At 41.2% G+C, this 69,610-nt stretch overlaps 5 protein-coding genes and 1 long non-coding RNA gene across 10 annotated transcripts in view; all 6 read left to right on the top strand.

Annotated features, from left to right (window-relative positions):
• Positions 1-1,941, top strand: part of LOC140922032 (uncharacterized) — an 8,262-nt gene extending 6,321 nt beyond the window's left edge. Inside the window, exon 4 of the long non-coding RNA XR_012164057.1 lies at positions 813-1,941. This is a non-coding gene — a long non-coding RNA (uncharacterized lncRNA). The remainder of the gene's footprint in view (positions 1-812) is intronic.
• Positions 1,942-3,501: 1,560 nt separating this feature from the next.
• Positions 3,502-17,760, top strand: LOC140921587 (5'-methylthioadenosine/S-adenosylhomocysteine nucleosidase-like). The gene is made up of 7 exons (XM_073371588.1): positions 3,502-3,582; positions 8,052-8,091; positions 13,393-14,133; positions 14,429-14,614; positions 15,446-15,547; positions 16,104-16,189; positions 17,243-17,760. Exons 3-6 carry the CDS (start codon positions 13,395-13,397, stop codon positions 16,175-16,177), a joined length of 1,101 nt encoding a protein of 366 aa, XP_073227689.1. The 5' UTR covers positions 3,502-3,582; positions 8,052-8,091; positions 13,393-13,394; the 3' UTR covers positions 16,178-16,189; positions 17,243-17,760.
• Positions 17,761-26,789: 9,029 nt separating this feature from the next.
• On the top strand, positions 26,790-31,407 carry LOC140921689 (death domain-containing ATP nucleosidase-like). The gene is made up of 5 exons (XM_073371699.1): positions 26,790-26,916; positions 28,449-29,203; positions 29,421-29,600; positions 30,447-30,491; positions 30,810-31,407. The coding sequence occupies exons 2-4, from the start codon at positions 28,483-28,485 to the stop codon at positions 30,452-30,454; spliced, it is 909 nt and encodes a 302-aa protein (XP_073227800.1). The 5' UTR covers positions 26,790-26,916; positions 28,449-28,482; the 3' UTR covers positions 30,455-30,491; positions 30,810-31,407.
• Positions 31,408-33,568: 2,161 nt separating this feature from the next.
• Positions 33,569-49,430, top strand: LOC140921991 (5'-methylthioadenosine/S-adenosylhomocysteine nucleosidase-like). Of its 3 annotated transcripts, none has more exons than XM_073372012.1 (8): positions 33,569-33,767; positions 35,963-36,001; positions 37,770-38,498; positions 39,390-39,572; positions 43,119-43,180; positions 45,708-45,731; positions 46,827-46,868; positions 48,570-49,429. In XM_073372012.1, the coding sequence occupies exons 3-8, from the start codon at positions 37,772-37,774 to the stop codon at positions 48,621-48,623; spliced, it is 1,092 nt and encodes a 363-aa protein (XP_073228113.1). In that variant the 5' UTR covers positions 33,569-33,767; positions 35,963-36,001; positions 37,770-37,771; the 3' UTR covers positions 48,624-49,429. The 3 variants fall into 3 exon arrangements, with proteins under 3 accessions (XP_073228113.1, XP_073228114.1, XP_073228112.1); XM_073372013.1 differs by lacking the exon at positions 35,963-36,001 and having other exon boundaries at positions 33,570-33,767; positions 48,570-48,628; positions 49,009-49,430; XM_073372011.1 differs by lacking the exon at positions 35,963-36,001 and having other exon boundaries at positions 33,570-33,767.
• Positions 49,431-53,114: 3,684 nt separating this feature from the next.
• On the top strand, positions 53,115-62,976 carry LOC140921658 (death domain-containing ATP nucleosidase-like). 2 transcript variants are annotated; one of them, XM_073371665.1, is made up of 5 exons: positions 53,115-53,268; positions 59,025-59,774; positions 60,427-60,612; positions 61,393-61,508; positions 62,377-62,976. In XM_073371665.1, the coding sequence occupies exons 2-4, from the start codon at positions 59,027-59,029 to the stop codon at positions 61,470-61,472; spliced, it is 1,014 nt and encodes a 337-aa protein (XP_073227766.1). In that variant the 5' UTR covers positions 53,115-53,268; positions 59,025-59,026; the 3' UTR covers positions 61,473-61,508; positions 62,377-62,976. The 2 variants fall into 2 exon arrangements, with proteins under 2 accessions (XP_073227766.1, XP_073227765.1); XM_073371664.1 differs by lacking the exon at positions 53,115-53,268 and adding an exon at positions 54,478-54,759.
• A 1,643-nt stretch (positions 62,977-64,619) lies between these two features.
• Positions 64,620-68,410, top strand: LOC140954114 (5'-methylthioadenosine/S-adenosylhomocysteine nucleosidase-like). 2 transcript variants are annotated; one of them, XM_073403521.1, is made up of 5 exons: positions 64,621-64,816; positions 65,961-66,721; positions 67,443-67,622; positions 67,899-67,942; positions 68,239-68,410. In XM_073403521.1, exons 2-4 carry the CDS (start codon positions 65,995-65,997, stop codon positions 67,904-67,906), a joined length of 915 nt encoding a protein of 304 aa, XP_073259622.1. In that variant the 5' UTR covers positions 64,621-64,816; positions 65,961-65,994; the 3' UTR covers positions 67,907-67,942; positions 68,239-68,410. The 2 variants fall into 2 exon arrangements, with proteins under 2 accessions (XP_073259621.1, XP_073259622.1); XM_073403520.1 differs by lacking the exon at positions 67,899-67,942 and having other exon boundaries at positions 64,620-64,816.
• Positions 68,411-69,610: the final 1,200 nt, after the last annotated feature.

Raw genomic sequence — 69,610 nt, 5'->3', positions numbered from 1 at the left:
CGCCTTCCCCCGAATAATAGCCTATGAACATGCTCTCTGTTTGGGGAAAGGGTGAAAAAATCACGAGGAGATCCCCTTCCCTCCCCTTGCGATTTTTTCACGGCCCTTCCCCCAAACAGATAGCATGTACACAGGTTACCGAATAAGCGCCCACCCCTAAGCCAAAATATCAAATTAGCGCTCCCCCCACCCCTCAAGAATAAGCGCCCCTCCGCCCTCCCTCTCACTTTCTTAAATAGCAGGGTTATAAAGAAGACCAGTTCCTATTACCACATTATTTTTAACTTTTTAGGCTTCGACTAGAGCGGAACCAGCCTGATAAAGGAATAGTTTCTTTTCCCAAGTCATTTCCAGTATTTTCTATATCCATGTGTAATTGCAGAGTTCCTTTTTGTACGTTATCTCTTCTTTTAATGTTGGTCTTATTCTTCTTACGTCGCTCTTGGTAAATGCCTTAACCTCCCAGGAATAACTAGACCATTTTCTGGTTCGCTTTAAGGAGAACGCAGTAACCGCCTCTCTTCGAATAAGCGCCGGGCTCTTATTCGAGGAAATACGGCGCTTCAACTTGTGAAATTCTTACCTTTTCATATACTTGAAGCCTGAAAAAGGTACCCATTTTGGACGGAGCCTCCCCTTATAGGTAGGAATGGTGAACGCAAGCTTGATGTATATTAAAGGTGATATTTGCTACAGTGGCAGGTGTTAAAGTGGTGCCTTTGATTAGGACAGTTGTTGGTGTTCGTGCTTCAGCATGTAAGGGTAGACTTATTTCGTTCAGATCTAATTTATCACTATTGATCGTTTCATAGGTGTTCGTGGATTGAGTAATTGAAACATGCATAAATTGGTTACGTGCCTGAGGAAGCTACGTCGGTCAAGAAGTAAGAGGAATGCATGCTCTGGCACCCCAAATAAGGAGAAATGGTTTCTTCTTTCGTACCTTACGATAGCCGTTGAAAGGCCCCCCCCATCCCCCCTTTGTGCAAGTTAAGTTTGACAAAAACTATAATATGCATTGGTCTGTCTTTGACTAGCTTGCAAATACAGCCGCCTCTCTTCGCTGTCCACCGCTAGGGACGTTTCGCCAGAGAGACGTCTGTATTCGCAGGCGATGTGCTGTGAAATAGTTTAGAAATGGTTTTGTGAAAAAAATTAAGCAGACACATTTTTGGTCTTTCTTTTTGAATAAGCACAAATTCCGATTAGATAACCTATGCCTGCCCGTTAAATTTGTTTCAGCAGTATAAAGTGGCTTGAAGAAAAAGGGAGCAGTGTTTTAAAATGTTAAATGTCTAATTTGTTTGCAAGTAAAGTCAAATCGGAAGGGCGTGATACGTGTGTGTTTTTTAATTGCACCGTTCGACAGCGTGTTCTAGTTAACAAAAGTAATTGATCATGTAGTGTAAGGGAAAATAATGGCACACAAGCCGTAGGCGAGTGTGTTGGTAATGGTCTTGCCTCATTTTGACGTCATCTGCGATCTGTTATTAAAAAGGCGCACAGTAACATAGAATCTTGCCTAGCCTGATATAAACAATCGAGCGGTGAGAATTCTCGAAAGGTATGTAAATCGAGTGTGCATAACTCTCTCGAATTCTCCCAACACCATCTCGTGTTTATATCAGGTTATGCCAACAAAAAAACGTCTTTTATTGCTTTATAGCTCCCCAGGTACCTGTAAAGTATAGCATCATTACAGGTCATTGATCGTTCTCACAGGGAACGCGAATATATATACGGAACAATTAGTTGTGACCATGGTCTACGTTATGCCAATAGGGGAATCTTTGTTTATCCTTTTTGCGCATTAACATATGCTTAACACTATCTGATGACGCTAATAAAATAAAAACTCTGACTATTGAAAGGGTATAACAGTTTGAGTTATCTCTGAAAATTTGAACCCAATACACCGAATGGTTTCGAAGAAATTCTCTTCTAAAATGGCTCATTAACTTTTTTGCCACCCAGTAATTTCGCAGTTTTTGATGGCTGATATTTGCTTCAATATTGCTTGCAAAGAGCTGAAAATTGCAAAAAAAAAAAAAATGCTCAACTTAATCAGCTCTTTCAACTTTTGCATTTAGTTCATATATACGGCCACGGCTTCTATGAGTTAAGTCGAATGCTAATGAGGGAAAATGTAAACAGTGACGTCAGCAAAGATTCCCCTATACTAATTTCTAGTATGGTGTCCGAGTACATTTCATTGCAACCTAATTCGTGTAACTAGCATTGTGATTCATAATTATGTGTTCACGCACGGTAACTAGCATTTTTTTCTAAGTTTAAAAACTAGCTTGAGTATCATAATGAATTTGTATGGTTTTAGAATGGTTATATTCCAGTAAAGTACTTAATATGTGATAAAAGCTAATCACATTTGTTAAGGTTAGAAAAGAATTAAAATCGTCAATCGCATTTTAAAGCTATTGTGGTGGTGATTATTCCCGACTTATCTAGGAAAGATCAAAGCGACTATGCTAGCAGGGTAGCGTTAAACTACCTCGCGAGGTGGTTTAACAAAACCTAACCTGGTTAAGACTGGAAAATCTATTGTTCTTGCTTGATTTGCATAACCCGGTTAGAACTCGGTTAAGACTGTAGAAACCCTGGCCGCACTCGCAGTTTTTTTAATCGAGTTAACTTAAATTAGTTAATTGGAAATAACTCGGTTAAGTCCTCAAGTGCGGCCGCAGCCAATAAATACAGTTGAAGATGTGCTGTTAGAAAATTGGCTAGGTCAAGTAGTGTTATATTGCTGTCGATTCCGTGAAGGTTACAAGCTCTTATTTGTGGGGTATTTACACAATCACCCAAATGAACATTTTCAGCCTCTTATTCAATGCAGACTTAACTTAATTTATATATTGATCATCCACACATATGTTCGCCTAACACCCATACTCCTCCGGTTTTTCTAAGAATTAAAGTCCCGCCCTTCTCCTCCAGCTGTTAGCTTCGCTTGCCGGAAACTTAATACCCCGCAAGCAAAGGCCCTTCGAGCAGAGGTAGAAACTTAACCAAGCAGCTAAGGAAACAATATACAAGATCCGTTTCATCACTGAATATCATGATCACGTAACCCACCGTCTGAAAAAGAAACACTTCTCACGCGGTTGCAAATACAAATAGAGGTAAAAGGAAACTGTAAAGTTAATCGTGCAAACATCTTTTGCAGAAAAATTAAAGTAGAAGGGAGCGTGACCTTCCAAAACATCTTTTCTTCAACAGACGACTTTCGTGCTGTAGTATGGGTGCTGCTATACAGCCCGACTAATAAAGGCAAGAAGAATCTTTGAAGCTGTGCGGAAAATGCTAATCGACAATGAGCCTTCGTGGCTTTTTGATTGTCACCGTGCAAAATTACTGATTAAAACAACGGCTGCGTTTGCAAATTGATTGGCGCCAAAAAAGGGCGCACTTTTCAGTTTATATTATTTCTTTGGGTCATTCGGCATATATTACATTCCACATAATTAATATGTCAATCCCAAAGCCATGCCACGTGCCATTTTTTGTGCCACAAACTCATTCCTCCTTTTACCGGCACCGAATTCTGAGTTATCTTTAGTATATGTAGGATTAGGCTTGCATTGCATGCAGGGTTTGAGGTCGGCCATCTTGAATAAACCTCGTGCTAGCTTTTGTTTACTAGGAGTCTCCTCTCTTCTTCGCCTGATACTACATGGTGGCAGCGGCCTTGACCCATTCAACGCCATAAAACAGAATGGGAGACCAACCCGAAGATGCTCCTGCAGTTGAAAATCCGCCTCCACCCGTTAATCCACCTGTACAGCCTAGGCAGCCTGTAAACTCTCTCCCGCTCCCGAGCAAGTTCGAAGGAGCGAACAACACGAATCAAGCAGACATGTGTCCCAAATGGCTTCGACATTTTGAGCGCTATCGGATCGCTTCTGGTCTTCAAAACAAATCAAACCAGGAACAAGTGGGAACATTTCTCTATGCAATGGGGGATTGTGCGGATGACATCGTCAAAACGTTAAGCATAAACGCAGCAACCGCTTCCTTTGACGAAGTCAAAACAGGCCTCAATGGTTATTTTGCAGCCCGCCGCAATGTTATCGTTGAACGAGCACGGTTCAATCGACGAAGACAAAACCCCGGTGAATCCGTGGACACCTTTATTCAAGACTTATACCGCCTCGCCGAAAATTGTGAGTACGGAACTCTGAAGGATGAACTTATAAGAGACAGAATTATTGTTGGAGTCCTCGATGATACACTGTCCGACCGCCTACAAGCTAAATCTGACCTCACTCTCGCGGACGCTGCTCGCATGAGCAGACAAGCCGAAGCAAGAAAACAAAATCGCACCGTAGTCCGTGGGGTAGAGACTCAAAACGAAGTTGATTACGTTAGTCAGCCACGCTCACACAACAAGCAACAAGCAACAAACAACCAACCTGTACGTCCAGAAAAAAAAGAGCTCTCAAAGAATGACCGTCCCTGTTTTTGGTGTGGACGCCAGAACCATGACAGGAAGTATTGCCCAGCTAGAGACACTATTTGTAGTAACTGCAACAAAAAGGGACATTTCCAGTCTGTCTGTCTCAGCAAGAAATCGTATCCGAGAAAGGTACATGCAGTAGAAGAAGAAGAGGAGGAAGACATACACTTCCTCGGTGAGATCGGCAGTGATAAGAACTATTGGTCTGCACAGATAGGAGTGAATGGTCGTACAACACGCTTCAAACTTGACACGGGGGCGGCAGTGACTGTTCTTAGCGATGATGTACCGTGGCTACAAGATGTTGAATTAATTAAGACATCCCAGGTTCTACGCGGTCCTGGGAACACTCAACTGCCTGTGAAAGGTCTGTTCTATGCGACACTTAAGTACAGACAATCAAAGTTAACTGAGCCTATATATGTGGTGCATAATCAGAAGTGTTCGTTACTCAGCAGGAGAGCCTGCGTTGAACTAGGGCTCATAAGACGTGCTGACAAAGATGTTGAAGAGGTGAACACGGGGCCAACAGATTTCAAAGCCGAATTTCCAGCGCTCTTCAGCGGACTGGGAAAGCTGAAGACTGAATGCCACATACCACTTCGCCCTGATGCTATTCCTTTCTGTCTCTACAATCCAAGGAAGATCCCCCATCCACTGCTTCCAAAGGTAAAAAGTCAGATAGAAACAATGCTTCAGCAAGGAGTGATCTCGCCTGTAACAGCGCCAACTGAATGGTGTGCCGGTATCGTCCCTGTCCTTAAACCAAATGGCAGTGTACGTATCTGTGTTGACCTGACTCACCTTAACAAAGTCGTCCAGCGTGAGATACACCCAATGCCTTCAGTGGATGAGAACCTCGCTAAACTGGGAGACATTAAGATCTTCTCCAAACTCGACGCCAACAGTGGGTTTTGGCAGATTCCCTTGGATGACGAATCAAAACTGCTCACAACCTTTGTCACACTATTTGGACGTTTTTGTTTTAACAGACTACCATTTGGTATCAGCTCTGCGCCAGAGATCTTCCAACGCACTATGTCCAAGATACTTGAGGGCTCGGAAGGGACACTCTGTCAGATGGATGATGTCCTCATTCACGGGGTGGACCAGTCAGAACATGATGGACGCGTACGAGCTGTTCTTCACCGCCTGCAAGACGCTGGGTTGACCCTTAATGACAAATGTGAGTTTTCACGATCTTCAATCCGATTCCTCGCTCACGTCATTGATAGCTCTGGACTCCATGCAGACCCACAGAAGACCACCGCTGTGACCCAATTCCCAGTCCCTTCAGAGATCGCCGGGATACAGCGATTCATGGGGATGGTAAACCATCTTGGGAAATTTATTCCCCACCTGGCTGACCTCAGTGACCCCCTCCGTCAATTATTACGCAAAGACAGTGTTTGGGTTTGGGGTGAACCCCAGCAAAAAGCCTTTGAGCAGATCAAGCAAGCATTAGTGTCACCGACAGTACTGGCTTATTACAATCCAAACCGCCCAACGATCATTTCAGCAGATGCTTCCAACACAGGACTTGGTGCGGTATTATTTCAGGTTCAGGACGATGGACAGCGCCGTCCAGTGTGTTACGCGTCAAGATCTCTCAGTGACACAGAGAAACGTTATGCCGTAATTGAGAAGGAAGCCCTTGCGACTACGTGGGCTAGTGAGAGGTTCTCTGATTACGTGCTCGGCATCCCTTTCACCCTAGAAACAGATCACAAACCACTTACTGTACTCCTGAATTCATCGGAGCTCTCAAAGATGCCCCCCCCCCCGTATCCTTCGTTTCCGCCTGAGACTTATGAGATACAACTATCAAGTTCAATATGTACCAGGAAAACATCAAGTCACTGCAGATACACTCTCACGTGCTCCTGTTGCCCTGCCAGGGTTAGAAGATAAGCTACTTGTTGAAGAAGTAGAGGCCTTCTCAACTCGGACAACTTCCTGTCTCCCTGCCACGCCAAACCGACTACAGCAGATAAGAGATGCACAGAAGACAGACGAAGAATGCTCCCTTTTAAGATCATATTGCCTTCAAGGATGGCCCCCCTACATGCCTCACCAGCCGGTACTGCGCCCATATCGGGAAAACAGAAGCCACCTCACGATTGTTGATGACCTACTCCTTTATGATGATCGTATACTAATTCCAAGGAGTATGCGACTACAAATCCTCGACTGCATTCACACTGGTCACCTAGGTCTGACTAAGTGTAGATCCAGGGCACGCACTTCCGTATGGTGGCCAGGACTCTCCACTCAAATTGGTGAATTGATCTCCCGATGCCACACATGTGCCAAGGAACAACCAACGCCCAGAGAACCACTTATGCCTTCGTCCTTCCCAGCCCGCCCCTGGGAGAGGGTTGCAACAGACCTGTATGATTTTCAAGGAAGAAAATACATCATTGTGGTTGACTATTACTCAAGGTGGTTTGACATCAAGGAACTCCCTGATGAGACTTCACATTCAGTCATAAAAGCACTCAAGGAGGTTTTCGCCACACATGGCATTCCAGATGTCATAATGTCAGACAACGGGCCACAGTATAGTGCAGAGGCCTTTCGACAGTTTGCAGCAGCATACCATTTCACACATGTTACTAGTTCACCCAAATTCCCCCAGGCGAACGGCGAAGTCGAAAGAGCCATTCGCACAGCAAAGTCCATGCTGAGGAAAAACAAAGACATCTTCAGCGCCCTCTTGACTTACAGGTCAACTCCTCTACAGAATGGCTACTCACCCAGTGAACTACTGATGGGACGCCGTCTGCAAACGCAGCTACCAACTCATCCAGGCAACTTGTACCCTAATGTGCAGATAAAAGACCGCCAGTTGGTAGAAGAAAAGGAAAGCCCGTATCGGTTGAACCAACAGCGCAACTTTGAAAAGCGTCATTAAGCAAAGGAACTGCCAACACTTGAACCAGGTGACCAAGTTTGGATAAGAGATCAAGTTCGGTATGGCCTGGTGACAGAGAAAACTGAGAAACCCCGATCTTACCTAGTCACTACAGAAAAGGGCACACTCCGACGAAACCGCTCTGCCTTAGTAGCGGCAGCAAAACCCGCTGAGACCGAACAACACTCAGCCATGCCAGCTGGTGATGTCAATCCTGCCTCGCCAGTACATGTCACCCCTGTATTGCCAGTGCCCAGCACTCCGCTAAGGCCTCAGACTCCGCAGGTGCCCCCATCACCACAGACAGCTGTGCCAGTAGCTACCCTCGGAACAACACTGGAAGAGTGCGTACCTCCACAAAGTCCAAACCCTGCAGTCCTGACAACTCGGTCAGGAAGAACTGTGAGGCCTCCAGAACGTTTGAATCTTTAGTTGAACATTGAACTGTGTGTGCTTTAGAGCTTCACATGAACATTTTGATTTGTTGTTATTTTTCCTCTTGTTGTTCGTTTGTTGTATTTACATAGCTTTCCCTTTGGGGGGGGATGTAGGATTAGGCTTGCATTGCATGCTGGGTTTGAGGTCGGCCATCTTGAATAAACCTCGTGCTAGCTTGTGTTTACTCGGAGTCTCCTCTCTTCTTCGCCTGATACTACAGTATAGTAACGAAGCTTTTTGACAGACGGACCTGTCTCCTTCCAAGGTATTGTATAAAGATTTATAGAGTAACAATTTACATATCAATCATAAATCTTGTTAGTGAGTGTGTAATTGCCTAGTTTGCCTTCGACTCGAACCGACCATAGTTTATCAGTCCGGCAGTCCAGTCGACGTCTTCAATCGTGATTTTTCTATATGAGCTCCTTGTTAGCAAATGGATCAGACTAAATGTGAAACTTTTTTCAAATTTGTACGAAAGGATCCTTAAGGCCGACTTAATTATTTAAGAAACAAGATAGTATTTGCTTCTAGATTTGAATGTAGACGACGCTCTAAAGACGTGTTCGTGTCCGTCTTCCGTGGCGACCTTCAGCTGAACTGAATACACTCAGTCATGTATAAAATTTGGAAGCAAACCTTCTGTAAACCATAGATCGAAGAGGTTTAAACCATACAAAGATTCTGAAAATGATGAAACGAGAGCTTGTTAGATTCGAATTTTTATTCAGCCTACATTGGTAGAATTGTGATTAGAGCCGAATGTCTCAGCATGGGTTACGCCATCGGCTATTTCTGAAAATCGTTCATTTACAATTATTGTATTGCCCTATATAGCACTACTGGCAGCTCTGAGGAGTGATTTTTTGTGCGTGCAGTTATTCTGAACACGAAAAGCAGACTCGGGAAATCAGTGAATTCTTTCAACTCACTCTCGATCAACCAGCAGGAGGTGCTACGAAATCACGTACTGATGGAAATAATCGTAGGATACTGTCTGAGAAGCTTTTATAAATTTCCCAAAATATTATTTAGAGATTTATCTAATTTGTTTACGTTAGCCTGAAATTCGAATCAAATGTTGAGCCACAATGACGTTCTTACCCGTTACAAACTTAATTCAGTTATGGTTCCGCTCGAGACAGCATTTTTGTCTATTCTAGTCATAGTTTTGCTAATTGATTTTCGCTAGTAGGTCTTATTGTAGGCGAGGTAGTTGATTGTTTTGCCTTGTCACTGGAAAATATCTGAACCACATTAATTTGAGTTTTTTTCTTCTTAAATTTAATTAGTTTGAGTGTTGGTCCTTATAATTTCCTCGATTTTGTCATTTAGGGCTGATTTCCACTGTCGCGTACAGTTTTTCCGTGCGAACGCACGTAAAGTTTACGTGCGTAAATGAAATAGAGGCAATGTATGAAAGGCCACGCGTAAACTAGCCTGCAATCATGCCCTCTCCTTTTATCTCTGTAATCTGTTTTCTGGAGGAGGGCATGATACATTTTTTTTACAGATCACATGCACAACAGCCATTTTTCTGATTGAATAGGAAACAATACGGATGATTTGCGCCGTTCCGATGGGCCGAAATGCCGCCATCAGGTTGTTGTTGTTGATTTCAGTTTGCGTTTTGAATACACAAGCCAGTTCGTTATGAAATTTTTCTGGAATTTAAGAATGTCTAAATAGAAATTTCATCCATTGAAATATTTCCCATTTCATCGTATACTAAAAATTGCGGTCAAAAATTCACCGATAATTTGAATGCAATTTGATACCGGCTACAAGTTACAGAAGCGACAAATTCAGTGCCGGATGCAGACCTTGAGATAAGGGGGGGTGGGGGGGGGGGGCGGCCATCCAGACCCTTAGATAAGCGGGGGAGGGGGCGGTCACCAAAAAAATGGCTTTGTTTTTGCTGTGAGGTTTTCGGTTTTGCCGTGAGGTATTTTGTTTTTGCCGTGAGGTTTTTGGTTTTGTGACAGTTGTGGGCCACCTAACCCTGGATCTGCCACTGAAATTAAACGGGTTCACTTTTCAAATAATCAATTCATGAATGGAATCTTGAACCGGGTTTGACTGTAATTCCTCGTTCAGAAACCTGAGTATTATTCTGAGCGATCTTCGCTTTCACAACACTTTTCAGTTCGTGAAATATGGTGCTTCAGCCTAACGTTTTTTTCACTGCTTTCAGCACAGAACAAAGTCAACGAGCTTTCACCAGTAAATTCTTTATTATTTGTAGCTGTTAAATAAAGGTGCGGCAGCTCCAGCTAGCAGTATCTAAAAATTTAAAAATGTTTTTTAGGAAGCGCCATCTGAATGACTTAAACATTTTCTTTTCCCTAAAATTGATTTCGAAAGAGACACTATTCCCGCCAAAATTTGATTCCCGTCCGGTAAACGCTGATTGGCTAATAACATGACAGATCAAGCAGACGTTAGATTATGTAAATTAGGGGACGATTGATGGCTTGTCAAATGAATGTACCAGGCGTTATTTTTTCCCCTCTCGAGCCAAAGAAGCAAAAAATCTCAGGTTACGCGTAAACGTGAAAGTTTAGCGAGGTCCAACTTTTATGTTACGCGTGACCTTCCGTACATTGTCTCTATTTTATTTACGCGCGTGCGCACGTAAAAATTACGCGACATTGCATTCTCGTCCCCAGAGCCCGTCGTTTCTTGGTCACGTGATCTTGTCGGTTATAAATTAAGCCGAGTGGCTAAGGGGACGAGAATGGCGACAGTGGAAATTTACCTTTTAGTAAGTACGCGACAAAAACCGCTAACAAGGAACACCTCAGGAATTCCAAAAAATAAGGCTAAATTTTTTTACACCAGAATAGTTTTCACCGCATTCATGACGAGTCCGGAACATTCTGAACAAGCATAGATACGTGAATTTGAAATAAGAGCATCCCGTTTCGTTCGCGTGTCCAGAGATTTTGAATTCGGAATCTAAATGTCCGAACGAATATTCTCGAATTTACTGATGTACGTAAACTAGTGGTGGATCCAGGCCTTCAGATAAGTGGGGAGTCCGGTCATTTAAACCCTGAAATAAGCGGGGGCAGGGGGGACCGGTCTCAAAATTTTTTTTCGGCCTTTCTGGCCTCAGTTTGGTCTAAAAATAAGAGGGGGCGGGATCCCCGGGTCCGTTCCCTAGATCCGCCGATGTGAACCCCTGTGGATCTGATTACCCTTAATGTAATAAATTTGGAAACATTTATGAATCCGGAACTAATCTCATGCGGTGTAAACGTAGCGAAGTCAAAATAGTTTTACGAAAAAAAAAGATCGTTAAAACGTTTTACAGATTAGGGTCAGTGTTTCTCATGCTTGTCTTTTTCAGTTTTCGATTACCAGGTTATTCGGGGTGTTCCAGGTGTGTCCCTAAGTATTCCGCAGGTTGTTCTGGTATTCCGGGATTTAAAACCTTTCATTGTTCTCACTGTTGTAATAAAAGATATGGCATGATCAAAGCAAAAGCCCTAAACAAATGTTAAGACCTGTTTACAGGGAGTTGGGAGACCCTAGGTAGGTGGGGTTACTGGGGTAACCATTTTATCCCTATAATATCTCATTGCGGGCGACAAGAGGAGCCCGCTATCCTAATTTCCAGGTTGTTATTACGCATGCGTCACATGTATGTAGCCAGCACTCGTTTGGCCTTCTACTAAGGATGTGTGGAATGTACAGAACGCACTATGATCACGTGCGTTTGGACCTTCTATCACTCGTAACCTGACCTCGTGTGTCTACGCAAAGCACAGCGCTGGAGAAAAAGCGTTTTGACCTTCGATCGTTGTCGCCCGCACTCCGTAACCTTTGGTTGTAACTAGTTTTAATTTGATCACGTTTACATGATAGGTGGAGTGGCCCGTCGAGGCGGGTTGCTCGGACCAGCCGGGGTCAAATTTTGTTATTTTTAAGGTGGGTTAGACCGCCTAGCCGGGGTCAGATTCGTGTGTACATCAGAACAACTAACTGCGTTTAATAGTAATAATAATAATAATAACTTTATTTCTATAGCGCTCTTATTCTATGTTCAAGGCGCTTTACAGTCATTATTGAAAAATATTTACAAATTTACAACCATATCCTATTATATTTCCAATGGGTAAAAAAGGAAAAAATTAAAACTAAAGCAACTATTAAACCATATTCATAATGATAAAAAAAGGGAAAAATTAAAACTAACGCAATATATACAAATCTATAAAAACAATGATCCGTTATTACTGAATTTAGTAAACAAGTACGTCTTAAGTGATCTTTTAAAACTCGAGATGGTGTTGGACTTCCGAATTTCATAGGGTATTAAGTTCCATTCTCTTGGTGCATGAACAGCGAATGCTCTATCTCCGTAGGTCTTGGTATACGATCTAGGTTGCATTAAAAGTTCATTACTAACAGACCTCAATGATCTAGTATGAGAACGATAATGTAGTTTCTGAGCTAAATAGCTAGGCGATGTCCCATTCAGTGATTTATACACGAGGAGCAGAATCTTGAAAATAATACGATATTGAATCGGTAGCCAGTGAAGCTCACACAAAACAGGTGTGATATGCTGAAACTTACTCACTTGCAACACAACTCTAGCCGCCGTGTTTTGTACATACTGCAATCTTTGTAACTGATATTTAGGTAGGCCGTATAATAATGCATTACAGTAATCTAGTTTCGATGTGACAAATGCATGAACAGCAACTTCTGCTGATTCTTTAGCGGAAGCTTTGTAGACTTTGCATCGTTAAAAGTAACAATAGAAAGTCACAATAATGAAAGGTTTAGCAAAAGCAACAAGCTTAAGTAAGAGCCGACAGAAAAGCATTAGCGCCCCAGAACACGTCGTTTGCCCGCCATTTTGTTTTGTCTACATTCATAGCGACCACCAGGCAAATAATCTTGCAAACTGCACCCGGGATGGCAGGGTCGTAAGTGGGTTACCTTGACCTGGGGTCCCCCCAGCTCCATGTAAAAGTGTATGTAAACAAGCCCTTAATCACTTACGTAAAATCTGGTGAATAAATTCCACGAGTATCCTCCAGTCAGGAAATCCAAAGTGGGTCTTAGTGAAATTGTGTAGCCTGTTTAGAACGAAACACCTTGAAAACCATATTCTCTTTAGCAGCAAGCTAGTCCAAATGGCCAAATATTGAAGTGCCCATCACGTCTAGCCTACAAAGTAACAGGCTAACAGATAAAGTAAGACTGGGATAAAACGCACAGTTAACTTTTCAAAAGGTACTGCGTCTTTCTTCTTCGGGGTCTACCTAATAATGATTCTGGTTAATTTAAAAGGAAGGGATGGCGGGCAATATATAATCACACTGATAATCATGATAATAACCTGATACTATAAAAGAGAAATGTTAACTTTAAAATAAGAAAACAGAAAATTAGAAAAGTTTTATTAAGAATTTTTTTTTTAACAAAGAAACTTGTAACCGCTGGTCCTAACAAAATGAAAAGCTAAACAGGTACTACTTGCCTCATGATCATTATAGTTATATTTTTGACATAATAATTATATTTGTTTGCTATATTACATATCACTTAGAAATGGCAGACTTACAAGCCTCCGGTGCATCAATTACTGGCTCTTCGGGCAACAACAACAATAACAGAAATCCACCAGCGATCGATGTCAAAAATCTGCCAGCCAAGAGACTGTTTAAGACAAGAGATCTTCCCTCAAAGAGCATACCTTGGGACCAAGTTGAACTCCCAGTTGATGCTTTGTTGGTGACTGTAAAGGAATGCGAATTGCTGAGTTGTGTTTCTTTTTTGAATCAGGGGTTCTATAAAAGTTATCACAAAAATCTCGGACATGTGTATTTCGGGAAAATCGGTGAGGAGAGGAATGCAAGGAAAATTGCCCTAACAACATGTGAAATGGTTCCCAATGGTTCTACACTTACTGTGAAAAATACAGTTGAAAAAGTGAAGCCCAAAGCAGTATTTTGTGTTGGATACTGCGGTGGTTTGAACGCCAACAAAGTCCAGTTGGGAGATGTGGTCATTTCATCAAAGTTGAAGATGTACGCCGACATCAAAATAACCCAAAATGAAATTCAATATCGGGGCATTGGTGTTCCTTTGAAGCAACATCTTGCAAAGCTCATTTTAAACGCGGATGCAGGCTGGAAGCCACCGTTGAAGAATGACGTTGATCTGGATGTGAATGTCATAAAAAATGGCGTGATTTTGAGTGGCCCAGAGGTGGTTGATAATGAAGAACGACGTAGGGAACTTACCAAGCAATTCCCTGATGCCACTGCTATAGAAATGGAGGGTGTCGGTGAGATAAATTACCCTTTTTGATTGAAGAAAAGATCGCAAAAAATGATCCCTTGCCTACAAAGTTAAGCATATATAGCATTCTTTTTCCCTTGATGTGGGAACACCCTCGCCCCACCACATGCGCTCAGTCGAAGTTACGAAACTAAGCAAGTATAGAGTATAAAGAATTCTAGTTGCAGTTTTGACTTGTATAATTGAGTTAACTAATTAATACGTTTTATTGACTCCCTCAGATGATTGCTGTAGGGTGGTCTTGTTGTTTTTTTTTTACAGAATTAAAACTTTCCTTGCAGGTCTCCATGCAGCCGCGCGCGACTTGGACATGGAATGGGTCGTTATTAAAGGAGTTTCTGACTTTGCTGATGGGAAGAAATCTGAAACAGACGCCTGGAGGCCATTTGCAAGTGTTATGGCCGCTTCTTTAACGGCTCACATCCTCAGTGATCCTATCGCTTTTGAACACGTGGCTCATTATGAAGGTAACTGCTACAACTCTCCCCACTCCAGAAGCTACAAGGGGAGTGGGTATTAGCTTATATGATTTCTACAGAAGTGCAGTAACATCTGTAAACCTGAAGAAGGCTGGTATGGCCAGCCGAAATAATGTTATGTTTAAAAAAACAATACACGTTGTTCTGAATCAGCTTTACAGTAGTCTTTGGACTTCTCGTTCTTGGTACTAGCTTTCGCCGCAACGATTCCTGGGAACGTTTGTGCTGTGATTGGTCGATGGTATTCAAGGCAACTATTAACCAACCATAACTAACGCTTGTCCACTCAAATGATCCCAGAAATAATTGCGCTTAAAGCTGGTACCCAATCCCCTTGAAGTGGGGGATTATTCATTCGTTGATCATGTTTCATTAGGTGTCCTAATTACAATTTACAATTCTCTTGGTTAACCTGTGTTTGACTACTCAGTGACGCTGTTTGGGACAAATTAGATCAGGGACTTGCTACTAAACACCTGATATTGCAAAAACGCGCTGCATGCGTAATAATATAACCTTCCAGTGTTACGACGATGTGCGTTCAGCACAAATACGAAGGAAAGGTCTTGCCTTAAGGCGGTGAAAGCATTTTTAAAAACCTTGTACTAGTGTTTGATACAGTGAATCAAATGTACTTAGTAATGAAGAAGCCCTCGCGAGTAGACCAGTGAGTGGCCTTCTTACACTGTGTCTGAAAAGAAAAAAAACATAAAATACTCTTGTGATTCATGAGTATACTAATGAAAAAAGTCCACAGATAATAGGAAATTGTAATCTTCTCCATGAACAGTCTATGTATGTTATTCGTCTTTTTTGCAGGTTCAGTGACAAAAGATGCTCAAACCCAGACAGAGATAACCATGAATGATAAATTGTTCCAACAGTCCGTTTTTACTACATCCCAGGGAGACAATCCAGACGGTAAGGCACCTCGATATGGTAGCTGCGAATAGACATTGAAAATAAATTTCACCACCCGATTAACTGAATTTCACAAATAGAATTCACTCCCACTGTCCACACTTCATCAATGAAACAGTCGAATGCCCAGACTTCTCAGCTAAAGCACGCTTTCCACTATCTACGTCTATGGGTAGTGCCTCACCACGGATGAAGTGTGGAGTTTTTTATTTAGTAATGAAATGAATAAACATAGATGGTTTATAAAACTTCAGGTGAAATAAGCTCATCGCAATAGCCAACGTTCGACTATATCATTTAACATAGCTCAGTGCCTTTAGGTACAAAATTTTGCATTTTTTTCGTACGACTCTATTGTCTCCCAATCCCCAGAAGAGACTTGAGCACAAAGAAAGTCAAACCAAATGAAGAAAAATGAAGAGAAAGCCTCAGCGTCATGTTAAAATTTTAATATGTCGAATGTGGACTATTTAAGTCGCCGAGACTGGGTGTTAGAGGGGTGGGAAAAAACTTTGTTGATTTGCATAGTTGTTTGTACTTGTTGCTGTTTCAACAGGGCAGTCATTGAAAGAAGGATTGAAAAGAGAGGCAGCAGAAGACATTGATCAGGTTGCCAAGCGACGCAAGTAGACTATAGACCCAGTAAGTTATGATTATCTTAGGCTATGCCCATAATCTCGTACCTAGGTCTTACCCTCTCTGCTGAATAGTAAGAGATGTTCGTAATGTGATGATACGTACTCCGGGGAACAGTTCCTTCAAATTTCGTCTTCACCGCGTGCATATGTGCGCATAACGCACGGAACGACAAAGAGAGAATTTCATTGAGTTTATCACATGTCCTGCATTGGGAAAACAAACGATCTAAAAAGGTCTTTTAAACATGATTTAATTTTTATCAGCTAACCAAAAGGCCTTTTTTCGAGGGGCAGCTGTTGGTCGTTTGGGAGACAAAAAAAAAAGAAACAAAGTCAGCAGGAATGACTCCGCATTTTTGTTTTTATTTCGCCATCTTGTTGGTAGCCCTCTCTCCTCCCCTGAGAGGCCTCTTTGTGTCGTAGGGAGGTTGTGGAGAACGGAAAAGAAAACTGCTATTTTAAGTGGGATACCCAGGGGAGGGGGGAGAATCTGCGGAGGTGAGATTTGGTAATCCTTATCTACTCAGGCGTGGACCTGGCGCTTTGTCAGGTCCAGTAAAGGGCAGATAATACGCCATCCTGCACGCCACATGACAGACATGCCTCGCTGATGAGTCCTACCTGAGGCGGAACCCAGGGGGCCGAACTAATGCCGAAGTCATTATCATCCCCATAAGCACGATTCTTTTAGCCTCCGAAGCAGGCGGAATGTTTGGTGTATTTTTCGTTCGTGTTTCGTGGTGTAACCATTCAAACGAGAAAACGATGAGGGAGGGGCAAGAGTTTGATACCTCTGTTTAGCTTTCGCGCTGCATTGTCACTTTCTTTACGAACCACAAACTAAGCATACACCAATAAACTGCCTGCTTAGCACTCAGCGATCCTTTTGGCCAGCGCCACGTGCGGCCATAATGTGTAGCTGGATAAGAGCTTTGCGCAGGCGTATCGAGAAAACTTAGCATTCGCTATCACTTCATTTTTGCTGATGACGCTGGTTTTCTTTAAGTTGTATTTTATCGTTAAAGTTATTGACATTTTTTTCTTTACTTATCCGCAGCATTTGCGTCATGTCGACACTTCCACACAAGAGTTGTCCATAGAAATGGTGTCAAGCAGGAAGCAATTATTTTTTTAGTTCTTGATAAGTTGTGTTTTAGTTCTTATACGATTGAATAAAATAAGGCAGGCCCTCATTAAATCAAAAAATTGTTAATTTCTAAGAACCTACAGTTTTCAATCGATTTCAACTAAAAGCCCCGTTGCTATTGAAAACGTCAGCCAATGAAATTTCTTGTTGGCTCTTGGCTCACTAGAGAAAAATATTTTAAGCCGTTCAAAAATCAAGCACGCAGTCCCTGTTTAATCAAGTTAAAAATCTTGGATCATAAAAATCGTTTCAGCATCTTTGGCCACCCCCTTGCATTTTGAACCTGTAACACAATTCAAGTCTTTCGCATGTTTGTTAATGTCGAGACTCTAAAAACATGTACATTGTTCAACAAACCAAGAAAGGTTCGGGGTAAGTTTTTGAATTCACATATTGTGTTTCTGTGCTGTAGTTGATCACAAGTCGCAATTCCATGTTTTCCGAAGTCTTTTATGGTAATAAAGACTGAGCTTTAAATAATTTCGCCCCACATTCGCTCGACTTTAAAACGAACTAAAACAAAATACAAACAGAAGGGGTGGGGAATGGTAAAATCCGAGACTCGCCGAGACGCCGAGATCCTAGTTAGAAATCCGAGCCCGAGACTCTTTGGTAAGAAGTTTCGAGACTCCAAAAAAGTAAAAACAAACCATGCAGAAACGAGACTTCGAGACTTATCAAAAACGCTTCTGAGATTTCGAGATCCTGCCAGAATTTTCCGAGACCCAAGTTTTTCGAGGTACCATTCGCCACCCCTAACAGAGCAGGCCTCACGCCTAAGACCAGTCAAGCTGCAGTGCGCTACAAAGTTTTTTGGGAGGGGGGTGTAGGGGGTGGAGGGTGTAGGGGGAAGTAGGATCTTAAAGGTAGACTGAGAAGGGAGTGCTGCTAAGGGCTTTAAATCTTGGCCCTGTTTGGGACAAAATCTTTCCATTTTGGTAACCTGCTTAAGGCAAGAATAAGCCTTGTTTTGGAACCTTCTTTTAACAGTTAGTTTAAATTATTACTTTGATCGTTTTCGAAGTTTAGACCCACAGGCAAAACATTTTTCGACTACGGAGGCCATTTCAACCAACGGAGATTTAAATAATTTCGTTTTCTGATACTCAAAGTCCCTCTTTAACTTCTGTCGTTAAATCGGCTCTTATTTCTAAAGCAGCTTAAAGCATCCTCTTTGAAATTTTGAACCGGGACTTTAAAAAGTATTCGACTTTCAAAGACTTCCAACGAAAGGAAAAATACATACTAACGACAACTTAAAATAGCGACTGGTAGGTTGTACATGTATCATGATGTGAGTGAAATCGAATGTCCGAAATTTCACTGATTATTTAATTTGCATCGTATGAACTGTAACAAAACTTGTGAACGATTCTTAGACCGAGTGCCACGCGTTGTGAATTTCTTTATCATGTACGTGTAACGAACCCTATGGTTCAGTCAAGAATATATTCCGTTACTGTGAAGGTCATTACACAAGCTCTGTTTGGCAAGCTATTTAATCGACCTTTAACATTTAACACCTTTATAACCGATAACTAAATTGTTACCCATTCAATTTCAACTATAAACTTCAGCGAAGGCCAATACAAAATATGGCGGAACGTTCCAATCTGGCAGTGCATGGGTTAGGGCCGATTTGATATCTTAGATTTCTAGCTCCATGATAAACGTCTTTCTTCGGTCTCCCAGCTTGTCAGTAACTGCCGGACGCACTGTGGCATATGTTTCTTCGTTCAAAGTGCACGCTTGTTTGTCATAGAAGAGGCTGATATCTTTGGATTCCCAGTTGAAGAAGAAGTCGCCTTGAGAACGTTGGGCTTTGAAAACGAAAGCCATGAAGGCCACGGTTACTTGCCCACTTTTGTCGAGCTGGAACGGGATACTGAAAATTACCATTCTTTCGTCTGGTTTTATAAACAGTTTCAACATACCAGCGTGCGCTCTTCTGTCGTGGATCGATCTGTAACGGAGTTCTGGGAGTTTTGTTAAGTTTCTGGTAGAAATTAAAGTTCAAGTTGCGTTTAAGAAACTTGTGGCTGCCACAGACGTTCAAGTTGAATCTTAACACTTCCATGGTCGCCTTCACCACGTCCACGATCGCGTTTTCACCTCCGACCATGGTGCTCAAAATCTCCAGCGTCACTTGAGAGAGGGTGAAAGAGGCGTGACTGGTCTTGTAGTCGTTGAAGACTTCTGTTCAAATAAATTCATCGCGCGTTTCCAGGAGGAAGCCATTAAGTGAGAGTTTCGTCTGGCCTTTCAGCGAAAAATAAAAACAATTTACACTCGTTTAACATATGTTCATTGATGTATAGGTTTTACCACACTAAATAGTTCTTAAATAAATAGAACTGAATTGAACCGCGCTCTCTCACAGATTTTCGAGCAAAAGAGAAAGAGCATGCAGCAGTCTGTTTTGAGCTTTGATAAGCATGATGAATTGTTTAATTCCGTTTTCTAAGAATAGTGAACCCGCCTGGCCCAAACTATTGCCGCCTAAAGCATATGCATAAATTACAAGGTTAGCCATCATTCGAGTCGTGGTCAGTCTCTGGAAGCCGGATTTAGACCTTTCAAGGTACGGTAAAAGATGTAGACACTGACAGTATCTATGTTTCAGGAGAGTTAAGTAATGAAGTGTATGTGCAAATTTCCTGCTTGACTGATTTAAACGCGTCTAGTCCGCCAAGATCCTGTTTCTAAAGGAATTGGGCGTTTGCATTTCAGATATCTGTGAGTTCATATTGCCGGAGCTAATTGTTAGCCCTCATTAAGTCAGACTGAAAGTGATGCGCAGTTCAAATTGTGCGAAAGGATCCCAGGACCGTCTTGCATGCATTTGCATTTGCACTTCAAAATCATGCGATACTAAGTGGCTTTTTAAAATTTGCTACAAGCATTCAGCCATCTTGGCCAACTTGACCTGGTTACGAGGTACTCCTCATATGAAATAATTTAGAAGGAATTGTTCGTTGTGTAAAGATCAAAGAAGTCAGAGAGACCACGCAAAATGACGAAACGAAGAGTCTGTTAGGATTGAGGAGTCGCACGTCTTATGCAACAGAGTACTTCTGGCCAGAGGCGGTGGAGCGTTTTGAAACGTGAAGGGGGGGGGGGGGGGGTACCCGTTATGGGCTGTACCCATTAACCCCTCAGATGTTCCAAATTCCCTTTAACTTTGCGTTGTTCGTTGACACAAGCAAGCCTCATTGCAATCTCACAGTGGCCAGTGTGTCCGTAATTGATTTGTGACAATGCATCAGTAGGCATCATCAGTCAAGCCGTCCTGCTTCATAGTGCTTCTTAGGTATAGTAGTTCTTGAGTCGTGTGAGGGCAGAAAATGTGCGCTCTAAAGTCGCTTATGTCACAGGTATTATCAAATAAATCTTTAAACGGGTTTTTCGGCACCAAAACGTGGGCGGGGGGGGCTCTCCTCCCCCACTTGCCCCTGCTCCCCCTGCAACGCCGCATACGTTTCCGGTAGATAAATGTGGAGAAAAGTTTCATTTGGTTGTTTTTTTATATATACTGATTACATTTTGCTGGAAACAGCACTTGCTTTGTTGCAAGGATGTTGTGATGTTTCTACATTTATGCACGATTTACATATTAGACTTGTCTAACCTTCGTCTTTTGTTGTGGAACTCTTTTAATTAACATAGGTATTCACAAGATTTAGAGTGCAATTTTGGATCAATCAGCACAAGTAAATTTTTCAAAGTCTTCGAAATATTTGGGAGTTCCGATTTATGCTAAATTGCTCGAGAAAAATCAAGTGATTACTTGTTGACAATATGCACGCACAAATTTGAGTCTCATTTTTCCTCTTTAACCGTGTCACGGCTCGCTGGTCCCGCCTAAAAATAAACAACCTTGATTGACTACTGCGTGCACGCACAACACTGGAACAATAATTTTAAACCTACATCAAACATTTATTGATGCTACCACGGAAACATCAGGAAACATCAGTGAAAACTGGCAGTCTTTTTCCCGACTTCTGTCACACCACTTTCCACCATGCTTTGATCACGTGCTGTAACGTATCGGGATACATTTGATCTTACTCAAGGCCACGTGACCAAGAATCAACCAATGGCAGTCTCTGTTTAGTTGAGTCAAAGTCTAGGAATATAACAATAAATAGATCTGTGCTTGAAAAGCATGATATGTGCCCTCCCCATGCCTCCCCCTTAAGACACCTGGTTGTTTATAATCTAATAGACCTTGTCACGGTTTTCGACGCCATCTTGACGAGTAGGCAAACGCGTGAGAAATTGCAGTGATTGTAAGAGAATCTATTAATGTCGAAAAATTTCCGTAGAACAGATGTTCTGAAAAAATATGATTTGTAAACTAAAGCTTCACTCCTAGGGATTCTCCTGAAAAAAATTGAGGGCGGTACATACACTAGAACACCTAGAACCACTTTTTAAAATTTTCTATACGTCTGTAAGAAAGTCCCGGGAAAATTACAGACAAATATATTGAAAATCTAAAGCAAGCCTCTGGAGAAATTTAAGCACAAGTACGCCCCCAAATTTTTTTAGGACAATCCTTTGCTTTGTAGCTTTAGTTTACAATTGATATTTTTTTCAGAACAGCCGTTTTACGGAAATTATTCGACATTAGATTCACATACAAACACTGTAATTTCTTACACGTTTGCCTACTCGTTAAGATGGCGTCGAAAACCTATTGATCTAGTGCCGGGGTCACGTAATGAAGTCGTTTCTATTTTTGATATTCCAGAGGAAATAGAGTAGCTTCAGAAAGTGCTGTCGTCCCGATCAGTTTTAATCTAATATAAAGACGTGTGGAGAAACAAACGATGGCCGCCAAGTGTTTTTATGTATTCGTTACCATTGCAGTCTTCGCGGTGATTTTCTTACAAATTGGTAAGTGACCTAACTGAGCGAATTCACAGCATTTGCAAATCTCTCATAATACACTTTATTTGAAGAAGACAATAATTAATATGCAAAATTTGAGGGAAGGCAAAACTAGTTGTTTTACCGGAGGTATGCAAATGTAGAATATACCTAGACCGGAAAAGCTATCACCTTCAAAAACCAGTACATTTCTATTGCCTTTCTTTCAATACCACATTTCTATCGCTTTCACCCCTGCACCATTACTACCACAATACTATTGTCTTCCCTCCACCACCACCACTACCATATTTCTACTGGCTTTCCTCTACCACCACCGACACCACATTTCTATTGTCTCCCTGCCCCACCTCCACTGCCACATTTCTGTTGTTTTACCTCATCCACTACCACCACCACACTATCACATTTCTATCGTCCTCCAACACCACTGACCACATTTTTATTGTCTTTCCTCTACCACAACCACTACCATATTTCTACTGTCTTCCCTCCTCCTCCTCCACCACCACTGACTACATTTCTATTGTCTTTCCTCGTCCTCCACCACCACTACTGACCACATTTCTATTGTCTTCCCTCCTCCTCCTCCACCACCACCACTGACCACATTCTATTGTCTCCCCTCCTCCTCCTCCACCACCACCGACCACATTTTTATTGTCTTTCCTCTGCCACCACCACTGACCGCATTTCTATTGTCTTCCCTCCTCCTCCACCACCACCACCACTGACCACATTTCTATTGTCTTTCCTCTACCACCACCACTGACCGCATTTCTATTGCCTTCCCTCCTCCTCCACCACCACCACCACTGACCACATTTCTATTGTCTTCCCTCCTCCTCCACCACCAGCACCACTGACCGCATTTCTGTTGTCTTCCCTCCTCCTCCACCACCACCACCACTGACCACATTTCTATTGTCTTCCCTCCTCCTCCACCACCATCATCACTGACCACATTCTATTGTCTCCCTTCCTCCTCCTCCACCACTACCACTGACCACATTTCTATTGTCTTTCCTATACCACCACCACTACCTCTACCATCAAATGTCTTTCCTCTACCACTAAAACCACATTTTTATGGTCTTCTCTTCACTATCACCACCACTAACAAATTTCTCACCATTTCTATTGTCTTCTCTCCACCACCACCACCATAGCCACAAAAATTCTATTGTCTCCCTTCACCACCACCACCACAACCACATTTCTGTCTTTCGCTCTCTACCCTTACCACTTCCACGACCCACTGTTTTCCTATAATCGTCCCACCACAACTACATCGTCTTCCCTCCACCACCACAACTACCAAAACATTTTTATTGTCTCCCTCCACAACCACCATTACTACATTTTTATTGTCTTACCTCCTTCACTACCACCACATTTCTTTTGTCTTTCGCCCTTCACCATTACCACTTCTACCACCACCACCACAATTACCGGGGATGTGACGTTCTGTTGCTCTTGCTAATTCTTATGTTGCACACGCAATGAAACTAAGGGCGCTTTCCATTTGCCAGAACTGGCTGGCCGGACCATTGCCAGACCAGTCAGTTTGAAAATGAAATCGGCTTTTTCCAAGAGTTTTCCTTGAAAAACCATCTTTTACGTGCATACTATTCAGGATTTGACTGACCTAGCTGGATGGTTTTGACTAACAGTGAAATTCTCGTTACGACTGGGTCTGGCGGGTCAGTTCTGACAAATGGAAAGCGCCCCAAGTCAAGGCTTTTTCAAGTAGCTTGTCTGAGTTGCCTCACATTCCCGTAAAACAAAACTGGCGAATGTTCTTCTCTTGCACGTCTTGCGTGAAAGTCATTTCATAAAGTTTTTCGACGTAATGCCTCTGTCTAATTCGGAAAGAAATTTTTCAGATTTTAATTTATTACTTACGAGGGTTATCATTTTTTTAGTCAACTGCCTGAGCTGTTATACCTGTACAAGTGAGGATTCCTTGGAAAACTGTAATTTGAAGTCAACAAAAAAAGATTGCCCATCGGGAACACCAAATTGTGTCACTGGCAAGTTAACATGTTCTGCAGGGGAAGTCACGAAAACTGTCTTCTTCAAGAGATGTGGAACCAAAGGCGAGGACTGCGACCCGTCAGATTATCCCTCCTGTCCTTCGTCACAGGGAGGATGGTCATTCAGCACTTTAAAACAATGTTGCACTGGTGACAACTGTAACTCTGGCCCACGTAATACGATCAACGGCGCACTTGCAGGAATGTCTATTTTGCTGGCCTTCTTGGGGTTCCCCTATTTTTAAACACCTCATATCGTAATTAACCTTTCATAGGCTTCTTCTTTTTTAGTTACTAAACTTCGAAAACCGAAGATATATGTAGGAAAATCAAGACAAGCTATTTAGTTTAGCCGCCGGGATTAAGCAGCTAAAAATACATAACACTTACAAAGGTTCCTATTTTTCTCAACGTACTAGATGACAGAACACTGACAGAGGCTAGAGCTACTACATTAAAGTATGACTGCAAATATTATACTTTCAACAAATTTTACTGCTTACATAGTCAGCAAAGCAGTAAAAAGCGATTTTGAATTCATTGGTATGTTATAACTTTAGTCCCGTTGATCGTCTTAAGTTAAATACGATGAAATGCATTTACGTTCGGGTTTTTAACCCTTCTGAAGCCCCAAGATCCACATATAACAAATTCTCCGGACTGATCTCCATACATTTCTTTTAAGAACAGTTGAGAGAATTTGGTTTAAAATCAAAGCGTTCTCCCTTTGGTAATCAATTTAGTAATTCTCAGAACCTTTACTCTTGATGATCTGCTGATGTTGATAGGAGAAAATTGATGTTGGTCACTCTTGGGATCTTAAGGGTTAAAGGCCCTGTTAGCGTAAAATTCCGACAAGGGATATGGCCTTGAAACAGAGACATAAGACTAGAAGAAATGGCGACAAACGACATAAAGATGGGTTACATAGCATCAGGGGCATGGCCTACTCCAACCTCGTCCACAGGGCGCTTTTTCCCGGCTTCAAAGCCAAGGAAAAGCGCCCTGGGGACGAGGTTGGGCCTACTCCTCAAAACGCGCGAAACGACCATATCTTAAATTCAGGGCAGGGACACACGTACCCCCCCCCCCCCCCCCCTCCAAAGAGGGTCTCGGTTTTTAGCGTCAATAGCCCGGCCATTTTCCCCAAATTAGTAATTACACTGACTTCGTTTTAAATACGGCTTGATATTAATCAGCACGAGCAGCTTTAAACGGCGCTTGCCGGCGGAAGTTCCACGGACGTACAACTGGAAGGGGGAAGGTGGATGTCATCCCCCTCTAAGGGGTCTTTTTTTTTTAGTCTTTTTTTTTTAGTCTTTTTCCTAGACAATAAACATTAGCACCTGAAGTTTTCAGTAGCTTTTGGTTTATCCCTCACGCCCATTTTGAAACACGTTTATAATTTATCGATGACCAGTTATTATGGTTACAAGATATAACGTCATAAGTAGCAGGTGGTTTAGCCATATTTGAGTGAAAATGAATGTTTTTCAACTTCTTTCAACGTTAAAAATAAATCTTATTGGTAAAATGAAGCGAATTACTTATTTATGTGTTATTCTACACGTCAAGCACAAAAAAATTACCACTGAATTCTGGACGTTTTTACGTGATTTCTAATTCTTGGTAAAATCCAAGATGGCGATCATGTTTGGTGACGTCACCTTCCTCCAGCAGCGCCGCCACAGATAAAATATACCTCATCTTGTAGGGAAGATCAAAGGCTTTCCACTAAAGCTAAAATACTTTCGATACACCCAACTTATCAATAACTCTAGGGAGGGGTTTCATCAACACCAACCTCCCCCCCGCCTCCTGTACCACGGTAGGGGTATGACTTTGTCTGCATTGAGTTTTGTTCTATTTCACACTTTATAAAGTGACGTCTGGCTACAGCATCTCTTTGATAAGAGATCCGGCAAGAGGAACCAGCCAGTTATATTTACGCGTTGCGTGGACCTCTGCATTCAAACAGTTTTTCCAATATGTTTGTACGTCCAAGGGTTAAAATAAAATATTTTGAATAGACTGATATCCTCACGTAGGATAATGGTAGATGGTCAGGATAAGTTGGTGCAGGGTGGGGTGGGGGGGAGGGAAGAGACGAAGTCTTCGAGAATGTATGGGAAGTAGCTCCCCCCCCCCCCCCGAGTTAGTGAGTTCGATTCTTAGAACAATTTGTTTTCTTTTTCTTACTTTTGTTGGTGTTATTTTTGTTTTGTTTTATTTTGTTTATTATAACTTTTTTATTTTTTCATAAATTTTATTCTCCCTATGGGCTTCTTTCCCTTTCTTCATTCTTCTGGCCGTAAGCCCCTTCCTCGCGAGGCTCTGCGATTTACGTATTTCTAGTAAAAAATATTTGTTTTTGCGCTAATATTTTTTGTGTTCAAATAATCGAGTTTTCTGTCAATCTCCACCTCTAAGGTACTTTCTACGATGGACTGGTATTAAATTTTTTACTTCCGAGTGAAGCCGCCGGAAGTCGATGACGTCAGTAATTTTATATAGCGTGATTGTCAAACGTTCCTTCCATGATCTAATAAGTCACCGTTAGCAAACAAGAGATATCACCCACCGCACCGACTCCACATTCTGCAGACGATCAATAAAGGTGCTATATGCATGTGTATGGATGCATCGACACAGGTGAGGTATTTGAAGTCGCAGTCTATATATCATAGGTACATAAATATAGCACGAATTGTTAAGTTTATCTGCCTCCGATAAGAGTTAACCGGCTCAGCAAGGTGAGTGTTGTTTAATCACGTTCCTGTTTTGAATCAGTTTAAAACTAAAAACTCAGTATTATTGCGTCCGAATCATCTCTTCGGGCGAATATGGTCAAACAGTTTTGTTTCTGATGTCGTGTTTATTTAATCGCATAAATAAACCGTTGCCTTTTGGGTCAGTTATTACGCAAGTAACTGATGCTATGCACTAACGAATACCTGAATAACTTAAATTTTAGACCTAGCGAGTAGGGCAAACAAGCCACCGTAATATGATTCGCTTCAACCCCTGTTCAAAAATCTTTGTGAAAAAAAAAAGCTTACATCGCACTTCGCACGTTTACTATCAAAAGGAAGGCTGCGATAACATTCTTGGCGATGTTTTCGTAGACTACTTATTTCTACCACTCAAGCTTATTTACTATGCAGATTATGATGGCGTTATCCTTGAAGTTTTTAAAAACAACGCAGTGTTTATAAAGCATTCCTGATTTTATACATGACGTAAATTCAACGGAAAACGTTCGCTATGTGCTTGTGTAAGCATAATCTTATACAAGAAGCAACTTTACTACAACAATCTCGAACCTACACTGCACAGTTAATTTGTCTTCAATGTTGATATTGAGGTATTTGTCGCATTCAAATCACTGAGACGGAACTGTGACCACATTTAATATTAATCAAGAACGCTATAGACCCACCTCCATATAAGCCTTGATGGGGTAAGACGGAGTGGAAGTTGGAATCAACTTATTTTTCCCGGGGAGGAGGGTACTTGGGTAAATTTTTGCTGGGTATGTGCCGCTGGCCTCTCAGAGCCCCGACCCCACTATAGTCTATTCTGAGGCCTATTATAGACCCCATCGTAGTCACTTTTGGGCAAACATATAATTTTCGTGATCCCAACTTATTCACTTTCTATTTATGTATCAATCTTTTCAATCCTTTAAACAGGTCATCCTAAAACTGGAATTGAACCATTTTTTAAACTGAATGAAGAACACTTAAATTTTCCCCAACAGCACAAACATTCTGGTACGTTTGTTGTTTAAAAATAAAGAACTGTATTACCCCAAAAATCAGAAAATGTGCGACCCCATTCTAGTAACTCTATTGAAAATGTGACCCCATTACAGTCAATCCAGTCGTGAAAATGCGACCCCATCCAGCGGCACATCCCCATTAGGCTCTTATAAGGAGGCACCCCCACCCCCCCGGGGGGGGGCAATTTTTAGACTGGGAAAGCATGAATGTGGAAGTGAGATTTGAATGTTTGAGGCAAAATTGAGGCAAGAAGACAATGAGATCTGAAAGGGAAAGAGAAAGGGAAAAGTAAGATGGGTGTTACCCCCTTCCCCTTCTCACGCTTGGGACCCTACAATTATTGATTTTGTGGCTACAGCAATAAAAATTGAATAAATTTGTTTCTGTCTTTATATTCCAAAGGCAAACAACAGCCCAGTGCAGCGGATGAAAGATTATGAAAAGGACACGACAGTTTAGTGATACGAGAAACTGTAACCCACCCGAGATCGATGCTACAAAGCTGCCTGCCGGGCGTCTGTTGGAAAAAAGCGATCTGCCAGGACCAAAAGACGCGAGGGTTTGGGAGGAAATACTAAAAGACCTTCCAGTTGATATTTTGCTACTGACAGTGAAGGATTGTGAATTCTTAAGTTGCGTATCTCATCTAAATCCGGGATACATTCGAAGTAGTCATGACAACCTTGGAACTGTGTACTTCGGGCTAATGGGTACGGGCCCAACTTTGAAAATCGCTGTGATGAAATGTTATCCAGGTCCTTTGGCTCCAGGAGGTCCCTTAACAACTGTGACAAATGGTGTTGAAGTGTTAAGACCCAAAGCGGTATTTTGTGTGGGATTCTGTGGTGGCTTAGGCGAAAGAGTCTGTTTAGGACATGTGGCAATTTTAGCGAAGCTAAGAACATACTCTTCTGTGAAAGTAACGGACAGTGGAATTCAAGAGCGTGGCCTTGCTGTTCCGTTGGAGAGGAATCTTTTGAGCCTCATTAAAAACGCTGATGATGGCTGGAAGGCGCCACTAAGAGATTGCGGGGAGGTGAAAGTATGGAAAGATGGCGTGTATTTGAGCGGACCCGAGAAGGTGGAAAGTGAAGAAAGACGCAAGGAGCTCTTAAAGCGATTCCCGGATGCAATCGCTATAGAAATGGAAGGGCAAGGTGAGAATGTGGCTTAATCTCGTCCGTGGAAAAACCCTTCCAAGTAATTGTACCAAAGGACTCTGCTATGCTCCTAATGGAAATTTTTGGGTCGGCTTTGGGTTCATCCCGTCATCCTCCCACTGGAACGGGTCGCTAGTTTTAATATGACTTGAAAGGTCCAAACTCTTTACTCTATTGACCTCCATTGCAGTCTTATTTACAAAGTCTTTTGCAGGTCTGTTCTTAGCCGCACACGACTTGAAGGTCGAATGGATTGTTATCAAAGGTGTCGCTAACTTTGCTGATGGCAGGGAACCTGAGTCTTGGAGACAATTTGCGAGCGTTATGGCAGCTTCATTGACTGCACACATTCTAAGTAATCCAATTGTTTTTGAAAACTGGCCTCATTATAAAGGTGAGTATGCAGTAGCCTAGTCCCCAGTCCAGTTCGCGCCATCCGAGTGAGCGGAGAGGGCTTAGAACCAAATTCTCCCGACAATGACTGGAAACGAGGCTCAGTATGCAGGTGTCACACTTCTGAAGGTTCGATGGCCGTGAGCAATAAAAGGGAGTTCCACATTTTACTTAGAATCTCACCATTTTTTTCCACTGAAAACTTTTAAGGCAGGAATTGGGTAAACTTACTAGGAATTCGTATCTCGCATCAACCATCGCGAAACTCGTTTTCTAGTAGCGCAACGTCAGGCGCGCAAAGAATCTTAGGTAAAATAGCTTGTAAGCTACGTAGCGACGGGGCCGAGTTAGTTTTCGTAAAGACTTCTGAGACTGTAACTAGGGCAAGAAAAAAATGGCCAATAGCGTCCCCAGTAACGATTTCAGAAACAATTGCGGGACACATTTCGGCCCCATTTCCCTTCCCGTTTCTAAAATGGCGGGTTATAATCACTAGTGTGTGTTTTTTGGGGGGGCGGGGGGGGGGGGGGGTGTAAAAATAAGTAGATCAATGAACTGACAATGCTGTTCTAGACAATTGTAATGGAGTTTATTTTACGACATACCTGCTAAATGAAGGATGGACTTTTTTGCTTAATGAATCAGTAAAAGAAAAAAAAAGGACAAAAAACGGAGGCAATTTTGGTTAAAGGGTTTGGCAAAACAAAGCCTTACTTGGGACATGTACCGAAGTTCTATGAACTTGCCAAGGAAATAAAGTGAGCGAGAAAAAGCTCGCAGGGTGGAGACACTGATTACACTTTCCATTTCAATTCCACTAATCTAACGATGCAAATCTTAATTTCAGGTGATTGAAGGCCTGCTTATGGAGATCATGAATTAAAAAAATGAGGTAAGACGATTTTATCGCAATTCACTCTATTCAAAGAAAAGGCATTGTTTAAACCAAAGTTAAATATGTTAGTTCATCTGTAATTATTAACGCGGTTAGTATATTCAAGGGGCAATTTGTTAACTCTAAAACGTTACTAACTTCTGACAATTTGTACATCCTTGCTATTTTTTTTTTCAGGCACGGCTACCCTGCGCCCTGCTAAAAGCAGGAGTATAGTTATCATTCTGGGTTGAACTAATGATAACGTTGGCACGTAGATTTGTCAACGGGCAAATATTCCTTTTATTAACCATTTTGTTTTTCATTTATCTACAGCATGTACCAGACCTTTTGGCAAAAGCAGGAGCTGGTATACAAGCAGCTGTCAACTGAAATTGATGTTAATCCGTTAGACTGAAAATATCTTTGTTTCATTTTTTTTTTAACAAGTTAAAGTTTTAGTTTTGAAAATGAAATAGTCTACTAGTTTTGGAGTTTGTATGCTCTTATACGCACCTCCATGTCCATCGACTGCACATTGACGGAGACTCTGTAGCCTGTGAACACACCCCCCTTCCCTCAGGAAAAATTGGAGAAGGAGCTCCTTCTCCTTATTTTTCTCAGGGGATGGGGGCGGCTGTGCACAGGCTATGACGCAATTGAAAATTGAGGGAACTACTGGGAGAAGCTAGCACGTCGTCACAAAAAATAAAAAGGCAATTATAGTACATCGAAATTTGTGCAAAATTTATTGTCTTTCTCGTTTGAAAATGAAGGGTTGTTGAAATGATGGAGCTACCTCTTTTAGGCCAAGTCCACACGAAACCAGACATTTTTGAAACCGCATATTTTTTTATCTGGCTTCTTGTGGACGGGCTCGTTTAACCCCTCTGGAGAGCAGTTTCAAGACAATGCAGGTTCGGTGAGCAGACTCACTGCTTTCGAGTGGACGGAAAGTCGATTCCTGTTTTAAAGTTTGCGGTTCCAAAAATATCCGGATTCGTGTAAACGTAGTCTTTAAAATTCAACTATTCACACTTTTTCTCGTCCTCAAAACGTTAAAATTATGTTCGGACAGACATTTTTTTTACGGACAACAAACAACTATTTCGATTTCTCTTGGCCTCACAAAGCAATAAAATGTCTCATGGTTCTCTGCTTTCTCATAACGGACCAACCAACGGAAAAACGCGCACAAATTTGCGAAGAGGAAGGCACAGTGACTCTACTTATTTTGTTACCACAAAATATTATAGTCTTCTTCAGGAATGCTAAATATTTATATTATTATTTGGTAAGGGGTGCGTCTCTTTGCCTTGCAAGCTTCATCAATACCTCAGATGTGATATAAAAAGTATAAAAGGCTGGTTTACGCGCTGCCAGATTTGTCGACATGATTTTGTATATAACGAGTAGATTGGCTACCACCGAGGACTATCGTCTCTTATAATCGGCCTTTGTAGCATAAAATTATATTTCGGGGCTGTCCAATTAACCTTAAAAAAAAATAAAGGTAGTGTAGGTCGGCGATTGGGTTATATTGCTTAGAAAGAATTTGTTTTCCAAGCGTTGTCTGCTGTGATCAAAGTTGATTGCTATTTTTTGTATTCTGGGCTTTCCTCATCGGAGGAGAAAAGCGGATAGCTGAGAACAAGTGATGCGCGTACATACACGTACACGAAAACGCCCGGAGGCACGGACAGCTTCCCTCTCGTCTGGCGCCATTGTGCACCTTGTTTGTGACCCACTTGTCAGTTTTCACAAATGGGTAAACAATGTTTAGTTAACATGCGCCAAAGACGAAACTAAACTCTGGAAAAAAGCGCCAAAATCATTGTTTTGGGCCCCGACCTGTGTACCAGGATTTGAGTAAGCGCCATGATTCGTCGATAATTCGTTGAGTCCGTTGGAGGCCCACAACAAGGATCTCGGCACTGCTTCGCAGACGTTACTAACCGGCGGTTAAATTACGTCTACGACGCAGGCTATTAGCATGCATGACAATACGTTTCTCACGACTTACACCAGGCACCTGGTGGTCTAACTTCCTATATATTCCCAGCAACTGTCTTCCGGTAACTGTCTTGTCGTGATTTCCCATGATGCGTCAAAAACAGTGCAATTACGGTAATCTTTCTTGCTTTCTCTCAGCTGCAAATTTTCTGTGCGTTAAATAAAAACACTATTTATTTATTTATTTCGTTTGTTTGTTTGTTTCTCGGATGCAGAGCCCAATTCTTAATCCAAGCTTGTAGAATCGAGAGACTTACAGGCACCAAGAAAAGCATCTCCAGGCCTAAGCAACCTTACTTTTAAATGAACCACAATTAGGTATTTCTCATCAAAATAACGAATTTTTTTCTACCTTGTACCAACCCGTCTCTCTCTCGATGAAAATGTGCGCGCAAAGGAAGGTGGGAAGGAGACAACTAAACCTCCCGTCTGTACCCTTCCCATGGTCCCTTGCGGCTCATCACCAGTCACTCGCGTTTCGCGCTCGCCTCTACCATGCGAAAAACGAAGTGCCTGAGGAAGAGGCTGAACTTTTTTAGAAAATACTGCTAAGCCGATATTTTTTTATTGGAGTTTTTTACTTCAGAAATTAGCAAACGAGCTGAAACACTAAGAAATATTCACCAACACATGCATTTTGAATTGTGTACATTCAGAGATAAAAATTACATTTAAAGGTTTTAATTTTAGGCCTCAAACTCAATCGGATCCACGACTCGCAGTCGGATTGTTCGGATAGTACGTAGCCCGATTATTGCCATGCGACCCATTTTTTTTCCTTGAAGTTTTTAACCCGCCTCAGTTTCTCGACCTTTTTCGTGCCATTTGTTTTTTGTTTTGTTTTGTTGTTTTTTTTTCTCTCGGCTATTTTGACGATTTCAGGGACGATTTTTTCCTTCGCTGACTACATCACTATGAAATCGAAACTAGCCTGCCTCCCCAATCTACCCCCCTCGCCTATTTTCCCTTCCTCCCAATCTCCTACCCCTGGGGCTCTTTCGACTCCTGCCTGTGTACACAGGCCGTTGAAACCCAACCAGTGATTTACCACATTTAAAGAAAGTTCCCGGGAAAAGTTATGGCGTTCTATATTATACCGACTACTGCCGGCTACACAAAGAGAGAATAATCTCTTGCTTCACCGATTGTTCTTCCTGTTTTTCTGAGAATTGAAGCCCCGTCTACACGCCATAGCGTCACGTCAGTAATATTTGTCGCCAAGTGCTGAGGTTGCAAAACTACCAAAGCTTTCTTACAGACCGTGAGCTGAAAACTTCAAAGGTATTGTAAAAAGATAGATAGAGTAAGAAGATTTTTATCATAATTTTTTTAGCGTGTCCTAATTAGTCTGCCGACGTTCTGCTCGAATTGCTTTCGACTCTATTACCGCTGTTAGTCGAGTCTTTTCAAAGACGTGAGCTTGACTTGTGTGCCATTGAATCAAACTTAATGTGAAACTCAATTTAAACTTGTACTTAAAGATCCTTAAGGTTGACTTACCAATCACTTTAGATATAAAAATGCATTTGCACTTAGAAAATCAAGCGACGGTAATATCATGACCGCCAACCGAGCGAATCAACAAGCAACAATACATTCAGTTGGATAGAGATTGAAGAGGTTTAAACCATGCAGAGATTCCGAAAAAGACGTCGACAATACGAGAGCTTGTTAGATTTAAATTATTATTCGGTATAAAACTGTTCAGAAGTGCGTGCGATTATTAGAGCCGAATGTCTTAACAGAGATCACGCGATCGCTTATTTCTAAAGACCTCTGAAGATCGTACATTGACTATTATACTAAGCTGTATCGCACCACTGGCAGCTCTCAGCAGTGCTTTTTTGTTATAAGTAGGAAGCAGAAAAGATCAGAAAAAGCGGTGACTCGGGTACATATTTGGTAAGCATGGAATTCTTAATTTACTCAATAAGTCACTCGGTCACCCAGGAAGAACGCATGACCTTTAGTGAATACATACATTGTTATATCGTTTAGGCCAGTGTGCTTATATCTTTGGAGCGATCATTTTAATTAGGAAAGTGTTTTTAAAGGGGGCTGAAGTCAGTGTAAAAAAACAAAAACTCATTGTATCTAGCGATTTATGTAGTTTTGCCATCCATTTCCAAGCGTTATTGGCCACGCGACTCAAGTAATGTTAGCTAATGTTGCCTGAGGGGCCGACCATTTGACTTGTGTGTGGGGGCTATGGGTGATATCAGGGAAAAAAAATATCCTGTAGACTGATTTCGAGGGGGAAAAATCTTGCAAGCGAAAAATATCCTGTGAAATGTTATATATTAGTGTAAGAGGAAAACTTCTATCCTCAGAGGTTTGAGAAAAAAAAATTCTTAGCCAAACCAAATCACCCATACTACCCCTCAAACGTCAAATGGTCGTGGTCGACCCCTAAGGGATGTTGCAGGTTATTTAAATTAGTATATTATTTTTCCTTTCTCGCGCTAAACGCAGGTTAGCCCTCTAATATGGGTTATTCAAGTTTGAGTTTTTCAATTAAATTGCTTTTCGCGGGTAGGTCTTACAGCTAGTCTTATTCTAGGCATAGCAGCTTTTACCGGCATGTCGAATTGTTTTGGCTTGTCACTAGAAAAAATCTGCACCATATTTAAAATTTGCATAATTATTAAGGCATAACTTTGTTTGATTTACCACAAAATACAAATAACGATAAAACAAGACAGTTACACAAAAGTAAATGAAAGTGGCGAGGAAGCCCAAAAAGAAACCATGAGGCTTATAGACATTGGGCTCCCTCAGAGTAAAAATAAAGTTAACAGTAACAGTAAGGCCAGAATCGAAAGTAAAATACAATGAAGGTAAGTATAAATTAACTAATTACATAGACTGAGTTGACAAAATATAAAGTATGGTACATCTAACAAAAAGTGTAAAAATAATATCAGACATGTGAAGAAAGATAACTATTTACTACAAGATTTATAACTAATAATTCATATATAATTTTTTTTTCAATTTCGTTTTCAATAAGTGGAGAGAATTAGATTCTTTAATATCATTTTCTATAGAGTTATAATAAGTAGGTCCTTGGAAACTGACAGAATTATTGAGTGTTAGTCAAAAAAATTTCCTCGATTTTGTTTATTTAATTCACTTGGATATACCTGACTAGGCCCCGGAACGAGAATCACCTCAGGAAGTAAAAAAATAAAATAAAAATAAGGGTAAATTTAATTTAGGGGCCGACCATTTGACTTTTGAGGGGGGTATGGGTGATTTCGGGAGAAAAATATCCTGCAGACTGATTTCGAGGAGGAAAAATTCTTGTAAAGAAATACCTACACTGAAAAAAATATCTTTCAGGGCGTATAATATATGCTGAAAAAAAATCTTACACCGATGTATGTTAGGAAAAAATTATATCACCAGAGGTTTGGGAAGAAAAAATTCTTTCCCAAGCCAGATCACTGTCACTGTCTCATTTTTCGTTTTGCCAGGTTTTCTGGGGTTGTTCCGGCGTGTTCCAAAGTGTTCCCGTAAGTTGTTCCAGGTCTTAGAACATCCTATTTGTATCTCCGGGCCTGTTTATATGAGGTGAGCCAGCCCGGTAAGCCAGGCTGGCCCGCTTTCGTTTTACCGGGCTGGCTCGGCTCATGCCTTATATCCTCTTAAAAATGTCGTTGTGTTTATATGGGAAGGGAAGCTGGCCCCCTTGCCGAGATCTCGGCTCGAGCAACCAGGAGGTCAGCAAGCCGGTGCAGCCCTCCTTCCCCTACAAAAACCACCACAACAATTTTAAGAGGAAATAGGGCATGAGGCCAGCTAGCCCGGTAAAGCGAAAGCGGGCCCGGGCTCACCTCATCAAGAGAGCCTCAGGCCCTAAGTAGCCGAATTCGTCATTTTGGAATTCGAATAAAAGGTATAGCATGAAATCAACCACGCCAACAACTGTTAACTGCTTGCGTCGAATCCGGTGAATAAACTCCACAAGTAGCTTCCAGTCAGACACTTTAAGCAAATTGTTCCAGGTTCCGTCCACACCTATCCGGTTATTTTTGAAAACGGAGATTTTTTTTATTCGTTTTAGCCTTCCGTCCACACGTAAACGGCATTTTCGTGCATCAACAACGCAAGTTTTCAAAAACGGTCCCCACACTAGAGATTTTTGAAAACGCCGGCCAATTGTTTTTGTATGGACAGGCGAAAACAACAGTGTTCGAACGTGATGATGGAAGACATCATACAGCGCATCTTGTAAGGGAAATTTTCATTGTCCTTAGCGCTTTCGTGTAAACGAGCGAGAACGATTCGAATACTTTACGCACGTTGACATGTATTTTTTAGAAAAGGAGAAAAAAATCTCTGTTTTCAAAAATTCCGGATACTTGTGGACGCGACCTAAAACGAAATAACAGACCCTGAGGACGAGGTAGAAAACGAAGAGACCAAAGAGACCACACAAGGTATAGCCTGCATAGCAAGCGTTTCCAATCGAGTTAGTGCGCGAAAGTTACTGAGCGGGAGCAAAAAAAAGCAAGCGTTTCCAATCGAATTAGTGCGCAAAAGTTACTGAGCGGGAGCAAAAAAAAGGATAGAAGGGGGAGGGGGAGGGGGAGGGGAGAAGAGGAAACGCTTTCCCCTCCCCTTCCCCCGTCATTCCTTTTTTTTTTGCTCTCGTCCCAACTTTCTCGACGAACTCGCGCGGAAACGCTTGCTACACAGGCTACGCAAGGTAGTGCCCCCTCTGGGGATTGGTTATTTAGCCTACATAGTAACAGGCTAAGAAAGAAAGCCACAAGAATTTCAAGCACTTTGGAATATAATGCAAAGCCAATTTTTTAAGAGGCACTGGGCTTTTTTTTTTAAGCAAAAAATGAGCCTTTCTTTCCAAGGTTCTTTGAAAAAGCCTCTGGTTTCGTCCCATGTAGTTTTTTCATGACAGTCTTGGAATGTGATTCTACGCTGTGGATTTTGGACTCCTGGTACTGGATTCCGGATTCCTTGACAGCTTATTGCGGGTTCCAGTCGTTAGTGGGATTCCGAATACCTTGGGTTGAATACCGGATTCAAAAGCCTCCACAAGCAAAAATTCCCCTGATTCTTGCTTCCTTAAGCAAAAATTTCCCGGATTGCGGAATCTGCAGGATTACTTTTAATACATGTTGATACAAAGGGCGACTGGTAAATAGACGTTACAAACCCGGGAACGCCAAGGTAGTCCAACGCACTGAACACTTAGCAACGCTGTTTCCTCCACTTTTTACATGATTATCTTATTTATTTGTTATATTTCATATTATTCAGAAATGTCAGACTCCGAAATCCCCAGTGAATCAACTTCCGTCTCTGGCGGCAGCAGCAACACCAACAGAAATCCACCAAAAATCGACTACAGTAAGCTGCCAGCAAAGAAGGAGCTGACGGAGATGGATCTTCCCGCAAGGTGCAAACCTTGGCCCCAGTTTGAACTCCCAGTCGATGTTTTGTTGCTGACAGTGGAGGACTGCGAATTTATGGGTTGCGTTTCTTATTTGAATGAGGGATTCTATAAAAGTTATCATGAGAAGCCTGGATTTGTGTATTTTGGGAAAATTGGTGAAGAGGGGCAAGATGCCTTGAAAATTGCCTTAATGAAAAGTCATATGGGCCCTATGAATGCTCTCACGACTGTGAAAAACGCCGTTGAAGTCTTAAGTCCGAAAGCTGTAATTTGGGTAGGATTTTGCCGTGGTTTAAACGCCAAGAAAGTCAAATTAGGAGATGTGGTAGTTTCATCGAAGCTGAGGACGTATGCCAATGATAAAGTAACAGACAAGGGAATTGAAGATCAGAATGATGCTGTCCCGTTGTCCAAACGTCTTTTAAGCGCGGGTCATGGCTGGAAACCACCGCTGAAGAATATGGCGGAGCTCAAGGTGGATGTAAAAAATGGCGTAATTTTGAGCGGCCCAAAGGAGGTTGATAGTAAAAAGCTACATGCAGAACTTACTGGGCGATTTGGTGAAGCGATTGCTATAGACATGGAGGGCGAAGGTAACTTAAGACTTTAACAGTTGACGTTAACAGTTTCAGCGAAGAGATCGAGTAAGACAAGAGTACGAAGCGCGGGCAAGGCGAGAGTCTCGTACATAAACCAACTGCCTTTTTTACCTGGAAAACACATGAGAAGATGAAAAAATGGCCTGTTGTTTCAATATTGTAATCCACCTAACGCTGGCCCATCGATAGACAAAGTTGAACAATTATAGTCATTTAGAAAAACATAAGGGATGGGCGTTTTTATCTAATCTTTTATTTTTTTTTATCGTTTTTTATTCATACATCTATTTTCTTTATCCTGAGCCAAAGTTGATGGGCGCTTCGAAGTTCTACAACAAGTGCGGGATTTTAAATGGTGCCCACTCTCGAGCCAAAGTAAATGCTGTTATGAGAGTTTAAAAATCCCAGTTCAGTTTTTGTCTTCTTTATTCGAGTTCATAGCCTGCGAAAGCAGACGTATTTTCGGTCGTCGCTTCAAACAGAGGCACTTCTGTCAAACAACCGTTTGAAGAAGCAAATATTCCCTAGAAATTTCAAAAGCTCGAGAAAAGCTAAATATTTCTTGCTAAGTGTTCTATTCGTCCAAGATATTGTAGTTATTGTATAAAAAGGTCTTTTGAAAATTTCAGTATAAAACGTCCCGTATAATCTAATCTTCTAAGAAAAGTACGTCTACTCCATGTCCTCAAAATTTCGACCGGACCCATCAGGGTAGCTAACAGTTTCGAATGAGACGAACTCCAAATTAACCAAACAGGCTTCTAAAGCACAGAGAAAACCATCTGAGACACTTCTGACGAATTTGGAAAAATTCGGTCGTTGGGTGCCCCTTTTCAAATACGTCTGCGTTCACAGGCTAGACTGAAGTAAAAACTTTGTTTTCAGGTCTCTACAAAGCGGCGCATAACCTGAAAATGGAATGGGCAGTTATTAAAGGCGTTGGTGATTACGCAGATGGTACAAACTCTAGCACAGACGAGTGGAAACGATTCGCAAGTTTTATGGCAGCTTCTGTAACTGCTAATGTCCTTGATCCCATTGCTTTCAAGAGCATCCTTAATTATAAAGGTAAGAACCAACAATTAGTGTGAACCACCGAGACCAACTTCGTCCTTTCCTCCTCCCAATTGCTTAACCCGAAGCTAGGGAAAAGGCAAAAGGCAGTGGCCCTTCGTCGATAGAGGAGCGGAGATAATAGTTCGTAATAATCATCGACATTGTGATCTCGATTGTGAGGTCAAACAAAAGATTATCATTCTTTCATAATATGGTCGTTAATACCGTGGATAAATGTTAAATAAACAGCTATCGCTGACCAGATTTGGAGGAGGTTTTCTATTGTCCTATCATTGACGTCAGTCACTGACGTCAATGATGGATTAATTAACAATTAATGAATGAGGCTGAGTATCTTATGAAGCCGGGGATCGAGAAGGGTATTATCCGTCGAGGCCGTAGGCCGAGGCGGATAACATCCTCCGAGATCTCCATAATTCTTCATAAGATACGAAAGCCGAATTCAATAATTGTTTTATTATTCATTCAAAATAGTTCCTAGTTTAAAAACATGCCTACCTCCATCGATCCATCGATGTTAAGTTCATCTTCGATAGTGTACGTTTAGGTTTGTCCAGCCCCGCAAATATTCTCCGAATAGCAGACGTCGCCCTCCGAGTTGTCTCCCTGCTGTCTTTGCTATGTTTTTAGCCATTACTTCGCCTAGTTCTAGCTGTAGTTCTTACTCTTGAAACGAGTGAAGTGTCGGCCATTTTGTTTTCACAACCAAAACAACTCAACCTCGTCCCCAGATCTTCTCGGTTAACGGATCATTAACCTGTAGAAGGCTGCATTTTTGACGTCATTCCCTCCTTAAACACAAAATTCTTCCAAATTTGGTCATCAGTAACTGGTTATGGTGAATTATGCGTGTGCTTTTAGCCAATCAGAAGTGGGGAAATATTTTGAATGAATAACAATAGCAAATTATTCAAGATTGAAGTTACGCAAGACAGCGGCGCGGCAGCTTGGCTGTTTTGGCAGAGCAAAGATCAAGAAAATGACCCAAGTTTTCGCAGCTAAACGAAGACGAAATAATCAAATCACTGACAGAGAAAGTTAACAAAAATACTTAAAATTCGTTCAGCAACCGATAAATTCGTCGTTTCGCCAAACTTTTCCCTGTCTCCGTTACTGGCTTTCCCGAGGCTGAGAGGAAAAAGCGCATTTGAAAGCGGGGTGTTGGAGACAAGAGTACGAAGTGCGCTGAGTTTGGGATGATGGCAAAGAGCCACTGAGGAGCGCGGAGCATGAGCGGGGCACCAAAATAGAAGGAAAGGAAAAATAAGGAAAGCTTTCTCCGCGTCCCGTTTCTCTCCTGGCACCCTTCTCGTCCCTAGGGTTTTCCCTTAGGACGAGGTTGTCGTCGCCCCCGCTTTCCTAAATAGACGAATCTTTGTTTACATTTTTCCCTCAGTGACATATGCTCAACCTCGTCCCCAGAGCCCTTCCCCTCAGATAAAGAGAAGGACGGGAAAAGGCCCTTTCGTGCCCCTCCCCCACCCCCATTTTGTAAGGGAAAAGCCGGGGGGACGAGGTTGACATATGCCTTTCATTCTCTGCCCAAGTTATTAAAATAACATCTCTAAATATTGAAAAAGTATAAAAAATTCAGTTATCTGTGAAAATTTGTGCCTGTTATCCCGAGTAGTTTCCGAGGAAACTACAAAACAAGCTAGGTGGGTATACCGTGTGGCACGAAATTTTTGCGGGAGTTTATTTTTGGGGATTGGTGATTTTTCCTGTTTTGCAGAAACTAACTAGGACAGATTCCTTTTTCTCGCTGAGTATCAATTTTTACGATTTTCAAAAAGTACCCAATACCTTCCCTGCTGGCAGAGGTCTCTCACGACGAGGCAAAAATGAGAAGGAAAATGAGAGACCTCTGCTAGCAGGAAACCAGTACCCAGCGTTTATAATATTTTCGTTCTTGTTAAGTACGTGCAATCAGGGTGCAATAGAAATACATATTTTCCAACAGTACTACGGTAATGGATATCCTGTGTAAAACCAGTAATTCACTTTATTATATGGCTGAGTCTGTTTTTGCATTACGATTGCTCAATTTGCGGTCCGTTACTTGGTATACGGACCAAAATTTTTAAAGGAAATGCTCATTTCGGAGCTCTAATTCTCTTTACCTCGGAAAAAGGGTTTAAATAAAGTTATAAGACGGCTGTAAACCTTGAGGACTTGGATGTTGACTTTGGCCTTCAACATTTTAAACTGTGTTTATTTGTGAACGAAGGCGATGAAGAAACTAACTCGTAATCTTATCGAAGAGGATTCTAGTCAGTGTTTGAAAATTTTATCGCAGTACACTGTTAAGAAGACGAAAATCGACTGGCAGAGATTCGAAATGTTTTGCCTAAGAGAAAATGAGTAATTCCCTCAACAAATATGATAACAAACATACCTGCACCCGATCATCTTGATAGCTTCTTTACCATTTGCAGTGCTTTTTCAAAGACCAACGAAAGAAAGATAGAAGCGAGTTCGCGCCAGACACAATAATGTCCAGTTTTCAAAAGACTCCAGCGTCACATTAACGAGTGAATACTTACAGTGCTCTTAGTTTCGACCGAATAAACTTTAAAATATGTCTGTAAACCCTGAGGATTGGGATGTTGATTTTGCCTTTCCAAATTTTAACCTAGCTTTGTTTTAATAAGAACGAAGCTGTTGTAGAAACTGAGTCGTAACCGTACCGAGGAGGAGAATTCTAGTCCGTGTTTGAAAATTTTAACGCAGATCACAATTGAAGAAGAGAATGAACTGGCAGAAAGAGGGGTTTTCCCAAAAACAATTAACGAGCGAATCTTTCGACAATGACAACAGACGTACCTTGGAAAGCTTCTTTGCCTTTTGCAGTGTTTTTTCACAAGGACAAACGGAGGAAAGATGGAAACGGCTTCTAGACAGACACGTTGTCCGGTTTCCAAAATACTCCAGCGTCACATTGAAGAGCCATGGATAGTTGCTAAAACTTACAGTGCTCTTTGTTTTGACCGAATAAACTTTTTCAACATGGCGAATTTGTTTTTACTTTCTCGGAAAGCTTTTGTTATGTGCTATTGTTTTCGTGGGCCAATAAAAACTTTCTTTTTTGACGCCTGTCAAATGACTGTCAAATCGTGCGTCCTGCACTTGTTTCCGGTCCCCCAAACAGGAAGAAGCCATATAATAAACATCTTATTAGCCTCGTTTTTTCATGAACAAATCAGGGAAAGTGCTGTGAGACGGGACCTACGGTTTTTCGTCCTTATCCGAGAAGACTAGAAAGTCTAACCATTTGCAGATGTCATTACAAAGGCGGCACTTTCTTCTCAGTTATTTATTCTCATATTACCCTGAGTGTTGGTCCGGCCGGGGTTTGAACCCGCGACCTCCCGCTCGGCAGACCGGCGCTCTCCCAACTGAGCCAATCAGAAGTGTAGCAGGACATTAGTAAAAATAGCACTTTCTTGGCATTCCAAAGTGTTCTTTGCGTTTGGTTCTTTCCTTCTTATCCGGACCAGTGCTTAAAATCATTACACTGTGTGCTGTTTTGCTTTACAGGAATCGCCCCAACAACGCCAGAACACCCCAAGCAACAAGGACAGGGCCCACCGAGCACGTCTGTAAGTATCTGATTATAGTGGCGTATATGATACTCTTCCTTTGTTTTTATTCTACTGCCTCTGTACAATGAAAGAACACAGGCACGTTTTACGTGCATGAGCTATTTTCAATGCTTCAGTGTAACAGTATCGGCAATCTACTGTTTTAATCCTAAATTAATGGTATGCTTTGTGCGAAATTGGGTATTGCTGTACATTAATGAAAACGAGAACCGCTGCGCATAGCTGATTCGATCCTCATACTATACATTCACTTTTCTTTGTCTTTCCTTCAGACGTCTGGTGCAAAATAAACAAATTGTTAAAATACTATGAATATCAACTCACCAAACGTTGCTTAGAGGGAATCAAAGCCTTTCCAAAGTCGCTCCAAAGGCGAAATTCCCGGCCTGGCCAGGCGAAAAGAACGGCTGAGTCGTTCCAAATTGAAACAGGCGTTCTTAATTGATTCAGACGCCGAACTTTTCATGTACTCAATTCAATGTATTAGGTTCGGCTCATGAAAAGTTCGGCGTCTGAACCGGGCCTTAGTAAGCAGGAAGGATGTATTACGTTGTTCTCTTATTCATGTATTTTTTTATGCCGGACGAAAAAGATTTGTTGAACTTTGTAAGCGAGACGGAATAAAGCTTGTTCAGGATTAACAATACTCGGTACAGCTTTCAAAAAAATAAGCTTCCTTTCAAACTTCTAAAACCACAATTTATAGGCCGCATACTTTCGAATTAAAGTCCATATCTAAATATCAATTATTTTTCATTGGAAGAGCTTGGAAAATCTATGATCTTGATACTCTACCTTGAAGCAGGTAAAACAGAAGTCATAAATACGTGACCACGCGTTGTACCGTTCGCGATAGCCGAATTAGGTCAGAAATGTCTTCAAGCAGCATGCACACTAAAATATGAACCCTTAAACAGCTGCATCACTGTACACAGCATTTGAATCATGAAGATATTTAATGTAATGCTTCTAAACACCTGTAGCCGAAAGAAAAGACGAAAAAACAGGGGCACCCAACGAGAATATAGTTGATAGCGTTGTTGAACGTATTTTAGTGTTTAAACGGTAGATATAGGCATAAATTTATCCCCTAAAAATTTTTCATCTGTTCGGATTTCCTAGCTGAAAGTCTAGTGATGCGAAAATTATAGGGATCAAAACTTACCTTTCAAGTCGAAAATTTCAGCCAGAAAAAAGGCTCTCGAAAACTCCAGGTGACCTTTTTAGGGTAAAAATCCTTAAAAAATGGGCAATAATACCTTTTTTTAGATCTTCCAAAATCCTAGGAGAGGCAGGCAAGCAAGAAATTTTACAACAAATGTTCCGAAATTCTAGATCTCAAATCGTCTTGCGAACAGATAATTCCCAAAAATTGTCGTCGGGTGCCCCCGAAAAAATTGTGAAGAATCAAGATGGCGGTCTCACAGTGCTCTTGTTTGACCTTTAGTAATGCCATGTTTAATAGATGCCAAGATCTCATTGGTTCCTAAGCATCAACTCATTGTACAGTACCTTCAACATTATTGCAACTGGCTCCTGCAACAAACATACAAACATCCGAACATACAGAGCCAAAAAGCCACAAAGCCACAAAGATACATACGCTCTCACCACTGACATATGAGCTATTTTTTCAAAATAGCTCAAAAAGGGAGTGAGTGTTTAAGTCTGAACTCGTGAAACCCGAGGGAAGTAACCTTACTCGAACAGGAGAAAAAAGGGTAGCACAATTCAGTACAGTTCAAATCCTCCAGACGGTAAACCTGTTACCATGGAGTAGTACTGGCGACTACATGGTCGACCCGTACAGCAAAACCACTCTTATCCTTCGTAGACCTCTTTGCCTGCTCAATGTAGACACTGGCATTTAATAATTTAGCGATATTTATCCAAGGGTCCTGTTTGTACGTGAACACTTACTAAAGAAAGAAGGGTCATGAAAGCTATTGCTCATCGTGGATAATGTGTCACTATGAAAGGGTTCGTTCATCGTTTGTCTCACTATTGTCACATTAGATGTTTAAATCGTACTAAAGGTTTCCATCAGGCGATAGCGTCGATTTACTGAGTAGAACTATATGTACTACAGTGCTTGTTAGTGATTGGTGTATCACGAACCTCGCTCATGGTTGGTGAGGTTCGATCCAAAGCATTGTTGACATTATTTGAGGAGGAAACTGTTCCCTCAGCGGTCCGTTGTAGTAAAGATTGGTTACTATGATGTCTGATCGTGAGCATCCACGGTTCAAGAATCTCAATTCCACTGCCCCTATTGATGTTGTTAGAATACGAAGTCTATTTAATGTGAATAGCCTCTCTGCGAGAGTGCAAGTGAGGGTCTGGGTAAATAAACGTAACCTTGTCCAAGAGCAGTTCGTGAGTACGTTCCTATTATCGTGCTAATCCCTAATTTTAACAAACACTCAATGACTTCTATTTCTATTTCAATATGATCTCTAAGTGCACCCATTGTTAGTTTTCCTTTACTGGTCGTCGCTCAAAAACTTCTTGTCTTTATTGCTAGGATGGCAAAGTGGACAAAGACGAGGTATGTTTTACATATTTAATAACGGAGCTCTACGCGCGGCGCGAAGCGCCGCGTGTGGGCGGAGCCCCATAGCTAAGGAAATGTGGTAATCTACCCATCCGAGAAAATTTGGTAATCACGTGACCGTACACCGACCGACCGACCGACCGTCCGTCCACACCACAGGCATACCAATGTAAAATAACTCAATCAACAGGTATGGCAACCCAAATGCAACTCAAGGTTTTATTTGGAAGGAAATCACATGGCCGCCAGGACTTTTAAAAAGAAAAAACAACAACAAAGTCGTGTCTTTCTCGGCGTTATTTTTTATGTTTACACTAACGTGGATAACAGAGAAAGAGCTAGAGCGAGTTATTGAAAACAAAGGAGACGAATTTCGTAGGAAGAAAGACATGGAAATTCGGAGGTGAGAAAATGAGAAATGCTAGCGGCCAGTAAGGTGAAAATGAGCGGCAGTGAAAAATAAAAGCGAACATGAACACAGGAAACAAAATATTGAGTAAGCACATACGACAATTTCTCCATAAAAAAAATGTGTAACCAGGAAGTTTGACGTTTTAGTCGTACAAAACAGCGTTGTAGTGGTGCAAAACAACGGCAAGGGAAAGACAAAAAAGCGTGCTGCACGTGCAATTTTGTTTTTTTCTGATTAGTAGAAAAAGTGTGCGGCACGTGCAGTTTGTTTTTTGCTAATTAGATCTATTAGTCTTGAAGCCATTTTGATTGTCGACCCCGTTTAGCACTGACACGATATAATTTGTTTTGTTTACACGTATTATTAACCAGAGTTTCGGTTTAGCCCTGGCTAAATCTATATATTAAACTTTCACATATTCATTAACTTGTTTCCCTGGGCTTCGAAGTGCCTTCACCAGAGACATTTGAGAGCGTGAAACACGAAGTGAAACTTTCACGTTTTATGGAGGACGGAGACAAGGCAACGATTTCCTTTCCTTTTGTTAAGTTAGATATAGGCCTTTTGAAAATCGTCAACCTATGACAAACTAGAACACTGAACAGTTGGGTGAAGTTTTATTACTATTATTATTATTTAGTATTATTTACATTCACCAATGTGCGTTATGTTTGTAGGTGAGAAAGAGAAGACTGAAGGCTTTAGGACGTGACTCTCAGGTAATCAAAAAACTTTGCGTCTTAAACCATTATCGCTAAAACAAACAGCTCTCCCGACCTACGTATCCTGTGTGCTCCGGGTACTTGTAATTATGTATACGAAAAAATTACTAAGTTCTGATTGGCTGAGAAAGGAGTGCAGTTCCTCTGTTACACGAGTGCAAAACTTGTAACACGAGTGCAAATTACAAATGGTTTCCGATTAGCTGAAAACGCAAAAGAAACCACCAAGAACCAATCAGATTAGAGCTGTTTTCACAACAAAATTTAAGAAAATGGCCATGGTTTTCAGCAAACGACGATTTGATTTTGTACGCGAAACAAAAATAGAAAAGTTAAAAAAATATTCCAAAAACCCGAACAGTAAGAAGTACGTCTTTCTGGCTAAATGTACTGAAAATGCGGTGCTAAGAGAAAAATACTGTCAACAAAATCGAGGAAAATGAGCCAGAGAAACTAAAAAACAAGCTACTTTTAACAGACTACGCTAAAGTAAAAAAGTAAAGAACAAAAACGGTGGCAACCACACGCAAATCATGACAGCTACACTTTTCAGGTATTTAAATGAACAAGGATACAAGTTTTCCATGATAACAACAGAGATTTCAAGTCACGTACGTTATTTGTTGGAGGAGAAAGGTGTCCGGTTGCTCTCTTTGAGTCTTTCGTGGAGCGAAGACCTCTATTAAAACATCCATGCGATGGTCTGTTTTTTCCTACCTCAGTAGCAAACGAAACCGTAAATTTAAACATCTGGTTCGAACTAAACCAATGGGCTAAAATACCATAACTAACATAATGAAAGTATCCGTAGCTGGTACTAGCCTTAAAGAAAGCGCGAAAAAAGCTTACGAATCATACTGCAAGAAAAACAACGGTCAGCAAGCTGAAAAAAGCAAAGATTGTAAGTTCAGAACATATCGCCAATGTCACAGGCCACAGAGGTATAAATTTCCTTAACGACTACGATGAAGCCGACGAAGAAAAGTGAAAACCCCAACGGTGGCAGTGTCGGAAGAAAACAAATTCCCTCCCTCATTTTGGGGTTTTAAATCTCAAAAAAATTTCTCCATGAATCCAGCTATGATGTGGTCTCAGGCACAGACGATGATGAACAGTCGTTAAACAACTCAGCAAGTGTCTTTCATCTTTGGCTGCTCGAAGCGTTCTCCTGATTTCAAAACGGCAGTATACTTCTTGCAAGGCCGAGCTCTCATAATCGAAGATGAATTTAAAAACACTTACTTAGGCTGATTATTGTAAACCGAGTTATCTTTAACAGGCTGGTGACCATATAAAATCAATCCTTGCACATTTCCAAGTTCTTAGCTGAATGATTTTGAAAGCGTTGGTCTTGAAAAAGTTTGAATTTGACAAAGGTAGTAGTCTGTTTCAGCCAATCAGTTGAATGAACTAAAAACGCGCGCCCTGTCAAAATTTGTTGTTGTAGTTACGTTTTCGCGTATATAATCACATTTTTCGTACTGTCCTATTAAATTATCTAATTAGGGCTGAAATCAGGGCAGTTGATAGCCAATGAGATTTCAGAATTTTGTTATGATTAGGAATAAAAAAATTTGAAAAATTTAGTCGTGCTTATTTATTCCAAACTGCATTCGAAGTAATGTGATTACCTAAGAATTTAATTATTTGAATAATATGTATTCATCTAAACGCATACGCATTCTATCCGCTTTGCAGACAGAAAAACGGGTGCGCACTGAAGAAGAAGTGGTGCTGGCGAAGAGTAGATAGAAAGGGTGTGTTTGTTAGATTGTTTTAAAATTTCAAAATTAGTATCTGGTATCTTACGATGCAGAAGATAATTTGACGCGCGTATATTTAAATCGATGAACCCGCGTTAAACATGTAAAGTTATCACTGTACTGAATTTTGCTGCAAAATATCCTTGAAGTACTTGTTGCTGTAAAAAGTTCTGGTCATTACTATTCAGATGTTTCAAAGCGTATTTTATACCATAACATCTGTTTTCGTGACATGTTTAAAACTGGACGTACTTAGATAAGGTACTTAGATTGAACGCGAAGCGCGAAAACTAAAAAGTCACTGAAGTTATCATCATTGCTATTGAAAAAGTGCCAGTTACATTTATGAACTAATTGCCTTCTGTTTGACACAGGTCGTTTTGAAGACAATGTGACGCCTTTTATTGAATTGTGTACCAGGAACGTATTGGTACTTATAAAATTCACAGGACTCGAAGCATGCCTAGAATGTCCCAACCCACTTACTGCAATGGTGCACATTATGACCAAGCTGATAGCATGAGTCCTTTTTTTCCTTTTCCTAATGCCCACTAATTGGACCAAAGCATTTTTTATACAGTGTAATAAAATACCAGTAAGAACGTATCCCTGCTGACTTATCTGTTTACTAGTCAACTTCAAGTTCGGTGACGACCGGGTTCGATGGCTGCATAAAATGAGGAAATGGTCTTTACCTGGAATGCTTACTTGTACATTTTAAAGATGTCACCGATTAGAGTTCTATAAATAATGCAAGTCAACTGATTTTGGCTTTCAATTAAAAAAAATTGGTATTTATCTTGTTATTTGTTATTATTATTATTATTATTATTATTATTATTATTATAATCTCCATTCCTTGTGGTCTCAGGCAGGATGTTCGGCCTGGTTTATAGTCCTTGGGAGCAGGTTACAACAAATCACCACGGGTCCCAGGTCTCTCTTTTCCCTTTTCTTACAGGGACAGTACTTTCCTTAGTATCTTTGCTGTCCCCAACAATGCTGTTTTCTGGATAACTTCCAACCTCACATTCACGCTGATTATTATTATTATTACTATTATTATTATTGTTATTATCATTATTATTATTATTATTATTATTATTATTGTTATTATTATTATTATGCTATTATTATTATTGTATTTTGAGGTACATGTCAAGCAGAGTTTGAGATATAAATCAAAGACGAATATTAGCCCTTTGTCGTTAATTTTGTTTCCTTCCCTATTTGATATACAAGAACAAAACAGTGCAGGAATAGTGCCCATTACAAAACCCTGGCGGGGGGCACTCCGCATATAAAAGGGGTGGGGATCCTCGTCGGAAATTTTGAATCAAACCCCTAAAGGTGACCAATCTGGGCGTGGCCCAAGCTTTTTTTGACCCCTAAAAGAGACCATGTTAAAACACAGACAATATATATATTTTTATATTTTTCGCGTGCAACCCTAAACGAGACCACGGCTAAATATGATGGCGTTTTGCCCAGAACACCCTAAGTGAGACCAAAATCCGAAATTTACACCCCTAAGCGAGACGACGAGCATCCCCACCCTTTCATATGCGGAGTCCCCCTCCCCCACCCCCCCCCCCCCGGGTGTAAAACAAACTAAATACTCCACTGACAAGCAACGCCAACGACTTCGATAACGCCAAAAGCCATGTAAGAGAGAAACCTCTGCTCGCAGGATACTTTTACAGTCCTTACTCTCTCCTGTTTTGGTTAAATTGTATTACTTCTTAATGATAATGGCACTTAGTGGGAAAAAATTAGGACTGAAAGACCTTACGAGCAGCTTCTACACCACAGTAGCCAACGTTCTGTATATTAAAATTCTAACTCGATAGGAGAATTTTTAAAAGGACTCGAAAAAGATAGAGTTTAAAGGCGACTCTAAAATGGAGATTAAAAGTGGAGCACTTAAGGGGGGAGATAAAAGCATAATGCACAAAAGTCGAACAGCCGCACGTCTCAACAGAGGTCTGGCGATCGGCTATCTTAGGCACAGCCGGGTTCCGTTTTCTCGTTCTTTGCCTTTATGTAGCATTTCTTGCAGATAAAGTTTAGTAACGTTTTATTTGTTTGTTTGTTGTTGCTGCTGTTGTACTTTTTATTGTGTGCGTGCGAACGTTAAAAAGGAGGAAAACCAGTGGATAAACGTTTACGCACCCAAGAAAACATTACACGACAGTGGAAATGCACAAGTTTCCTGGTGCTTTCAGTACGATCAGTGGTTATATCTATTTACTTTGGGTTGCGACTGGTTCGTTGAACTCCCTGGGAGGAACTCGACCAATATTTGGGTATAGGTGAGCCGCTGAAGGTTTGAAACCCTGACTCTGTTTAGGACAAAACATTTATAACATACATACCCTGTTTAGGACAACACCCTCAACTTTGTTACCTTGTTTAGTTCCGACAAAGGACAAAATACACGCCAGAGCAAATTCACGTTATAGTCATTGCTTTTGTATACTTGGAGTACAAACACAAATTCATCTAGCAAATCAAATCGATCATGCAGGCAATACCCTTTTGACAGACTCACACGAAATTATATACACTGTTTAGCACAGACGCGCACGAAATTATATACCCTGCGAGAAGTCCATAGGACAGAGAGGTAAAAAACCAGGCCCTGTCCAGTGGGACATCCCCGTCTAGGCCATATAAGGGAGTACCCCTCCCCCGGGGTTGAATTGGTAGTCTCCTTTGCAGCCGCTCGGGCCGGAGTCACCCAATGCTCCCCGCCCTCACGAAGCTGAACTCTGTTGTGATTGGTTCTTATTTTAAGGTACGACCGGATAAACGGACAACAAAAAACGTGCAACTTGTTTTTGCAACATTGCTGCAAAACGAGTTGAATGGCGATATTGCGCGATGTTGCGCTATCGAGTGATGCGCGTACACTACGAAAACGAGCCACTGCGCACTTTGTTCGTGACCCAAATTCAGTTTTCACAAATGGGTAAAGACCATGTCTAGCTCGATCACCTGCGCCACAGACGAAACTAAACTCTGCAAAACAGCGCCAAAATCATTGTTCTGGGTCCCCACCTGTGTATTAGGATTTGAGTACGCGTCATGATGGGCCTGTTAAAAAAGCCATTGTCGATTTGCCAATCAGGTCGAAGGGAAATTCAATACGTACTTCCGGTAATTCCTTGAGTCCGTTGGAGGCCCAGAACAAGGATCTCGGCACTGCTTCGCCCCGGGGGGGGGAGTACTCCCTAATTTGGGCTATATAGGTATGTGCGGCCCCAAAGGGTAGGGTTTTTCAGCCGTTTTGGTCATAAATTGGGTATCGATTTTGGCTATTTTGCCGCCATTTTGGTCATAAATAGGGTAACGATTTTTGCACTGTAGTCTTAACTTTGCAGTATTATAACCTACCTAATAAAAGCAGATAAACATTGCCTTTAACATTGGTCTGAACTAGGGAAATAATTATAAGGCAGGTCTGAAACAGGGTATTAATTAAGGGTCAGGTCATAAATAGGGTATCAAATTTTTTGGTTAGGTCATAAATAGGGTAGGGAAAATCGCAGATTTTGGTCATAAATAGGGTAAGGGTTTTGGGAAGCGGGCCACACACCCCTACCCAATTTTTCTGCGAGTACCCCCCCCCCCCCGGGTGCTTCGCGAACGTTACTAACCAAGGTTAAATTACTTCTGCGACGCAGGCTACTAGCATGCATGACAATAAGTTTCTCACGACTTACACCAGGAATCTGGTGGTATGACTTCCTAATTCCAGCGACTGTCTCCCAGTAACTGTCTTTGTCGGGATTTCCCATGATGCGCCAGAGACAGTGCAGAATCCTTCTGGCTTTCTCTCAGCCGGACATTTTTGGCGTTTTAAATAAAAATACTATTTAACTATTTCATTACTTTGTTTATTTGTTATCTTTATTCGAGTGCAGAACCCAATTCTTTACGGCCAAGTTTGTAGAAAAAACCAGACCCAAAGGCACTCAGAGAAATATCTCCTTTCTCCAGGCCCAAGCAAACTTTTTAGAACGAACCACAGTCTTATCAATGGCTTTTCGGAGTTATGTCTCATCAATGGCTCTTTTAGAAGTTACAACCAAAATATTTTTTATTAGAGATGTGTACTTGGGAAAAATTGGCGAACGAGCTGAAACACTAAGAAACATTCACCGACACATGCATTTTTTATTGTGTATACTCCGAGCTAAAAAGGACATTAAAAAATTTGGGGCCTTAAACTCAATCGGATCCACGAATCGTAGTCGAATTGTTTCACAAGTACGGAGCGCCATGCGGCCAATTTCGTGCTCGTTTTTTTTCCCCGACTCTTTTTTCTCCTTGAAGTTTTAACCCGCCTTTTCCTCAACCACTAATTTACCACATTTAAAGAAAGTTCCCGGGAAAAGTTATGGCGTTCTATATTATACCGACTACTGACTACCCCAAGGCGATCTCTTGCTTCACTGATTTTTCTTCCTGTTTTTCTGAGAATTGAAGCCCCGCCTAGACGCCATTATGTCATGTCAGTAATATTTGCAACAAACTAATAAGCTAGGTTGCAAATTCCGAGCTATTTACTAAGCAGGTATCTCAATTCCTACCGAAGCTTTCTGACAGACCGTGACCTGAAAACTTCAAAGGTATTGTAAAAAGATATAGAGAGTAACAACATTTTCATTGTTTAGGAGTTACTTGTTATAAGGGTGTGTGTAAATTTTCATAATTTTATTAAGCGCGTCTGCCGACGTTCTGCTTGGATTGCCTTTGACACTATTACCGCAGTTAGTCGAATCTTGACCTGTGTGCCATGAATCAAACTAAATATGAAACTTGTACTTAAAGATCCTTAAGACGGAATTACCAATCACTTTAGATATAAAAATGCATTTGCACTTAGAAATCAAGTGACGGTAATCTCTATTTTGCACTGCTTCACATATAACCGGTCTCTAACCGAACGAATTACGAGGAATCATTTCAACCAAAAGCTGCTAACACTCAGTCGTAATTAATTTAGAAGAAAACTGCTAGTAAGATAGAGATTGAAGAGGTTCAAACCATGCAGAGATTCCGACAAAGACGTCGACAATACGAGAGCTTGTTAGATTCAAATTATTATTCGGTATAAAACTGTTCTGAAGTGAGTGTAATTATTAGAGCCGAATGCCAGCTGGAATGCCTCAACACTGAACAGAGATCACGCGATCGCTTATTTCTTACAATCGGTCATTGACTATGATAGCTATTTAGCACTACTGGCAGCTCTCTCAAGTGCTTTTTTCTTATAAGTAGGAAGCAGAAAAGATCAGAAAAAGCGGTGACTCGGGTACATATTCGGTAATCCTCAGGCGTCCCAAACTCTGTGGGAGTTCGTTGGACTTTGAATTTATAAGAGCATGTATGAAAATAAGCAAAATACGTCCTAAATTCCATTTTTTGACAAAATAGAAATAAAAATGACTTACTGGCTTGTGTTTTTGTTTTGTTTTTTACTGTCTCTTCGCCTCTAGAGCCATTTGAAAGCCGTTTTATCGACGTTTAAGATTTTAAGTTGTACTAACAGTTAGTACAACTCAGGTGATCTTAATGTCGATAAAACGGTTTCCAAATGGCTCTAGAGACGAAGAGACAGTAAAAAAACGAAACAAAAACTCAAAGTAAGTCATTTTTATTTCTTTTTTTGTCAAAAATTGTTTGTTTGTTTGTTATTTTCTCGACTTTTTTCCTTCGTTGACTTTATCACTATGAAATTGAAACTAGCCTGCCTCCCCAATCCCCCCCCCTTATTTTCCCTTCCTCCCAATCTCCTACCCTTGGGGCTCTTTCAACGCCTGCCTGTGCACACAGGCCGATGAAACCCAACCACTCACTTACCACATTTAAAGAAAGTTCCCGGGGAAAGTTATGGCGTTCTATATTATACCGACTACTGACTACGCCAACAGAGAATAATCTATCGCTTCACTGATTGTTCTTCCTGTTTTTCTGAGAATTGAAGCCCCGCCTACACGCCGTAGGGTAATGTCAGTAATACTAGCAACAAAGTCATGAGGTTGCAAATTCCGAGCTTTTCACTAGGCAGGCATCTCAGTTTCTACCGAAGCCCAGACCGTGACCTGAAAACTTCAAAGGTATTGTAAAACGATATTAAGAGTAACAAATTTTTTATTGTTTAGGAGGTCCCTATCATAAGTGTGTGTGTAAATTTTCATAATTTTTAAGCGCATCTGCCGACGTTTCGCTCGAATTGCCTTCGACACTATTACCGCAGTTAGTCGAATCTTGACCTGTGTGCCATGAATCAAACTAAATACAAAAATTGTACTTAAAGATCCTTAAGGCTAACTTACCGATCACTTTAGATATAAAAATGCATTTGCACTTAGAAATCAAGCGACCGTAATCTCTAGTTTGCACTTCTTCGCATAACCGGTAACCGAACGAATTACAAGGAACCATTTCAACCAAGAGTTACTATATATATACACTCAGTCGTAAGTAATTTAGAAGAAAACTGTTAGTAAGATAGAGATTGAAGAGGTTCAAACCATGGAGAGATTCCGACGAAGACGTCGACAATACGAGAACTTTTTAGATTCAAATTATTATTCGGTATAAAACTGTTCTGAAGTGAGTGTAATTATTAGAGCCGGATATCTCAACACTGAACAGGGATCACGCGATCGCTTATTTCTGAAGATCGTTCGAATTCATTGACTATTATAGCCATTTAGCTCTACTGGCAGCTCTCACAAGTGCTTTTTTGTGTAAAGTAGGAAGCAGAAAAGATCAGAAAAAGCGGTGACTCGGGTACATATTCGGTAATCTGTGAATTCTTTCATCACTCTACCAACCTGGTAGAACGCTACGAAAGACGTCATGGCGCTTAGTGAATAAATGATTGGTGGGGTATTGGTACGGAAGACAAGCTTATCTTTTTACCCTAAAAAATTGTTTAAAGACGTATCTAGTTCGGTTATGTTAGCCTCAAACGGTAAGCCAAAATAAAAGTTTTATTCTGGCTTGTCATTAGAAACGTGACTGATGGGCCATATAAAGTTTCGACCCAAAGAGGTTATTGCTGATATCTTTGGAGTGATCATTGTAATTAGGAAGGTATTTATAAACAGGACTGTAACCAATGTAAGTTAAATATTCCTTTCTATACAAACTCATTTTATCTAGCTGTTTTTTTGTCAGTATTTGTATCATTTTACCATACGTTTTTGGCCACGTGGCTCAAGTAATGTTACCGGACAAGAGATATTAAGAGAGGATTTTATTTAGTTTATTGTTTTTTTTTTCTTTCTCGCGCTTAACGCAGGTTGGCCCTCTAATGGACGATTCAAGTTTGATGCCGTTCAAATTGATTTTTGCTAGTAGGTCTTATTCGAGGCACGGCAGCTTTTACCGGCATGTCCAATTGTTTTGGCTTGTCACTGGAAAAAATCTGCGCCTTCTTTCAAATTTGCGTGATTATTGAGTGTTAGTCCTCACAATTTCCTCGATTTTGTTGATGTTAGTCATTTGTGTGATACGTGACTTGGCCCCGGAACAAGAAACACCTGGGAAAAAAAGGGGGGGGGGGTAGATTTAATTTACACTAGAATAGATTTATCCGCATTCTTGACCTGATCCGAGACAAATTCTACGTGTCATGTCTGAATTCGAAATAGAAACGTTCCTGCCTCCTCTACGGGCTTTTCCAAGGCTCAGTGGGGAGAACTAAGCGAGAGAAGAAAGCGAGTAACAAAACGCGAGAAGCGCGAGAGGAGGATGATGAGAACGAGCACAGAGCGTGAGCGGGGAATCGTAATATCCCCTAAAAAGTGGTCGCGAACGACTGGGGAGAGGCAGGAAACGTTCAATCAGTTTCGGTCGCGTTCCCAGAGATGTTGAGTCCAACATCTAAGCTAGAACCCGGGAATATTTTGTAACCGAATGAATGTTCTCGGATTTATTAATGACATGTATAAGTGCCTGCGAGCTGTAATAAATCTGCAAACAGACGTGTATATGAATCCTGACCTAACCTAGTGTATTACTAAATGTAATCGAAGTCAAATAAATTTAAAAAAGAAACATTTTACAAATTAGTAAGGGTCTGGATGGGGTTTACTGACAACTGACAAATGGCCAAAATTTTAACTGACAACTGACAAATTGCCTTAAATTTAACCGACAACTGACGTTTGCCTTAGGTTTAAACTGTCAACTGACAAAGGACCTGATTGTTCTTTATTTTCTACAAAACCCATTTTTAAGGCCTTTTAATAATATTGTTCTACTCTTTTCGTCAGACAGTGTGATCAAATGTACGCTTATATGGACAATCTTTACAGCAGGACGCTTAAGTGTCAAATTTCCTTAATGATCTACCGTAAAACCCATCACGTGTCATGGATCATCCGTTGGAAATGGCCTATAATCTTAAATTTACGCTCTTCTGAGAACGGGCTAGCATACACGTTAGCTGCTAATGAAGGCGTTATAAAAGCAGTCGTAAATTTTTACCGAGATGATTCTGATACGGTCTTTCTTTGTCTTTCTCATGATTTACGTCCCAATATTCTAGAGGTATAAATTTTGATTGGCTTAATGATTGGAAATGCTGGACTCTGGCCAGCAAAACGTTTGTGTGGACAAGAGTAACATAGCGGGTCACTTGCAATGCTTTCAATAGCAAAACCGATAAAAATTAAGGTACTATTGCATCAGTTTTCGCTTTTAATGTTCAATTTACATCATATATTCCTTTTTACAGTGTTCTTACCAGACCACAGCATTGCAGCATTGCCGCAGTTTTTCGGGAAATGCCGCACTGTAATTAGCCCGAGGGATCGCAGACCCTCGATTTGGGCTAGAGGCCTTCTATTGGTCTTTTCATTTTTCGTAATGTCAAGTTTTCCGGGGTCCGGTTGAGATCCGGTATTCCTGGTTTTAGAACGAACATCCCGTTAATTTTTTTTTTTATTTCATTTTATTTTTTTTATCGAATTAAGGATAACCCATGAAAACAACCACGGCAACAAATGTTAATCCGGTGAATAAATTCCACGAATAGCCGTCCAGTCAAACTATTAGCGGGTATTTAAAACTAAAGAACAGACATGCTCCTGGATCATCCAAATGTCCAAACAAGGAAGTGCCCCTCCCTTGGGGATTGGTCCAGCGTACAAAGAAAAGCAAAACTTTGGAGACTTTATGGGTATTTCCGACGAAATCGAAGTCGCGGCAATGTCGCTATCGATAAAACGACGACGGTCGCCTTGCCATCCCGATCAAGTTTGACAACGTAAGTTGCGCAATAAAGGCAAAGAAATCTGCCCAAAAGTGTGCTGCACGTTCAGAGTTTTTGTAGCTTATTAAAGCTGTTTTTTTTTCTCGTTTCCATTATCAACGTTGTGATAGCTCGAGCTTGCTAGTAGTTACGTCGTTACTTCACTTTGCTATGGTAGCAAAATTTTTGGATGACAACAAACCGATAAAGTCACTTAAAAGTCTATTCGCACTATTTCAAACTTCACCGATCTTATTCAATTTCATTTGATTTGGCAAAATTTTCTTTGAGACCGTGTCTATCGTTATCTAAGTTTAAAACAAGAAAGCGACAACTTTTGCGTTTTGTTCACCTACTCCATAAAGCGGGCTCGTGAAATTAGGAAGTTTCCAGTGTCGTAAAGGTGCAGCGACAGCTAAGAAATGTACAAAAATGCGTGATGCACGTGCATAGTTGTTGTTTGTTAATATAAACATTTATTTTTTGCTATATTTTCGTTGGCTTAATAGTGCTACCATAGTAACGTGACGTCACACTTTTCCTCTCTATTTAGGTTTGTGGGAAACTGCCCACCTACCCCTCCCCTAAGTCAACATTAACATTTACTTCTCACTTAAGGCAAAATGTTGGGTTAGGGAAGGGGTAGGTGGGCAGTTTCCCGGAAACCTAAATTGATCCACTATTTAGTTAAAAAAAGAATCGACGATTTAACGGAAAACTGCGCGATGAAATTTTAGTTGACGTCGCAGGTCCCCATAGCGAGATTCACTTTCAGGATGCAAAGCTGATTTTTTAAAGGCACCTGAAAGGATCTTGCAAATAATGGCCCTGGTTAAAAGACGTTACAAGTCAAGAGAAAAGATGACAGGCAACATGATGCCATGATAACATTGTAAAATAAAACGGAAAAAGTGAACATTTAAATCAAGATTGACAAAAAACGATTCATTAATAAATTTGAAATAAAAATATAAAAATGTTTTTTTGTAAACGCTAGCTTTTGCTAAACTGAGAGCTTAAAAAATATAAGGTACACTTCTTCTAACACTATATATATTCACATTTTTTATATAATTATCATATTTATTACGGTAATAATTCCAATTATTTATTTAGAAATGTCAGAGTCAGAAAACCCCAGTGAATCACCTGTCGTCGCTGGCAGCCGCAGCACCAGCAACGACGACACCAACAGAGAGCTACCAGTGATTGATTACAAGAAGCTGCCCGCCGGAAAAGAGCTGAAGAAGAAGGATCTTCCTGCACCCAAAGACCGGCGGCCTTGGGACAAAGTTGAACTGCCAGTCGATATTTTGTTACTGACAGTGGTGGATTGCGAATTCTTGGCCTGTGTTCATTATTTGAAACCGCAATTCTATTTAAGTTATGACGAGAAAGTTGGGTCTGTGTGGTTTGGGGAAATTGGCACCTTGAAAATTGCCCTATGTCAAAGTCCGACAAAGGGCTCTGCTCAAGCTCTCATTCTTGTGAAAGATGCCGTTGAAGTCTTACGACCCAAAGCTGTATTTTGGGTAGGATTTTGCGCAGGTTTAAAGGAAGACAAAGTCAAATCCGGAGACGTGGTAATTTCATCGAAGTTGAGGACGTATGCCCGTGAAAAAGTGACAGAAAAGATTACTATAGATCGGAATATTGCTGTCCCGTTGTATAAAAATCTTTTAGACCTCGTTACAACCGCGGATTATGGCTGGAATCCACCGTTGAAGGACGAGGAGGAGCTCGAGGTGAAAGTAGTCAAAGACGGTGTAATTTTGAGCGGTCCAAAGGTGGTTGATAATAAAAGACTACGTGCACAGCTTGTCGAGCAATGCCCTGAAGCCACTGCTCTAGAAATGGAGGGCGAGGGTAAGATTTAAGCAGCTGAGTCAGTGAAAAAAAAGAGCGGGGAAGATAAGAGTGTGAAGGATGGGAAGGCGAGACTCTCGTACATAAACCTGTGCCAGATCCAGGGGAGGGGCCCCAGGGGCCCACCCACCCCCCTATTTTCAGACCAAAGGCCCGAAGGGCCAAAACAAAATTTTCACCCTTTGTGGAAAACATACGAGCAGATTAAAAAAGGGGTCCCGGTATTGTTGCCGATTTACATTCCGACCAACTCTGGGCCATCCATTGCTAAAGTTAAACAATTATAGTTTTTTAAAACCACAAGGGAAGGGCGAGAATGAAGATAACAATTAAATCAAAATCAACCGGTTGGGAATTTCATTTTATCTTTTCAAGTTATTTCTCTCGTTTTTCATTTATATATATATTTACTTTCTCCCTACGCCAAAGTTGGTAGGCGCTTCAAAGTTATACGGTTTCTCGTGTTCTGAGAGGTTAAAATATCTAGTTCAGTTTTACTCTTTTTTATTATTAGCCTAGTTTTTATGTCAGGAAAATCCCAGACGATCGGGGATTTTACTGTTTACCGACCGTCCCAGCTTTTGGCGACTAATGAAAATACGTCTGCGTGGCCCGTGTAGTTGATTGCTGTAGGTATCGTTGTTCTTTTCAGGTCTCTTCGAAGCGGCACGCGACCTGAAAATAGAATGGGTCCTTATTAAAGGCGTTTCTGACTACGCAGATGGCACGAAAGCTAGCTCCGATCCCTGGAGATCATTTGCGAGTTTTATGGCAGCTTCTGTAACTGCTCACATCCTCAGTGATCCCATTGCGTTCAAGAGCTGGCCTCATCATGGCGGTAAGTACAAACAATGAGCCCCGGGGAGTACTGAACAAATGTTTATATGGGGAGGCCCCGCCCCGAGGTCCAACCCCTCATCCTTTTATATACCCTTTTTCTCGAAAAAGGTACCCCTTTCGTATACTTTCTTTTGACAAATGGTGCCCCTTTCACATACCTTGTTTAGAACTTTGCATCCCTTTTAACTGCTGTAAATGCACTGTCTGTGAAATAGGAATCAATCACAAAAAAAGAACGTACTTTTCGACTTTATAAAGAAATAAAATTCACCTAGCTGTTTGCCCTTTTGGGCCCTTTTACAGACCAAAATGACAGATTTCCCTACCCTTTGATATACTTCAACAAGTAAAATTCCTACCCTTTCATATATCTGAAGCCTGAAAAAGGTACTCCTTTCAAGCGAAGCCTTCCCGTATAGGCCATCATATGGATTACATCCCCCCTCCCCCCCCCCCCCACCCCTAGAGTGTGGTTCCAGTTGAGGTCACAATTCTTTTCGCAGTCAGAGTTAAGCGAAAACGTAAACAATACCTTCTGTTCAAACTATTCCACCTCGAGTTGCCAAGAGGAAGTCAGTCAGAGGAAGTCTTCAAATTTAATTTTGTTTCAAAGGGTGGGATGTGAGTTTCGTCTTGCTTTTCTCAAAAAGAAAAAAAGAGAAAAGGCTATAAAAAAAATACTGGTAATATCTTAAGAAATTATTATTATTATTATTATTATTATTATTATTTATTTTCAGGTTATTATTAGTTTAAAAGTTTGTTGCTTTTTTGGCAGGCGCATCATCAGCAGAAGAGGCAAAAAGAAAGGCAGCAGAGGCCAGTGATCAGTCTGACAAGCGACTCAAGGAGACTTAACTTTGGACGACTGAGCTGTGATTCCTTGTGAACGCAGTAAGTAATGTCTTGTCTTCTGCTCGGGACTCTATCTTACGCTGAACAGTGCGGAGGGATCTGAGTATGAGTCTAGGCTCTGTCACAAGACAGTTTTGATACTGTTGATAGCTTCCGCAAGATATTGAACATGAATATTTTAGCCCGAAGTGGAAGATAATGTATTAAAAATTGACAAGCAGCAGTTAATTGGGAGAGACAAGAGAAATGAAGCAAGTCTGCAGAAATGTCTCCGCATTTCACCATCTCGAGGTCTAGCCCAAAATCATATGACATGTGCAGTGTGTACCTGGCGCTTCGTGAGATCCGAGTGAAGGTCCCATTACATGATACGCCGTCCCACAGCCCGCACTCACCAAAGTCCCAGCAAAGACGGAACCACCGCGGAGGTCATTCTCGTGCCCTTGGCCAAGACCACTATGGCCAGTGCCGCGTGACGAGAATTTGCCAAGATGATAATACTTTACGCAGGCGTATTGAGAGACATTGGCAGCATTTTTGTTCACTTCGAGTTTACTGATAACGCTGGTTTACTTATTAATAAGTGGTATTTAATTTAGTAATATTATTATTTAATCAAATCATTTCTCCGTTTCTCTTTGCGGCTCAGTTACCCCGGCTAATTCTTCATACCCAGCTAGCGTTGACCAAATTTGGAAAACGTTTGCGATAAACAGTGAAATGACATGGATAGTACAGGATATCAACAGAAAGAGGGACGGCGTTCGTATGATCTGGAGAAATATGCAGATCTTGGCCCTCGGCTGAGGCGGATAACATCTTCCTGGATCTACATAATTTTTCAAATCATACTCAGCCACGGCAATAATTACTAATTATTAACATTTTTTTTCATATTCATCTACAGCATTTGCTTCTGTCAAGCCTTGTATACATCAAAGAGATTTCCCAGAAAACTTGTCAACCAGGAAGCAGTTATTTCTTAGTTCATAATGATAACATGTATTTTAGTCGTTAGCACGATTAATAAAATAAGCCTTGATTAAAGAAAAAAGAAGTAAAACTACCGCGAACGAGCATAGTGGCTGAAGAACCTAACAAAGATAGACGGACTTGAACATCAATGTGCTCCGTAAAGTCTTCCTTTTTCTCTTATTAATCGAATGTCTTTCATTTAATCATTTTCCTCGTTTTCGTTTCTGTCTTTCATCCTTCTCTGCCACCTGTTCTATATAATGCCTGAACCAATTGCAAACTTAAAGAAAGAAAATAATCAACTTAATACCCAAGTTTTATGCATTATTTTAGTCTCTCTTCTTAATCGTTTTTTACTTAAAATGCTTGGTTTTATGTTATTTTTTTTATATTTGTCAGTATCGTAGTCTGCGTATTGTCCTCGTTGTTCTTTAGTCCACCTTCTTTGTTCTTCGGTAGGCTATTTGCAGAAGCGAAAATTATGTAATAGTCATTTATAGCTGAGTTTCAATAAAATTTGTTGTCAGTGATACGTTGTTTCGTTGTTGAAAGGCGAAAGCGAGGGGGAGGGTGAGAACAAAGAGTGAGGGAGGGGAGAGACGCTATTTCTCTCGAATCTCACGTGGGCCCGGACGTTTTGCGCCTGGCAAATCCCGGATTTTGAGAAAAATAACTGGTTGAGCAGTCTATCAATTGTATTACTGCTGACGTCATCGTCACTAGTTTTTGTCCTTTTTTTAATTGATTTGATTGTTTAAATAAATTCTTGAGGCCAACTCTTGAACTGATAAAAAGTGTGTTGAAATGCCCTGTTTTCTCTTTCCATTTTGTTGATAAAGCGCCTCCGAAAAAAAGCAACAGCTCTAAAGGTATAGCCTCTGCCAAAGACGAAACTAACCTTCTGGTTACGTTTATATTAACTTGGATAAGATTACGTCTGAGACGCAGGCTACTACGTCGTTAATCTAGTACGAGTTTTAGCGGGAATGTCGTGGTGGCGGAAACAAGTTATCAAATGTTAGAATTTTATCATTTTGCCAACGTTTCTGGTAAAAAAAACCAGTCCAATGAAGCTTGTCGGGGGTGTCTATATATTTTTTGAGAATACGCGAGAAAACCTAAAGTCAAATCTCGTACTCGTAGTCGTTCTCGTCCTCGAATCTAAACGTCTCTGACGTCTTCCTTACCTTTAACCAACTCTGCAATTCAATTTTCTTTCCTCCAATACCACCACCACCACCAACGCATTTTTAATCATCTTCCCTCCAAACAACACCAAGACCGCATTGCCCCCCCCCCCCCCTCCCCGTCGTTTTCCCGGTGTACAAGTTAACTCGCTCCCCACTTACCGTCGCGCTCTACTATCTGAACGCCTGGAAAAGGCTACATTTCTATTGTCGTTTCTCCTCCACCACCACCACATTTTTTTTTCGTTTGTCCCAGATTATCACTTATGAGCTTCACTTTCTTCTGAACACTTTTATATGACAGAAGCTTCAGCTGGTGCACCAAAACTGAATGACTGCAAGTGTTTTATTTCAACAAATGCTAGTACTTACAAATGAGAATAGAAGGCGCCACAGTTAGCTTAATTTTACTGCTCAGTAGTCAAATGCCAGAATGGTGAGGTTTTTTTCAAGATCGTACATTCGGATATTTTTGAATACGGAGTTTTCTTTTTCTCCGTTTTAGCCTTCCGTCCACACATAAACGGCGTTTTCGGGCACCAAAAACGCAGGTTTTCAAAAAATACTAGAATTACGCAGCTCAGCAATGGATGCTTTCGTATTTTCATAGTTTTAGCGTTCTCATCTGGACGACTGAAAACGAGCCAAAGCGCTATGAAAACGGGGGAATTGGATCTCCGGATAAGTGAGGACAGGGCATTAGCCTTAAAATCATTAAATTTTTTTTTTTTACGCTAACTGTTTGGAACGAGTAATATTTAGCTAACAACAGGAAAATATCGAGTTTTTTGATAATTCACACATCTACAGATAACATAAAGGTGCTTTCACTGGACTGGCATTAAAATTTTGACTCTCGACTTCCGTCGTAAGTAGTCGATTTAAATCGTATTCTAGTGACGTCAATATATGGCGTGATGGTCATTAATATCTCTTACAATATTTCTCAGAATGAACCCTTAACCTCATTCTATCATGTAATAAGTCACTGTTAGCATAGTTGTTGACATATCTCGCACCGCACCAACTCCACATTGCGGAGACAATCGATGAAGGTACTGTATGCATGTGTATAGGTGTATCATAGATGAGGTAAATGGGGTCGCAGTCTGTGTAATATCGATATGAATATCAAGAACTGAATAGTGAAGTTTATCGGCCGTGATAACAGTTAACCGGCTCAAGGTGAGTGTTCAGTGTTTAATCACGTTCCTGTTTTGAATCAGTTTAACAAAAACTCAGAATCCTTGCGGCTGTAACTGCTAGTATTCGATGGCGTCTCTTGATTTCGTCGTTTAGGGATCGAACATGGTAAAACAGTTTTCTTTCTGATGTCGTGTTTATTATATACTGGAAGACAAACCGTGGCCTTGGGTCAATGATTACGCTAACAACTGACGCTCTAGCATCAATAACGAAGACCTGAATAAATTCATTAAATCAACTGTAGTAAAGCAAATTAGACACCGCTGTATGATTCAAACCAACCCCTGTATCACCAATAATCTTTGCGGACAAAAAAGCTTACATTGCACTTTTATACGGTATAATAGGAACAGGAAGGCTATAATACATAACAACATTCATGGAGTTTTTTCGCTCACTACTCATTTCTACCAATCAGACTTATTTGACGTTCGATGCAAAATTTTTTAAAAACCATGGACGCAGCGTTTTTAAAGCATCCGTGAATTTACAAATATATGCGAATACGTGACATATATTCAGTGGAAAATGTTTACTTTAATTTACGCTTGTGTAAGCATAATCTTATGCAAAAGACAACTTTATTACAACAGTCTCCAACCTACATTACCATATGTTGTCAATGTTGCCAACGATCGATAACACACCTGGCCAGCAAAACCCTGGTTCTAAAGGTCCGTTATCGAAAATACCTAGCCGGGAAGGATGAAATAAACCGTTCTCACGGCTTAGGAAAGGGTGTAAAGTAATTTACATACCACAGATAACAGAAAACACATCTGGCCGGCACCAGAAATAATCCGGCAAAGATTGTTATTGAGGTATTTCCGCATTGAAATCACTGCCGGACGGAAAGTGACAACATCGATCAAGAAATCTATAGACCCACCTCCATATAGGAGCCTTGAGGAGGTAAAAGTGGAAGTTGGAATCAAAATTGATGCAAAAATACAATGGAATCTGAAAAAGAAGAAGGGAGAAGTAAGATGTGTATCATCCCCACCCCCACCCCAACCCCCACCCCCCTCTCACGCTTGGGATCCTTCTTGTTTACAATTTTGAATCTGTGAGTCCAGCAATAAAAATGGAATAAAAAATTTGTTTCTGTCTTTATATTCCAAAGGCGAACAATAGCTAGGTGCAGCAGATGAAAGATTATGAAAAGAGGACGACTGCCTAGTGATACCCAAAAGTGTGGCCCACCCGAGATCGATTATACTAAACTACCTGCCCGGTGTCTGCTGAAGACAAGGGATCTGCCAGGCCCAACAGAAGCGAAGCTTTGGAATGAAGTACTACTGACTGTACTTCCAGTTGATGTTTTGCTACTGACGGTGGAGGATTGGGAATTCTTGAGTTGCGTTTCTCATCTAAATCCGGGATACTTTCGGAGTAGTCATGGCAACCTTGGAACGGTATACTTTGGGCAGATGGGTACTGGCCCAACCTTCTTGAACATCGCTGTGATGAAATGTCATTCAGGCCCTCTGACTCCGGGAGGTGCCTTAATAACTGTGAAAAATGGTGTTGAAGTGTTAAGACCCAAAGCAGTATTTTGTGTGGGATTCTGCGGTGGATTAGGGCAAGAAGTCAGCTTAGGAGATATCGCAATTTCAGCAAAGCTAAGAACATACGATTCTGTGAAAGTAACGGACAGTGGAATTCAAGAGCGTGGCATTGCTGTTCCGTTGGAGGCGAATCTTTTGAAACTCATTAAACATGCTAATGATGGCTGGAAGGCGCCGCTAAAAGATTCCTCGGTGGTGAAAGTGTGGAAAGATGGCGTGTATTTGAGCGGACCCGAGAAGGTGGAAAGTGAAAAAAGACGCGAGGAACTCGTGAAACGATTCCCGGATGCGATTGCTATAGAAATGGAAGGACAAGGTGAGAGTCTGGCAAACTTTTAGCAGTGGGACTGTTCAGTTTTCCGACAAAACTCTCCTTCGGGAGAAGGGAAGAGTCCCCTTAGTGCCCCTCTCACCTGCCCTCCGAATTATGTGTGGATTCCTGATCCACCCGGTTCATTACTCCTGATAATGTTCCAAGGCAAAAAACAGACCGAGTATTTGGCCTTCCTTTGGGGTCAGGGGAGAGGGGATTTTAAAGTACGGGGAGGGGAGGGAAAATAGAGGGTGAAAAAGCCAATCAACCTTCTTTACTGTCTCTTTACTTCCCATGCCCCTCCCCCATAAACGCCTGATACCCAAACTAGGGCAAAATAGGCAATTTTGAGGCCTGAAATAGGGACCCACTGCTCTCTTGGCAAACAGTTCTTCAACTTTGATCTGGAATGACATTTCCTGCTCTACAGAATATGCAAAGAGACAAAGAGGTGGTTTTTTGATTGCCTCAAACCAATATTCAAATTTAGGCTAAAGCTAGTGCGACATACCCGCAAGTCTACAACAAACTTAGACCAAAAAAGCTAGAAGAAGAAACTTTTAAGCTGAGAAAAATAACAGCTGTTACCCGGGTACTTATGAACTGGGTTTAGTTTTTTTTTTTTTACGGGAAAATGCGGGCAATCAAAATCATAACTGGAAAACGATCTGCTGCATCGGCCTGTTTACGTATTAACCGGTCTTATCTAATATGTCTATTGCAGGCCTGTTCTTAGCCGCACACGACTTGAAGGTCGAATGGATTGTTATCAAAGGAGTCTCTAACTTTGCTGATGGCAGGGAATCTGAGTCTTGGAGAGAATTTGCGAGCGTAATGGCAGCTTCATTGACTGCACACATTCTAAGCAATCCAATTGTTTTTGAAAACTGGCCTCATTATAAAGGTGAGTATGCAGTAGCCTAGTCCCCAGTCCAGTTCGCGCTATCCGAGTGAGCGGAGAGGGCTTGGAGAAAAGAAGGAGAAGAAAGAAGTAAAAAAAATCAGCAAAGGGGGAAAACGGGGGCAATTTTGGTTAAAGCTCTCGGCAAAACAAGGCCTTAGAAACACTCGTGACAGGTGCCTAAGTTCTATGAACTTGCCAAGGGAACAAAGCGGGCAAGACAATTACACTTTCAATATTCCAATTCCACTAATACAACGGGTCAAATCTTGATTTCAGGTGACTGAAGGTCGGCTTGTGGAGATCATGACTTAAAAAATGAGGTAAAACGATTTTATCTCAGTTCACTCAATTCACAGGCTAAGAAAAAAGCATTTTTTAAAGCAAAGTTAGATTTGTTATTTCATCTGTACTAATTATTTCTTCAGTTAGTATATTTTGGGGGCGATTTGTTTACTCTAAGCGACGTTCTGACAGCGGCAGGTAGCCTGCACCCTGCCAAAGGCGGAATAGTTATCATTTTGGGTTTACCTAATGATATTGTTGGCGCATAGATTTGTCAATGGGCAGGTTAGAAATATTTCTTGTATTAACCTTTTCTTTTTTCATTTATCTACAGCGTGTGGAAAGTGCCTGTGGTGAATCAGACTTTTTGGCAAAAGTAGGAGCTGGTGTACCCGCCACTGTCAAGTGAAATTGGTGTTAATCCGTTGCAAATATATATCTTTGTTTCAATTATTTCACAAGTTAAATTCTGATTGAAAGTAAAGTTTTAGTTTAGAAAATGACAATCGTCTACTCATATTTGCGTTTGCATGCTCTTACACGCCCCTCCATGTTAAATTCCTCGACTGCACATTGATGGAATTAATGAAGCTGTAGCAAACTGAGGGAATTGCTAGGTAAGCATGTCGTCATCAAAATAAAAAGCCAACAGTCATCCAATTTTGTGCAAAATAATAGTTCTTGTCTTTTTGTTCGAAAAAGAAGGTCTGTTGAAATGGCGGTGCTACCTCTTTTAGTCTAATCAGAGATAAAAAACAAGATATATCACACAGATCCTTTATTTAACAAAACTTAACTTTGTTTCTCTCTTCAGGCGACATGACTCAGGATTTCGGGCGACTTAAGTCTGGTTTCGGGCGAGACGACTTTCGGGCGACTGGACCGGTTACCGTTAAACCCATCCCAAGGGCAGTTTCAAGACAATGCGGGTTCGGAACGGCTTGGAAACTAAAATTTCGAGGACGTTTTTAGACTTTTTACATTTAGGGCATGAATTTTTCGTCATTTCAGGCCATGGAACCTAAAAATGAGCCTAGCTAGCTGTAAAAAGGGGCAATACGGAGGCAATACGTCCTAGCCGGCATGATCACATGCTGTTTACGGAAAATTCCCTCATCCATGTCAGGAAATTCTGTATTTTAAAGCCTCCCCTAGGGCATGACTCAGCAATTGAGGACATTTCTGCTACGTTTTCAATGTTGGTTAGCATGCAAGGATTTTTCCCATGCCTATCGTCAATGATTTGCTCACTGGTAATAGAGGGGGTGGCCCCAGAGTGGTTTTGCATTGAAATTGGCATGCAACAGAATTTCGCATGCCCTCTAAGCATAATTTGAGGTTCTGTGACCTTCTCACCCAGTCCGCGAGAAGCCTAGGTTCTAGTAAAAAGTAATTCATACCCGGCAAAATCCCCGGCATGCTAAATTCTCTGGAATGCCGGGCGTGCCATAATCTGGGTCATGCCGGGCATGCTAAAATCGGTCTCTGGCATGTTTCAACACACAGGTTATAATTCCTTGAATCTACAGATATTTTAAGCCTGGCTAAAAAAAAGAGCCATGTCCAGCCCTGGCCATGAAATCCAGAGTTTCTTCTCTTCTTACTTAGTTCCACACTTCCCAGAGATGTGGAAGTGTGGAAAAGTCCGACAAAGTAAGGATATTGTCTCACTTTTCCCCCAGTCATGAACCCTTTGTCATTCTTTA

This window comes from Porites lutea, chromosome 12, assembly GCF_958299795.1.
Source record: "Porites lutea chromosome 12, jaPorLute2.1, whole genome shotgun sequence".
NCBI lineage: Eukaryota > Metazoa > Cnidaria > Anthozoa > Scleractinia > Poritidae > Porites > Porites lutea.
This window is presented reverse-complemented; position numbering and strand designations above follow the sequence as displayed.

What these genes read in the sequence shown, in the direction of transcription:
- LOC140921587 (XM_073371588.1), top strand. Translation starts at nt 13,395, where the DNA reads ATGGCAGACTTACAAGCCTCCGGTGCATCAATTACTGGCTCTTCGGGC. An exon ending in TATAGAAATGGAGGGTGTCG is followed by an intron (nt 14,134 to 14,428) that starts GTGAGATAAATT and finishes CTTTCCTTGCAG; the next exon opens with GTCTCCATGCAGCCGCGCGC. An exon ending in ACACGTGGCTCATTATGAAG is followed by an intron (nt 14,615 to 15,445) that starts GTAACTGCTACA and finishes TCTTTTTTGCAG; the next exon opens with GTTCAGTGACAAAAGATGCT.
- LOC140921689 (XM_073371699.1), top strand. Translation starts at nt 28,483, where the DNA reads ATGAAAAGGACACGACAGTTTAGTGATACGAGAAACTGTAACCCACCC. An exon ending in TATAGAAATGGAAGGGCAAG is followed by an intron (nt 29,204 to 29,420) that starts GTGAGAATGTGG and finishes AGTCTTTTGCAG; the next exon opens with GTCTGTTCTTAGCCGCACAC.
- LOC140921991 (XM_073372013.1), top strand. Translation starts at nt 37,772, where the DNA reads ATGTCAGACTCCGAAATCCCCAGTGAATCAACTTCCGTCTCTGGCGGC. An exon ending in TATAGACATGGAGGGCGAAG is followed by an intron (nt 38,499 to 39,389) that starts GTAACTTAAGAC and finishes CTTTGTTTTCAG; the next exon opens with GTCTCTACAAAGCGGCGCAT. An exon ending in GAGCATCCTTAATTATAAAG is followed by an intron (nt 39,573 to 43,118) that starts GTAAGAACCAAC and finishes TTTGCTTTACAG; the next exon opens with GAATCGCCCCAACAACGCCA.
- LOC140921658 (XM_073371665.1), top strand. Translation starts at nt 59,027, where the DNA reads ATGTCAGAGTCAGAAAACCCCAGTGAATCACCTGTCGTCGCTGGCAGC. An exon ending in TCTAGAAATGGAGGGCGAGG is followed by an intron (nt 59,775 to 60,426) that starts GTAAGATTTAAG and finishes TGTTCTTTTCAG; the next exon opens with GTCTCTTCGAAGCGGCACGC. An exon ending in GAGCTGGCCTCATCATGGCG is followed by an intron (nt 60,613 to 61,392) that starts GTAAGTACAAAC and finishes CTTTTTTGGCAG; the next exon opens with GCGCATCATCAGCAGAAGAG.
- LOC140954114 (XM_073403520.1), top strand. Translation starts at nt 65,995, where the DNA reads ATGAAAAGAGGACGACTGCCTAGTGATACCCAAAAGTGTGGCCCACCC. An exon ending in TATAGAAATGGAAGGACAAG is followed by an intron (nt 66,722 to 67,442) that starts GTGAGAGTCTGG and finishes TGTCTATTGCAG; the next exon opens with GCCTGTTCTTAGCCGCACAC. An exon ending in AAACTGGCCTCATTATAAAG is followed by an intron (nt 67,623 to 68,238) that starts GTGAGTATGCAG and finishes ATTTATCTACAG; the next exon opens with CGTGTGGAAAGTGCCTGTGG.